General features: G+C 37.0%; 1 protein-coding gene across 1 annotated transcript; it reads left to right on the top strand.

Moving 5' to 3' along the window:
* Positions 1-38,557: 38,557 nt before the first annotated feature.
* Positions 38,558-71,402, top strand: LOC129251226 (uncharacterized). The gene is made up of 2 exons (XM_054890580.1): positions 38,558-38,743; positions 70,242-71,402. Exons 1-2 carry the CDS (start codon positions 38,558-38,560, stop codon positions 71,400-71,402), a joined length of 1,347 nt encoding a protein of 448 aa, XP_054746555.1.
* Positions 71,403-72,089: the final 687 nt, after the last annotated feature.

The raw sequence follows: 72,089 nt of genomic DNA, 5'->3' as shown, positions 1-72,089 counted from the left end.
CAAACTGATCGTCATCGCTCAATTTTAATGCTTCTACCATTTTTTGCTTTAAACTATAAGATAAACTTTTATCGAAAAATGCTATAACCCCTGTTTCAGGACTTAACTACCATAGATGATTCCGAAATTTTCTGAAAACTGCATCGGACAGATTTCTATCGATCGTTCTATATTGGTAAACAGATTTGATGAATTCAAGGTCTTGATTCGGTGCAGCTGCAGCTAGCGGTGCAGAGTACCAAAATGGAACATACACAAACACGACGAACAATGCTATGTCCTGAAAACTTTGTTCATATGCTGCGCTTAACTTGAAACTGTCTCAAAAAATATAATATACATTTTTAAGCAATAAAGTGCTTTGGACATCCATCGAGTGTGATCGAATGCCCCCGGTTTATAAAATTTGATTTCTTTGACATTCATTGTGCCTAAAAATATTCTACTTAGCTCTAATCTCGATAATCATCACGAGGTAGCGTAGTATTCAAGTATTCATCAATTTTCGAATTTATTTCTGGTATTTTTTTCTTTTAAGACTTTTTTCAATTTATTTTTTTGTATAGATTTATAGTTGTTTTTAGCAATAGAAGGCCACTGACTTTGGGAGCGTCGCAAGAAAAGTAATCAAATTGGTAAATGATGGACACCTTAATGTGCAAGAAAAAACCAAACCATATGTTGGCAGAAATGCTTGTAAAAATAATTGAAAAAAAAAAAATTTCATAGCAACAAATTGATGAATTTTTTCAGAAATGTTAGTTGATTAGATACTGTAAATGGAAAAATGTTTGAATAATTTTTACTTGGCTCTGATCCATTGAGCCATGCATGACATTTTTATTTAAATCGATAGTAAAGTCCATTTAATTTAATGTTTGAAGATTATTTCATGCAAATGTTGACCGCGACTGCGCTTCAAATGGTCCATCCGCTTAGTCCACATATAAAGGCTTTAATGTTGTCTTCCAATGCGTTAATTGAAGCAGGCTTGTCTGAATAGACATGAGCTTTAACAGAGCTCCACAAAAAATAATCTAAAGGCGGTATATCGCACGATCTGGGTGGCCAATTGACAGATCCCGATCGTGAAATAAAATGTTCACCGAACTCGCCGCTCAACAAGTCCATTATTACGCGTGCTGTGTGGCATGTGGCATCGTCTTGCTGAAACCACATGTCATGCAAGTCAAGCTCTTTCATTTTGGGCAAAAAAAAGTTGGATATCATTTCACGGTAGCGCTCACCATTCACAGTTACGTTACGATTCGCAGAATCTTTGAAGAAGTACGATCCAATGATACCTCTAACCCATAAACCGCACCAAACTGTGACCTTTTCTTAATACATTGGTAGCTCTTGCAATTCTTCTGGCTGATCTTCACTCCAAAATCGCTAATTCTGCTTATTTACGTATCCATTGATCCAAAAATGAGCTTCGTCGCTGAAGACAATTTTTCGATAAAAAAGTGGATCTTCGGCCAACTTTCCAAGAGCCCATTCACCAAAACTTCTGCGTTGCGGTAGGTTGTTCGGCTTCAATTCTTGTACCAGCTGTATTTTGAAAGGCTTCACACCTAAATCCTTTCGGAGAATTTTCCACGTTGTTGAGTAACAGAGGCCCAATTGCTGCGAACGGCGGCGAATCGATAATTGATGGTCATCATTAACAGTGGCCGATACAGCTGCGATATTTTCTTCAGTTCGCACTCTACGTAAGCGTGTTGGTGGTTTGATGTCGAATAATGTAAATTTGGTTCTAAATTTAGTCACAATAGCTCGAATAGCCGCTTCAGTGGGTCGATTAAACTGACCATGAAATGGAAGAAGCGCGCGATAAACTTTCTTAACAGAACACGCATTTTTGCAATAAAATTCAATGATTTGCAAGCGTTGTTCGTTTGTAAGACGATTCATGGTTAAACTATAGACCAAACTGAAGATGTTTGACAGTGAAACAAAACACGAAACGTGCGTCAGCTGTTTAAACCAACTTTTTAAAAAGGTAATAGCTAAAAAATCACCCGATAGTTATATATATACACTGAAGAGCAAAACTGTAACAAAATGTAATACTTTCTATTTTAAAAATATTTTTTTTTTGCATAACTTTATTGGAATGTATATTAGGGTGTCCGTTATTTACCAATTTGATTATTTTTCTTGCGACGCCCCCTATACTTTTAGTTTTCGGTCTAAGAAAAATTATCAGATCAAAATCAGCTCTTAATATTCAGAATAAACCTTGCCCCAAACACGATATATTTCCCATTTATATAACATGGGATTTTGCTACTTTTTGGAACAAACTTGTTTTCCCTCTAGTATGCTAATTTACAGCTATGAAAAATACATATTCTGAAGGCAATTTTAACTCTCTACAAAAAAGATCTCATATAATTTTTCGATAAATTGACTCCTTTAAAAGATAATCGAAGTTAAATTTGAACTGTGTGTAAATTTCAGACTTTTTCACTTTTGCAGCAAAGTTATTACTGTTATAGCAAAATTCTGACGTTTATATAAAAAAATGATCAATTTCTATGGTATGAAGATGAAAGATGAAAAAATCTATAAGTCGAATCAAATTTATACCACCTAAGAATGCACGATTTATTTTAGTAAACATGTTTTAGTTAAATTTTTTTTTTCTACTCGCTTACAATCTGGATTACATATTGTTTGTCATCTTCACTTCTTTCTAAACCTCTCAAATATCCAAGATCTTCTACCCATTTACTGCTGTCTAATTGAAGAAAGCTGGTATTAATATCAAATCTTTCAAAAAAGTTTAAAGAATTTTCGTTTATAAAGTAATCAATGTCTTTATTTATGAACCATTTGAAATCATCGGAATTAAATATGAAGCGTTTAGGAGCATCAAACTGATCGTCATCGCTCAATTTTAATGCTTCTACCATTTTTTGCTTTAAACTATAAGATAAACTTTTATCAAAAAATGCTAGAACCCCTGTTTCAGGACTTAAGTACCATAGATGATTCCGAAATTTTCTGAAAACTGCATCGGACAGATTTCTATCGATCGTTCTATATTGGTAAACAGAATTGATGAATTCAAGGCCTTGATTCGGTGCAGCTGCAGCTAGCGGTGCAGAGTACCAAAATGGAACATACACAAACACGACGAACAATGCTATGTCTTGAAAACTTTGTTCATATGCTGCGCTTAACTTGAAACTGTCTCGAAAAATATACATTTTTAAGCATTAAAGTGCTTTGGACATCCATCGAGCGTGATGGAATGCCCCCGGTTTATAAAATTTGATTTCTTTGACATTCATTGTGCCTAAAAATATTTTACTTAGCTCTAATAATTCTCGATAATCATCACGAGGTAGCGTAGTATTCAAGTATTCATCAATTTTCGAATTTATTTCTGGTATTTTTTTCTTTTAAGACTTTTTTCAATTTATTTTTTTGTATAGATTTATAATTCTTTTTATCAATAGAAGGCCACTGACTTTGGGAGCGTCGCAAGAAAAGTAATCAAATTGGTAAATGACGGACACCTTAATGTGCAAGAAAAAACCAAACCATATGTTGGCAGAAATCCTTGTAAAAATAATTGAAAAAAAAAAAACATTTCATAGCAATGGACAAAAATTGATGAATTTTTTCAGAAATATTAGTTGATTAGATTCTGTAAATGGAAAAATGTTTGAATAATTTTTACTTGGCTCTGATCCATTGAGCCATGCATGACATTTTTATTTAAATCGATAGTACAGTCCATTTAATTTAAGGTTTGAAGATTATTTCATGCAAATGTTGACCGCGACTGCGCTTCAAATGGTCCATCCGCTTAGTCCACATATAAAGGCTTTAATGTTGTCTTCCAATGCGTTAATTGAAGCAGGCTTGTCTGAATAGATGTGAGCTTTAACAGAGCCCCACAAAAAATAATCTAAAGGCAGTATATCGCACGATCTGGGTGGCCAATTGACAGATCCCGATCGTGAAATAAAATGTTCACCGAACTCGCCGCTCAACAAGTCCATTGTTACACGTGCTGTGTGGCATGTGGCATCGTCTTGCTGAAACCACATGTCATGCAAGTCAAGCTCTTTCATTTTGGGCAAAAAAAAGTTGGATATCATTTCACGGTAGCGCTCACCATTCACAGTTACGTTACGATTCGCAGAATCTTTGAAGAAGTACGATCCAATGATACCTCTAGCCCATAAACCTCACCAAACTGTGACCTTTTCTTAATACATTGGTAGCTCTTGCAATTCTTCTGGCTGATCTTCACTCCAAAATCGCTAATTCTGCTTATTTACGTATCCATTGATCCAAAAATGAGCTTCGTCGCTGAAGACAATTTTTCGATAAAAAAGTGGATCTTCGGCCAACTTTCCAAGAGCCCATTCACCAAAAATTCTGCGTTGCGGTAGGTTGTTCGGCTTCAATTCTTGTACCAGCTGTATTTTGAAAGACTTCACACCTAAATCCTTTCGGAGAATTTTCCACGTTGTTGAGTAACAGAGGCCCAATTGCTGCGAACGGCGGCGAATCGATAATTGATGGTCATCATTAACAGTGGCCGATACAGCTGCGATATTTTCTTCAGTTCGCACTCTACGTAAGCGTGTTGGTGGTTTGATGTCGAATAATGTAAATTTGGTTCTAAATTTAGTCACAATAGCTCGAATAGCCGCTTCAGTGGGTCGATTAAACTGACCATGAAAAGGAAGAAGCGCGCGATAAACTTTCTTAACAGAACACGCATTTTTGTAATAAAATTCAATGATTTGCAAGCGTTGTTCGTTTGTAAGACGATTCATGGTTGAACTATAGACCAAACTTAAGATGTTTGACAGTGAAACAAAACACGAAACGTGCGTCAGCTGTTTAAATCAACTTTTTAAAAAGGTAATAGCTAAAAAATCACCCGTTAGTTATATATATACACTGAAGAGCAAAACTGTAACAAAATCTAATACTTTCTATTTTAACATTTTTTTGGCATGTTTTAACAAACCAAATATTTTTTTTTGCATAACTTTATTGGAATGTATATTAGGGTGACCGTTATTTACCATTTTGATTATTTTTCTTGCGACGCCCCCTATACTTTTAGTTTTCCGTCTAAGCAAAATTATCAGATCAAAATCAGCTCTTAATATTCAGAATAAACCTTGCCCCAAACACGATCGTCATCGCTCAATTTTAATGCTTCTACCATTTTTTGCTTTAAACTATAAGATAAACTTTTATCGAAAAATGCTAGAACCCCTGTTTCAGGACTTAAGTACCATAGATGATTCCGAAATTTTCTGAAAACTGCATCGGACAGATTTCTATCGATCGTTCTATATTGGTAAACAGAATTGATGAATTCAAGCTCTTGATTCGGTGCAGCTGCGGTTTATAAAATTTGATTTCTTTGACATTGATTGTGCCTAAAAATATTTTACTTAGCTCTAATAATTCTCGATAATCATCACGAGGTAGCGTAGTATTCAAGTATTCATCAATTTTCGAATTTATTTCTGGTATTTTTTTCTTTTAAGACTTTTTTCAATTTATTTTTTTGTATAGATTTATAGTTCTTTTTATCAATAGAAGGCCACTGACTTTGGGAGCGTCGCAAGAAAAGTAATCAAATTGGTAAATGACGGACACCTTAATGTGCAAGAAAAAACCAAACCATATGTTGGCAGAAATGTTTGTAAAAATAATTGAAAAAAAAAAAATTTCATAGCAATGGACAAAAATTGATGAATTTTTTCAGAAATATTAGTTGATTAGATACTGTAAATGGAAAAATGTTTGAATAATTTTTACTTGGCTCTGATCCATTGAGCCATGCATGACATTTTTATTTAAATCGATAGTACAGTCCATTTAATTTAATGTTTGAAGATTATTTCATGCAAATGTTGACCGCGACTGCGCTTCAAATGGTCCATCCGCTTAGTCCACATATAAAGGCTTTAATGTTGTCTTCCAATGCGTTAATTGAATCAGGCTTGTCTGAATAGATGTGAGCTTTAACAGAGCCCCACAAAAAATAATCTAAAGGCGGTATATCGCACGATCTGGGTGGCCAATTGACAGATCCCGATCGTGAAATAAAATGTTCACCGAACTCGCCGCTCAACAAGTCCATTGTTACGCGTGCTGTGTGGCATGTGGCATCGTCTTGCTGAAACCACATGTCATGCAAGTCAAGCTCTTTCATTTTGGGCAAAAAAAAGTTGGATATCATTTCACGGTAGCGCTCACCATTCACAGTTACGTTACGATTCGCAGAATCTTTGAAGAAGTACGATCCAATGATACCTCTAGCCCATAAACCTCACCAAACTGTGACCTTTTCTTAATACATTGGTAGCTCTTGCAATTCTTCTGGGTGATCTTCACTCCAAAATCGCTAATTCTGCTTATTTACGTATCCATTGATCCAAAAATGAGCTTCGTCGCTGAAGACAATTTTTCGATAAAAAAGTGGATCTTCGGCCAACTTTCCAAGAGCCCATTCACCAAAACTTCTGCGTTGCGGTAGGTTGTTCGGCTTCAATTCTTGTACCAGCTGTATTTTGAAAGGCTTCACACCTAAATCCTTTCGGAGAATTTTCCACGTTGTTGAGTAACAGAGGCCCAATTGCTGCGAACGGCGGCGAATCGATAATTGATGGTCATCATTAACAGTGGCCGATACAGCTGCGATATTTTCTTCATTTCGCACTCTACGTAAGCGTGTTGGTGGTTTGATGTCGAATAATGTAAATTTGGTTCTAAATTTAGTCACAATAGCTCGAATAGCCGCTTCAGTGGGTCGATTAAACTGACCATGAAAAGGAAGAAGCGCGCGATAAACTTTCTTAACAGAGCACGCATTTTTGTAATAAAATTCAATGATTTGCAAGCGTTGTTCGTTTGTAAGACGATTCATGGTTGAACTATAGACCAAACTGAAGATGTTTGACAGTGAAACAAAACACGAAACGTGCGTCAGCTGTTTAAATCAACTTTTTAAAAAGGTAATAGCTAAAAAATCACCCGTTAGTTATATATATACACTGAAGAGCAAAACTGTAACAAAATCTAATACTTTCTATTTTAACATTTTTTTGGCATGTTTTAACAAACCAAATATTTTTTTTTTGCATAACTTTATTGGAATGTATATTAGGGTGTCCGTTATTTACCAATTTGATTATTTTTCTTGCGACGCCCCGTATACTTTTAGTTTTCCGTCTAAGAAAAATTATCAGATCAAAGTCAGCTCTTAATATTCAGAATAAACCTTGCCCCAAACACGATATATTTCCCATTTATATAACATGGGATTTTGCTACTTTTTGGAAACAACTTTTTTTCCTCTAGCATGCTAATTTACAGCTATGAAAAATACATATTCTGAAGGCAATTTTAACTCTCTACAAAAAAGATCTCATATAATTTTTCGATAAATTGACTCCTTTAAAAGATAATCGAAGTTAAATTTGAACTGTGTGTAAATTTCAGACTTTTTCACTTTTGCAGCAAAGTTATTACTGTTATAGCAAAATTCTGACGTTTATATAAAAAAGTGATCAATTTCTATGGTATGAAGATGAAAGATGAAAAAATCCATAAGTCGAATCAAATTTATACCACCTAAGAATGCACGATTTATTTTAGTAAACATGTTTTAGTTACATTTTTTTTTTCTACTTGCTTACAATCTGGATTACATATTGTTTGTCATCTTCACTTCTTGCTAAAACGTTAACATATTCTTCCGAAAATTTTACAGCTCTTTCTGCATTTCATTGACTACTTTTAAATTTCTTACAATTTCTAAACCTCTCAAATATCCAGGATCTTCTACCCATTTACAGCTGTCTAATTGAAGAAAGCTGGTATTAATATCAAATCTTTCAAAAAAGTTTAAAGAATTTTCGTTTATAAAGTAATCAATGTCTTTATTTATGAACCATTTGAAATCATCGGAATTAAATATGAAGCGTTTAGGAGCATCAAACTGATCGTCATCGCTCAATTTTAATGCTTCTACCATTTTTTGCTTTAAACTATAAGATAAACTTTTATCGAAAAATGCTAGAACCCCTGTTTCAGGACTTAAGTACCATAGATGATTCCGAAATTTTCTGAAAACTGCATCGGACAGATTTCTATCGATCGTTCTATATTGGTAAACAGAATTGATGAATTCAAGCTCTTGATTCGGTGCAGCTGCAGCTAGCGGTGCAGAGTACCAAAATGGAACATACACAAACACGACGAACAATGCTATGTCCTGAAAACTTTGTTCATATGCTGCGCTTAACTTGAAACTGTCTCAAAAAATATACATTTTTAAGCAATAAAGTGCTTTGGACATCCATCGAGTGTGATCGAATGCCCCCGGTTTATAAAATTTGATTTCTTTGACATTCATTGTGCCTAAAAATATTTTACTTAGCTCTAATAATTCTCGATAATCATCACGAGGTAGCGTAGTATTCAAGTATTCATCAATTTTCGAATTTATTTCTGGTATTTTTTTCTTTTAAGACTTTTTTCAATTTATTTTTTTGTATAGATTTATAGTTCTTTTTATCAATAGAAGGCCACTGACTTTGGGAGCGTCGCAAGAAAAGTAATCAAATTGGTAAATGACGGACACCTTAATGTGCAAGAAAAAACCAAACCATATGTTGGCAGAAATCCTTGTAAAAATAATTGAAAAAAAAAAACATTTCATAGCAATGGACAAAAATTGATGAATTTTTTCAGAAAGTTGATTAGATTCTGTAAATGGAAAAATGTTTGAATAATTTTTACTTGGCTCTGATCCATTGAGCCATGCATGACATTTTTATTTAAATCGATAGTACAGTCCATTTAATTTAATGTTTGAAGATTATTTCATGCAAATGTTGACCGCGACTGCGCTTCAAATGGTCCATCCGCTTAGTCCACATATAAAGGCTTTAATGTTGTCTTCCAATGCGTTAATTGAAGCAGGCTTGTCTGAATAGATGTGAGCTTTAACAGAGCCCCACAAAAATTAATCTAAAGGCGGTATATCGCACGATCTGGGTGGCCAATTGACAGATCCCGATCGTGAAATAAAATGTTCACCGAACTCGCCGCTCAACAAGTCCATTGTTACGCGTGCTGTGTGGCATGTGGCATGGTCGTGCTGAAACCACATGTCATGCAAGTCAAGCTCTTTCATTTTGGGCAAAAAAAAGTTGGATATCATTTGACGGTAGCGCTCACCATTCACAGTTACGTTACGATTCGCAGAATCTTTGAAGAAGTACGATCCAATGATACCTCTAGCCCATAAACCTCACCAAACTGTGACCTTTTCTTAATACATTGGTAGCTCTTGCAATTCTTCTGGGTGATCTTCACTCCAAAATCGCTAATTCTGCTTATTTACGTATCCATTGATCCAAAAATGAGCTTCGTCGCTGAACACAATTTTTCGATAAAAAAGTGGATCTTCGGCCAACTTTCCAATAGCCCATTCACCAAAAATTCTGCGTTGCGGTAGGTTGTTCGGCTTCAATTCTTGTACCAGCTGTATTTTGAAAGGCTTCACACCTAAATCCCAACAGCCCAATTGCTGCGAACGGCGGCGAATCGATAATTGATGGTCATCATTAACAGTGGCCGATACAGCTGCGATATTTTCTTCAGTTCGCACTCTACGTAAGCGTGTTGGTGGTTTGATGTCGAATAATGTAAATTTGGTTCTAAATTTAGTCACAATAGCTCGAATAGCCGCTTCAGTGGGTCGATTAAACTGACCATGAAATGGAAGAAGCGCGCGATAAACTTTCTTAACAGAACACGCATTTTTGTAATAAAATTCAATGATTTGCAAGCGTTGTTCGTTTGTAAGACGATTCATGGTTAAACTATAGACCAAACTGAAGATGTTTGACAGTGAAACAAAACACGAAACGTGCGTCAGCTGTTTAACTCAACTTTTTAAAAAGGTAATAGCTAAAAGATCACCCGATAGTTATATATATACACTGAAGAGCAAAACTGTAACAAAATGTAATACTTTCTATTTTAACATTTTTTTGGCATGTTTTAACAAACCAAATATTTTTTTTGCATAACTTTATTGGAATGTATATTAGGGTGTCCGTTATTTACCAATTTGATTGTTTTTCTTGCGACGCCCCCTATACTTTTAGTTTTCCGTCTAAGAAAAGTTATCACATCAAAATCAGCTCTTAATATTCAGAATAAACCTTGCCCCAAACACGATATATTTCCTATTTATATAACATGGGATTTTGCTACTTTTTGGAATAAACTTTTTTTCCTCTAGCATGCTAATTTACAGCTATGAAAAATACATATTCTGAAGGCAATTTTAACTCTCTACAAAAAAGATCTCATATAATTTTTCGATAAATTGACTCCTTTAAAAGATAATCGAAGTTAAAGTTGAACAGTGTGTAAATTTCAGACTTTTTCACTTTTGCAGCAAAGTTATTACTGTTATAGCAAAATTCTGACGTTTATATAAAAAAATGATCAATTTCTATGGTATGAAGATGAAAGATGAAGAAATCCATAAGTCGAATCAAATTTATACCACCAAAGAATGCACGATTTATTTTAGTAAACATGTTTTAGTTACATTTTTTTTTTCTACTTGCTTACAATCTGGATTACATATTGTTTGTCATCTTCACTTCTTGCTAAAACGTTAACATATCCTTCCGACAATTTTACAGCTCTTTCTGCATTGTCATTGACTACTCTTAAATTTCTTACAATTTCTAAACCTCTCAAATATCCAGGATCTTCTACCCATTTACTGCTGTCTAATTGAAGAAAGCTGGTATTAATATCAAATCTTTCAAAAAAGTTTAAAGAATTTTCGTTTATAAAGTAATCAATGTCTTTATTTATGAACCATTTGAAATCATCGGAATTAAATATGAAGCGTTTAGGAGCATCAAACTCATCGTCAATCTTTAATGCTTCTACCATTTTTTGCTTTAAACTATAAGATAAACTTTTATCGAACAATGCTAGAACCCCTGTTTCAGGACTTAAGTACCATAGATGATTCCGAAATTTTCTGAAAACTGCATCGGACAGATTTCTATCGATCGTTCTATATTGGTAAACAGATTTGATGAATTCAAGGTCTGGAATCGGTGCAGCTGCAGCTAGCGGTGCAGAGTACCCAAATGGAACATACACAAACACGACGAACAATGCTATGTCCTGAAAACTTTGTTCATATGCTGCGCTTAACTTGAAACTGTCTCAAAAAATATAATATACATTTTTAAGCAATAAAGTGCTTTGGACATCCATCGAGTGTGATCGAATGCCCCCGGTTTATAAAATTTGATTTCTTTGACATTCATTGTGCCTAAAAATATTCTACTTAGCTCTAATAAATCTCGATAATCATCACGAGGTAGCGTAGTATTCAAGTATTCATCAATTTTCGAATTTATTTCTGGTATTTTTTTCTTTTAAGACTTTTTTCAATTTATTTTTTTGTATAGATTTATAGTTGTTTTTAGCAATAGAAGGCCACTGACTTTGGGAGCGTCGCAAGAAAAGTAATCAAATTGGTAAATGATGGACACCTTAATGTGCAAGAAAAAACCAAACCATATGTTGGCAGAAATGCTTGTAAAAATAATTGAAAAAAAAAAAAATTTCATAGCAACAAATTGATGAATTTTTTCAGAAATGTTAGTTGATTAGATACTGTAAATGGAAAAATGTTTGAATAATTTTTACTTGGCTCTGATCCATTGAGCCATGCATGACATTTTTATTTAAATCGATAGTAAAGTCCATTTAATTTAATGTTTGAAGATTATTTCATGCAAATGTTGACCGCGACTGCGCTTCAAATGGTCCATCCGCTTAGTCCACATATAAAGGCTCTAATGTTGTCTTCCAATGCGTTAATTGAATCAGGCTTGTCTGAATAGATGTGAGCTTTAATAGAGCCCCACAAAAAATAATCTAAAGGCGGTATATCGCACGATCTGGGTGGCCAATTGACAGATCCCGATCGTGAAATAAAATGTTCACCGAACTCGCCGCTCAACAAGTCCATTATTACGCGTGCTGTGTGGCATGTGGCATCGTCTTGCTGAAACCACATGTCATGCAAGTCAAGCTCTTTCATTTTGGGCAAAAAAAAGTTGGATATCATTTCACGGTAGCGCTCACCATTCACAGTTACGTTACGATTCGCAGAATCTTTGAAGAAGTACGATCCAATGATACCTCTAACCCATAAACCGCACCAAACTGTGACCTTTTCTTAATACATTGGTAGCTCTTGCAATTCTTCTGGCTGATCTTCACTCCAAAATCGCTTATTCTGCTTATTTACGTATCCATTGATCCAAAAATGAGCTTCGTCGCTGAAGACAATTTTTCGATAAAAAAGTGGATCTTCGGCCAACTTTCCAAGAGCCCATTCACCAAAACTTCTGCGTTGCGGTAGGTTGTTCGGCTTCAATTCTTGTACCAGCTGTATTTTGAAAGGCTTCACACCTAAATCCTTTCGGAGAATTTTCCACGTTGTTGAGTAACAGAGGCCCAATTGCTGCGAACGGCGGCGAATCGATAATTGATGGTCATCATTAACAGTGGCCGATACAGCTGCGATATTTTCTTCAGTTCGCACTCTACGTAAGCGTGTTGGTGGTTTGATGTCGAATAATGTAAATTTGGTTCTAAATTTAGTCACAATAGCTCGAATAGCCGCTTCAGTGGGTCGATTAAACTGACCATAAAATGGAAGAAGCGCGCGATAAACTTTCTTAACAGAACACGCATTTTTGTAATAAAATTCAATGATTTGCAAGCGTTGTTCGTTTGTAAGACGATTCATGGTTAAACTATAGACCAAACTGAAGATGTTTGACAGTGAAACAAAACACGAAACGTGCGTCAGCTGTTTAAACCAACTTTTTAAAAAGGTAATAGCTAAAAAATCACCCGATAGTTATATATATACACTGAAGAGCAAAACTGTAACAAAATGTAATACTTTCTATTTTAAAAATATTTTTTTTTGCATAACTTTATTGGAATGTATATTAGGGTGTCCGTTATTTACCAATTTGATTATTTTTCTTGCGACGCCCCCTATACTTTTAGTTTTCGGTCTAAGAAAAATTATCAGATCAAAATCAGCTCTTAATATTCAGAATAAACCTTGCCCCAAACACGATATATTTCCCATTTATATAACATGGGATTTTGCTACTTTTTGGAACAAACTTGTTTTCCCTCTAGTATGCTAATTTACAGCTATGAAAAATACATATTCTGAAGGCAATTTTAACTCTCTACAAAAAAGATCTCATATAATTTTTCGATAAATTGACTCCTTTAAAAGATAATCGAAGTTAAATTTGAACTGTGTGTAAATTTCAGACTTTTTCACTTTTGCAGCAAAGTTATTACTGTTATAGCAAAATTCTGACGTTTATATAAAAAAATGATCAATTTCTATGGTATGAAGATGAAAGATGAAAAAATCTATAAGTCGAATCAAATTTATACCACCTAAGAATGCACGATTTATTTTAGTAAACATGTTTTAGTTAAATTTTTTTTTTCTACTCGCTTACAATCTGGATTACATATTGTTTGTCATCTTCACTTCTTTCTAAACCTCTCAAATATCCAAGATCTTCTACCCATTTACTGCTGTCTAATTGAAGAAAGCTGGTATTAATATCAAATCTTTCAAAAAAGTTTAAAGAATTTTCGTTTATAAAGTAATCAATGTCTTTATTTATGAACCATTTGAAATCATCGGAATTAAATATGAAGCGTTTAGGAGCATCAAACTGATCGTCATCGCTCAATTTTAATGCTTCTACCATTTTTTGCTTTAAACTATAAGATAAACTTTTATCAAAAAATGCTAGAACCCCTGTTTCAGGACTTAAGTACCATGGATGATTCCGAAATTTTCTGAAAACTGCATCGGACAGATTTCTATCGATCGTTCTATATTGGTAAACAGAATTGATGAATTCAAGGCCTTGATTCGGTGCAGCTGCAGCTAGCGATGCAGAGTACCAAAATGGAACATACACAAACACGACGAACAATTCTATGTCCTGAAAACTTTGTTCATATGCTGCGCTTAACTTGAAACTGTCTCGAAAAATATACATTTTTAAGCATTAAAGTGCTTTGGACATCCATCGAGCGTGATGGAATGCCCCCGGTTTATAAAATTTGATTTCTTTGACATTCATTGTGCCTAAAAATATTTTACTTAGCTCTAATAATTCTCGATAATCATCACGAGGTAGCGTAGTATTCAAGTATTCATCAATTTTCGAATTTATTTCTGGTATTTTTTTCTTTTAAGACTTTTTTCAATTTATTTTTTTGTATAGATTTATAGTTCTTTTTATCAATAGAAGGCCACTGACTTTGGGAGCGTCGCAAGAAAAGTAATCAAATTGGTAAATGACGGACACCTTAATGTGCAAGAAAAAACCAAACCATATGTTGGCAGAAATCCTTGTAAAAATAATTGAAAAAAAAAAAAACATTTCATAGCAATGGACAAAAATTGATGAATTTTTTCAGAAATATTAGTTGATTAGATTCTGTAAATGGAAAAATGTTTGAATAATTTTTACTTGGCTCTGATCCATTGAGCCATGCATGACATTTTTATTTAAATCGATAGTACAGTCCATTTAATTTAAGGTTTGAAGATTATTTCATGCAAATGTTGACCGCGACTGCGCTTCAAATGGTCCATCCGCTTAGTCCACATATAAAGGCTTTAATGTTGTCTTCCAATGCGTTAATTGAAGCAGGCTTGTCTGAATAGATGTGAGCTTTAACAGAGCCCCACAAAAAATAATCTAAAGGCAGTATATCGCACGATCTGGGTGGCCAATTGACAGATCCCGATCGTGAAATAAAATGTTCACCGAACTCGCCGCTCAACAAGTCCATTGTTACACGTGCTGTGTGGCATGTGGCATCGTCTTGCTGAAACCACATGTCATGCAAGTCAAGCTCTTTCATTTTGGGCAAAAAAAAGTTGGATATCATTTCACGGTAGCGCTCACCATTCACAGTTACGTTACGATTCGCAGAATCTTTGAAGAAGTACGATCCAATGATACCTCTAGCCCATAAACCTCACCAAACTGTGACCTTTTCTCAATACATTGGTAGCTCTTGCAATTCTTCTGGCTGATCTTCACTCCAAAATCGCTAATTCTGCTTATTTACGTATCCATTGATCCAAAAATGAGCTTCGTCGCTGAACACAATTTTTCGATAAAAAAGTGGATCTTCGGCCAACTTTCCAAGAGCCCATTCACCAAAAATTCTGCGTTGCGGTAGGTTGTTCGGCTTCAATTCTTGTACCAGCTGTATTTTGAAAGACTTCACACCTAAATCCTTTCGGAGAATTTTCCACGTTGTTGAGTAACAGAGGCCCAATTGCTGCGAACGGCGGCGAATCGATAATTGATGGTCATCATTAACAGTGGCCGATACAGCTGCGATATTTTCTTCAGTTCGCACTCTACGTAAGCGTGTTGGTGGTTTGATGTCGAATAATGTAAATTTGGTTCTAAATTTAGTCACAATAGCTCGAATAGCCGCTTCAGTGGGTCGATTAAACTGACCATGAAAAGGAAGAAGCGCGCGATAAACTTTCTTAACAGAACACGCATTTTTGTAATAAAATTCAATGATTTGCAAGCGTTGTTCGTTTGTAAGACGATTCATGGTTGAACTATAGACCAAACTTAAGATGTTTGACAGTGAAACAAAACACGAAACGTGCGTCAGCTGTTTAAATCAACTTTTTAAAAAGGTAATAGCTAAAAAATCACCCGTTAGTTATATATATACACTGAAGAGCAAAACTGTAACAAAATCTAATACTTTCTATTTTAACATTTTTTTGGCATGTTTTAACAAACCAAATATTTTTTTTTGCATAACTTTATTGGAATGTATATTAGGGTGACCGTTATTTACCATTTTGATTATTTTTCTTGCGACGCCCCCTATACTTTTAGTTTTCCGTCTAAGCAAAATTATCAGATCAAAATCAGCTCTTAATATTCAGAATAAACCTTGCCCCAAACACGATCGTCATCGCTCAATTTTAATGCTTCTACCATTTTTTGCTTTAAACTATAAGATAAACTTTTATCGAAAAATGCTAGAACCCCTGTTTCAGGACTTAAGTACCATAGATGATTCCGAAATTTTCTGAAAACTGCATCGGACAGATTTCTATCGATCGTTCTATATTGGTAAACAGAATTGATGAATTCAAGCTCTTGATTCGGTGCAGCTGCAGCTAGCGGTGCAGAGTACCAAAATGGAACATACACAAACACGACGAACAATGCTATGTCCTGAAAACTTTGTTCATATGCTGCGCTTAACTTGAAACTGTCTCGAAAAATATACATTTTTAAGCAATAAAGTGCTTTGGACATCCAGCGAGCGTGATGGAATGCCCCCGGTTTATAAAATTTGATTTCTTTGACATTCATTGTGCCTAAAAATATTTTACTTAGCTCTAATAATTCTCGATAATCATCACGAGGTAGCGTAGTATTCAAGTATTCATCAATTTTCGAATTTATTTCTGGTATTTTTTTCTTTTAAGACTTTTTTCAATTTATTTTTTTGTATAGATTTATAGTTCTTTTTATCAATAGAAGGCCACTGACTTTGGGAGCGTCGCAAGAAAAGTAATCAAATTGGTAAATGACGGACACCTTAATGTGAAAGAAAAAACCTAACCATATGTTGGCAGAAAAGCTTGTAAAAATAATTGAAAAAAAAAAAAAAACATTTCATAGCAATGGACAAAAATTGATGAATTTTTTCAGAAATATTAGTTGATTAGATTCTGTAAATGGAAAAATGTTTGAATAATTTTTACTTGGCTCTGATCCATTGAGCCATGCATGACATTTTTATTTAAATCGATAGTACAGTCCATTTAATTTAATGTTTGAAGATTATTTCATGCAAATGTTGACCGCGACTGCGCTTCAAATGGTCCATCCGCTTAGTCCACATATAAAGGCTTTAATGTTGTCTTCCAATGCGTTAATTGAAGCAGGCTTGTCTGAATAGACATGAGCTTTAACAGAGCCCCACAAAAAATAATCTAAAGGCGGTATATCGCACGATCTGGGTGGCCAATTGACAGATCCCGATCGTGAAATAAAATGTTCACCGAACTCGCCGCTCAACAAGTCCATTGTTACGCGTGCTGAGTGGCATGTGGCATCGTCTTGCTGAAACCACATGTCATGCAAGTCATGCTCTTTCATTTTGGGCAAAAAAAAATTGGATACCATTTCACGGTAGCACTCACCATTCACAGTTACGTTACGATTCGCAGAATCTTTGAAGAAGTACGATCCAATGATACCTCTAGCCCATAAACCTCACCAAACTGTGACCTTTTCTTAATACATTGGTAGCTCTTGCAATTCTTCTGGGTGATCTTCACTCCAAAATCGCTAATTCTGCTTATTTACGTATCCATTGATCCAAAAATGAGCGTCGTCGCTGAACACAATTTTTCGATAAAAAAGTGGATCTTCGGCCAACTTTCCAAGAGCCCATTCACCAAAAATTCTGCGTTGCGGTAGGTTGTTCGGCTTCAATTCTTGTACCAGCTGTATTTTGAAAGGCTTCACACCTAAATCCTTTCGGAGAATTTTCCACGTTGTTGAGTAACAGAGGCCCAATTGCTGCGAACGGCAGCGAATCGATAATTGATGGTCATCATTAACAGTGGCCGATACAGCTGCGATATTTTCTTCAGTTCGCACTCTACGTAAGCGTGTTGGTGGTTTGATGTCGAATAATGTAAATTTGGTTCTAAATTTAGTCACAATAGCTCGAATTTGATTTAATGATACTGTCGTTTCGGTTGAACAGACGTGCTTTTATTAGCTCTTGCTTTGTGAAAGTTTTGTAGTGAATCTACCAGTCGTACAATATTTAAAAACATACAGCGATATAGACGCTTTAATACTGCAACACAGTACATCTTGTGCTATCTTAGTCCAACCTTTGTTTTGCAAATATAAATACAAACAAAATAAAAACATAAAAATAATAAAAACAACTAGTGAAAAAATTTAGCATTTAAAATGCCTGTGGGGCGCTCTCCTCCCAAAGAGAGGCTCCGCTCACCAGCGCAAGAGCAACTAACAAGTGCCAAGTTCAGCTACAATGTTCCGTTCTCGGCAAGTGAAATAAAGAGTAAGTCACCAGCTGTACAACCTCACCTGGCAACCGCCGTTAACTCTATACCAGTGCTGTCCAAAATGAAAAATGTGAGTGTATAAGTGAGAACGAGAGAATGGGAGCAGCCCAGTGGGAAATTTAAACCAAAATAAATAAATATTGGATTGGATTTTGTGGAAGGAATCGAAATGCCTTTTGATATTACACCTATAGCTTTCTTTGAACGACTTGTAACATAAAAGGCATTGCAAGTCGCCAAAGGCATTTTCTAGCATAAAAAAGTTCTCACAGGGCATTGTATTGCATACACTAAGCGTCGCGGACAAACTCGGTGTTTATTCGTTGCTGGTTTGCTAACGACTGAACGATGGAGAGTAAGAATACGTGTGATCAATTGATGTATGGGATGGACAGCACTGCTCTATACCCACAACTCCTCACTCATGGCATGAGCAATGCCAAACTCCAATCCAACTAACCAGCATTTCTCATCCCACCACTTGTCTGGTAGCCCTCACAAGCGCAACAACAATCACAACAGTTACAACATCAGCATCAACAAGCAGAACCGCTACTACAAACTCTTCAATTTTCTCATACTCGCCAATCATGTCTACATGCCCAAACATAGTTATGCAGGCAAAAGCAGGTGAGAACAACAAAGAGCTTTCTCTTCCAAAGAGAACACGTAATTCTCCAGATAAGAATACAGAAACAACAAAAACCACCAAAAAACATAAAGCATTAGCAAACCAAAAAACAATTACAACCTACTGGTTAAGCAAACCAACCAATAACAAATCAATCCCGCATACTCTGACATCAAACAGATTTGATATACTCTCTCTTGATGATGAAAAAGAAAAAGTAACGCAAAACAGTGGGACAAACAACACTAATGAGCAGCAAAAATCTAAAACTCCAAAACCACCACCTATATTTGTACAGAACGTTGAATACATCAAATATTTAACCGACGCGCTAAACAAACTTCCGAATTGCGTTTTTGAAATGAAAGTCCTGCAAAACAATGAAGTAAAAATTCAACCCAAAGAGTCACACCACTATACACAAATCTCTAAATTATTAAAAGAAAAAAATACTCAGTATTATACATATAAGCCCAAAGAGCAAAGGGGACTTAAAGTGATACTGAGGAACTTGCACAACTCCACAGATAAAGGAAAAATTGTAAACGAATTAGGTGAACTTGGGCATGAGGTTACAAATATTCATAACATCTTACACGCTACTACCAAATCACCTTTGCCACTGTTTATACTAGAATTAAAAACCAAGCCCAACAACAAAGATATATACACTATTACACATCTACTACATTGCAAAATTAAATTTGAGCCTCCACACCAAAAACGCACTTTGCCTCAATGCACAAACTGCCAAAAATACGGTCATACAAAAAATTTTTGTTTTAAAACACCTGTGTGTGTCAAATGTGCTGGAAGTCATAAAGCCACAGAATGTCCAGTCAAGGACATTAACGAAATAAAATGTGCACTCTGTGGTAAAAACCACACAGCTAATTACAAGGGATGCATGATTTATAAATCATTAAAAATACAGCAATTTCCAAGTCTCAGACACAAAAATCCCACCACAATTACAAAAACACAAGAAAAAGTTGCATCACAAACTACACTAGACAATGTGACAACCCAACACAGTACTACAACATCAAATTTATCTTACGCTCAAGTAACAGCCATAAACACTAAAAATGATGCTCAATCTATTGCAGCAACTATAACGGAAAACAAAGAAATTTCAGAATTGAAAGATATGATGAAACAATTAATCTCACAAATGTCTGCAATGATAAACATGATCACGTTACTTTGCGCTAAATTTAATGAACGAACAAAATAAATTAAGAATTGTCCTTTGGAACGCTAACGGTCTAAGCCAACATGCACTGGAACTAAAAACATTCCTAAAAAACAATAACATAGACGCAGCTCTAATATCTGAAACACATTTCACAGATAGAAATTATTTAAACATTCCTAACTATACTATTTATCACACCAATCACCCTGATGACAAGGCACATGGTGGAACGGCAGTAATTATAAACAAAGACATTAAATGCATTGATGTGAACCACTATAGACAAGACTACTTGCAAGCGACATCTATACAAATTGAGGACTTTAGTGGTCATTTAACCCTTTCTGCCATATACTGCCCCCCTAAACATAAAAATTCTAAGACACTATACTTTGACTTTCTTAAAACTCTTGAAGGCCGTTTTATTGCAGGCGGAGATTTGAACGCGAAGAATACCTTATGGGGATCCAGAATAACAAACACGAAAGGAAAAAATCTTTACGATGCAATAATAGAAAATAAAAGTGACTTCTTAAGCTCTGGAGAACCAACTTACTGGCCAACTGATATGCGGAAGCGACCTGATTTAATTGACTTTTATATTACGAAAGATATTAAAAGTGAGCAACTGGAAATAAATCCAAGCTTTGACCTCTCATCTGACCATTCTCCAATATTCTTAAGCTATGAAACCAGTCCTATCCTAAACTACAAGACACATAAATTTTACAATAATTATACGAACTGGAACTATTTTCGTGAAATTATGGAGCAAAGCCTTAACATAAAAGTCCCCCTAAAGAGCGAAAAAGAAATAGACTCCGCAATCGCATACTTCAATGACAGTATAGTGTATGCAACAACAACTTCCACACCTATAATCAAAATGAGTAACAACAAACACAAATTACCCCATAAAATCTTGGAAAAAATCAGAGAAAAACGAAAACTAAGGCAACAATGGCAATCTACACGCTCACCAGATATCAAAAAAGGCTGAATATAGCAGCAAAAGAAATTAAAGATATATTAAAAGTGGACAAGGACGAAAAATTTGAAAAATATATCGCATCACTGGGAGCTACTAGAGCTACAAACTATACACTATGGAAGGCCTGCAAAAAAATCGAAAACGCGGTTATGCACCAACCCCCTCTAAGGACAAGTACAAATTCTTGGGCGAAAACACCAAAAGAAAAAGCAAAAATACTCGCTGATCATTTAAAAAAAACATTTACAAATCAACATAACAACCAAGACATTGACAATTCTGAATTTCATGCCCACCTCACAAATAACATAAATATACCAATCAAGATGAGAAACTTCAAAACTTCAAAAGAAATTCGTATAGCAATTGAGACAAAAATTGACGTAAATAAATCCCCAGGATATGACGGAATCACAGGAAGGATTCTAAAGGAGTTACCTGACAAAGCAACTCTGTACTTAAGAAATGTATTTAACTCAGCATTACGAATGAAGTATTTTCCACTGCCTTGGAAGGTTGCTGAAATCATCGCAATACTCAAACCTAATAAAGATGCCTCTGAAGCTTCTTCATACAGACCAATTAGTTTATTACCATCATTATCTAAACTTTTTGAGAAGCTTATACTTGACCGCCTTGACCCCATACTACAGGCGCGAAACTTATTTCCCTCACACCAATTTGGATTTCGTAGAAAACACTCAACAATAGAACAGGTACATAGAGTAACAAATAAAATATTATCAGAAATTGACAAAAGAAATACATGTGTTGCTGTGTATCTTGATGTAGCGAAAGCTTTCGACAGCGTGTGGCACAAGGGTTTAATATTTAAACTTAAACAGTATCTTCCACTCGACTACTATTTGTTAATGAAAAGCTATTTAGCAAACAGATTCTTTTATGTGAAATATAGAGACAAATACTCTAATATTCAACTCATGGAAGCCGGTGTACCTCAGGGCAGTGTACTAGGGCCTGTACTATATGTGCTGTACACAGCTGATATTCCCCTGCCTGCAAGTATCGACATGATAGCAACTTTTGCAGATGACACTGTCCTATTGGCAACTCATAAAACCTTAGAAGCAGCAACAAACAAGTTACAACAAATTTTGAACAAAACACTAACATGGTTTAATGCTTGGGGTATACAAATCAATAGTGGCAAAACAATTCATGTAGTTTATTCCAACAAGAAAGTAAGACACAAGAATCTGACAATAAACCACTCACAAATCCCAATAGACACGAAAGCAAGATACCTTGGAATGACTATTGACTCCAAACTTCTCTGGAAAGAACATATTACGATGAAAAGAAATGAGGTAAAAAACAGATTCCGACAACTATATTGGCTACTTGGCAGGCGCTCGAAACTGTCATTGCTGAATAAAATACTTATATACAAAACTGTGATTGTGCCAATCTGGGCATACGGCATAGAAATCTGGGGTACTGCAAGCAAAAGCAACATTAACATTATTCAACGACTACAATCAAAAATACTCAGAACTATAACCAATGCACCTTGGTACATCCCAAACGAAGACATTCATCGCGATCTCAACATCGAAACAGTAGCAGAAATCATCCGCAAACGCAGCATAAATCATATTGTCCGTTTAATGAACCATTCCAATAATGACATGCGACAACTCCCAACAGCAGAAAGGGCAAACTCTAGGCGGCTCAAACGACCAACCCCAACTCAGCTGATAACTAGAATAATTTAAAGCTATGCACATACCTACACTTGTAAACTCACACAAAAACTTAACCCAAATGTAATATTGATAATGATTAATGTTATAAAATCCAAGCTGCAGAAAGAATTACTTAGTGTCATACGACAGGTGTAATTAATAAAGGAGGCAAAAAAAAAAAAAAAAAGCTCGAATAGCCGCTTCAGTGGGTCGATTAAACTGACCATGAAATGGAACAGAACACGCATTTTTGTAATAAAATTCAATGATTTGCAAGCGTTGTTCGTTTGTAAGACGATTCATGGTTGAACTATAGCTGTTTAAATCAACTTTTTAAAAAGGTAATAGCTAAAAAATCACCCGTTAGTTATATATATACACTGAAGAGCAAAACTGTAACAAAATGTAATACTTTCTATTTTAACATTTTTTTTGGCATGTTTTAACAAACCAAATATTTGTTTTTGCATAACTTTATTGGAATGTATATTAGGGTGACCGTTATTTACCATTTTGATTATATTTCTTGCGACGCCCCCTATACTTTTAGTTTTCCGTCTAAGCAAAATTATCAGATCAAAATCAGCTCTTAATATTCAGAATAAACCTTGCCCCAAACACGATCGTCATCGCTCAATTTTAATGCTTCTACCATTTTTTGCTTTAAACTATAAGATAAACTTTTATCGAAAAATGCTAGAACCCCTGTTTCAGGACTTAAGTACCATAGATGATTCCGAAATTTTCTGAAAACTGCATCGGACAGATTTCTATCGATCGTTCTATATTGGTAAACAGAATTGATGAATTCAAGCTCTTGATTCGGTGCAGCTGCGGTTTATAAAATTTGATTTCTTTGACATTGATTGTGCCTAAAAATATTTTACTTAGCTCTAATAATTCTCGATAATCATCACGAGGTAGCGTAGTATTCAAGTATTCATCAATTTTCGAATTTATTTCTGGTATTTTTTTCTTTTAAGACTTTTTTCAATTTATTTTTTTGTATAGATTTATAGTTCTTTTTATCAATAGAAGGCCACTGGACAAAAATTGATGAATTTTTTCAGAAATATTAGTTGATTAGATTCTGTAAATGGAAAAATGTTTGAATAATTTTTACTTGGCTCTGATCCATTGAGCCATGCATGACATTTTTATTTAAATCGATAGTACAGTCCATTTAATTTAATGTTTGAAGATTATTTCATGCAAATGTTGACCGCGACTGCGCTTCAAATGGTCCATCCGCTTAGTCCACATATAAAGGCTTTAATGTTGTCTGAATAGATGTGAGCTTTAACAGAGCCCCACAAAAAATAATCTAAAGGTGGTATATCGCACGATCTGGGTGGCCAATTGACAGATCCCGATCGTGAAATAAAATGTTCACCGAACTCGCCGCTCAACAAGTCCATTGTTACGCGTGCTGTGTGGCATGTGGCATCGTCTTGCTGAAACCACATGTCATGCAAGTCAAGCTCTTTCATTTTGGGCAAAAAAAAGTTGGATATCATTTCACGGTAGCGCTCACCATTCACAGTTACGTTACGATTCGCAGAATCTTTGAAGAAGTACGATCCAATGATACCTCTAGCCCATAAACCTCACCAAACTGTGACCTTTTCTTAATACATTGGTAGCTCTTGCAATTCTTCTGGGTGATCTTCACTCCAAAATCGCTAATTCTGCTTATTTACGTATCCATTGATCCAAAAATGAGCTTCGTCGCTGAAGACAATTTTTCGATAAAAAAGTGGATCTTCGGCCAACTTTCCAAGAGCCCATTCACCAAAAATTCTGCGTTGCGGTAGGTTGTTCGGCTTCAATTCTTGTACCAGCTGTATTTTGAAAGGCTTCACACCTAAATCCTTTTGGAGAATTTTCCACGTTGTTGAGTAACAGAGGCCAGATTGCTGCGAACGGCGGCGAATCGATAATTGATGGTCACCATTAACAGTGGCCGATACAGCTGCGATATTTTCTTCAGTTCGCACTCTACATAAGCGTGTTGGTGGTTTGATGTCGAATAATGTAAATTTGGTTCTAAATTTAGTCACAATAGCTCGAATAGCCGCTTCAGTGGGTCGATTAAACTGACCATGAAAAGGAAGACGCGCGCGATAAACTTTCTTAACAGAACACGCATTTTTGTAATAAAATTCAATGATTTGCAAGCGTTGTTCGTTTGTAAGACGATTCATGGTTGAACTATAGACCAAACTGAAGATGTGCGGTGCAGAGTACCAAAATGGAACATACACAAACACGACGAACAATGCTATGTCCTGAAAACTTTGTTCATATGCTGCGCTTAACTTGAAACTGTCTCAAAAAATATACATTTTTAAGCAATAAAGTGCTTTGGACATCCATCGAGTGTGATCGAATGCCCCCGGTTTATAAAATTTGATTTCTTTGACATTCATTGTGCCTAAAAATATTTTACTTAGCTCTAATAATTCTCGATAATCATCACGAGGTAGCGTAGTATTCAAGTATTCATCAATTTTCGAATTTATTTCTGGTATTTTTTTCTTTTAAGACTTTTTTCAATTTATTTTTTTGTATAGATTTATAGTTCTTTTTATCAATAGAAGGCCACTGACTTTGGGAGCGTCGCAAGAAAAGTAATCAAATTGGTAAATGACGGACACCTTAATGTGCAAGAAAAAACCAAACCATATGTTGGCAGAAAAGCTTGTAAAAATAATTGAAAAAAAAAACATTTCATAGCAATGGACAAAAATTGATGAATTTTTTCAGAAATATTAGTTGATTAGATTCTGTAAATGGAAAAATGTTTGAATAATTTTTACTTGGCTCTGATCCATTGAGCCATGCATGACATTTTTATTTAAATCGATAGTACAGTCCATTTAATTTAATGTTTGAAGATTATTTCATGCAAATGTTGACCGCGACTGCGCTTCAAATGGTCCATCCGCTTAGTCCACATATAAAGGCTTTAATGTTGTCTTCCAATGCGTTAATTGAAGCAGGCTTGTCTGAATAGATGTGAGCTTTAACAGATCCCCACAAAAATTAATCTAAAGGCGGTATATCGCACGATCTGGGTGGCCAATTGACAGATCCCGATCGTGAAATAAAATGTTCACCGAACTCGCCGCTCAACAAGTCCATTGTTACGCGTGCTGTGTGGCATGTGGCATGGTCTTGCTGAAACCACATGTCATGCAAGTCAAGCTCTTTCATTTTGGGCAAAAAAAAGTTGGATATCATTTCACGGTAGCGCTCACCATTCACAGTTACGTTACGATTCGCAGAATCTTTGAAGAAGTACGATCCAATGATACCTCTAGCCCATAAACCTCACCAAACTGTGACCTTTTCTTAATACATTGGTAGCTCTTGCAATTCTTCTGGGTGATCTTCACTTCAAAATCGCTAATTCTGCTTATTTACGTATCCATTGATCCAAAAATGAGCTTCGTCGCTGAACACAATTTTTCGATAAAAAAGTGGATCTTCGGCCAACTTTCCAAGAGCCCATTCACCAAAAATTCTGCGTTGCGGTAGGTTGTTCGGCTTCAATTCTTGTACCAGCTGTATTTTGAAAGGCTTCACACCTAAATCCCAACAGCCCAATTGCTGCGAACGGCGGCGAATCGATAATTGATGGTCATCATTAACAGTGGCCGATACAGCTGCGATATTTTCTTCAGTTCGCACTCTACGTAAGCGTGTTGGTGGTTTGATGTCGAATAATGTAAATTTGGTTCTAAATTTAGTCACAATAGCTCGAATAGCCGCTTCAGTGGGTCGATTAAACTGACCATGAAATGGAAGAAGCGCGCGATAAACTTTCTTAACAGAACACGCATTTTTGTAATAAAATTCAATGATTTGCAAGCGTTGTTCGTTTGTAAGACGATTCATGGTTAAACTATAGACCAAACTGAAGATGTTTGACAGTGAAACAAAACACGAAACGTGCGTCAGCTGTTTAAATCAACTTTTTAAAAAGGTAATAGCTAAAAAATCACCCGATAGTTATATATATACACTGAAGAGCAAAACTGTAACAAAATGTAATACTTTCTATTTTAACATTTTTTTTGGCATGTTTTAACAAACCAAATATTTTTTTCGCATAACTTTATTGGAATGTATATTAGGGTGTCCGTTATTTACCAATTTGATTGTTTTTCTTGCGACGCCCCCTATACTTTTAGTTTTCCGTCTAAGAAAAATTATCACATCAAAATCAGCTCTTAATATTCAGAATAAACCTTGCCCCAAACACGATATATTTCCCATTTATATAACATGGAATTTTGCTACTTTTTGGAATAAACTTTTTTTCCTCTAGCATGCTAATTTACAGCTATGAAAAATACATATTCTGAAGGCAATTTTAACTCTCTACAAAAAAGATCTCATATAATTTTTCGATAAATTGACTCCTTTAAAAGATAATCGAAGTTAAAGTTGAACTGTGTGTAAATTTCAGATTTTTTCACTTTTGCAGCAAAGTTATTACTGTTATAGCAAAATTCTGACGTTTATATAAAAAAATGATCAATTTCTATGGTATGAAGATGAAAGATGAAAAAATCCATAAGTCGAATAAAATTTATACCACCTAAGAATGCACGATTTATTTTAGTAAACATGTTTTAGTTACATTTTTTTTTCTACTCGCTTACAATCTGGATTACATATTGTTTGTCATCTTCACTTCTTGCTAAAACGTTAACATATTCTTCCGACAATTTTACAACTCTTTCTGCATTGTCATTGACTACTCTTAAATTTCTTACAATTTCTAAACCTCTCAAATATCCAAGATCTTCTACCCATTTACTGCTGTCTAATTGAAGAAAGCTGGTATTAATATCAAATCTTTCAAAAAAGTTTAAAGAATTTTCGTTTATAAAGTAATCAATGTCTTTATTTATGAACCATTTGAAATCATCGGAATTAAATATGAAGCGTTTAGGAGCATCAAACTGAAAGTCATCGCTCAATTTTAATGCTTCTACCATTTTTTGCTTTAAACTATAAGATAAACTTTTATCGAAAAATGCTAGAACCCCTGTTTCAGGACTTAAGTACCATAGATGATTCCGAAATTTTCTGAAAACTGCATCGGACAGATTTCTATCGATCGTTCTATATTGGTATTGGGGTGTAGGGCAGATCGCCTCCGCGTGGTGCACCCTGGATAGCGCTAAATGATCTGCGGCCTCAACGGCCTCTTGAACGATGACGACCCCCCCTCGCTTTTTTCGGATTTGGACAAATTCTTTTCACTACTTTTTCGACTTTTTTCTGACCCCTGTGCTGGTAGTCGCGGCATTCTGTCACCTGAGTATGCTGAGGTGAAACTCAGCAGAAATGGCTGATGGGCTAATGACGCGACTGCCCCCGTCCCGTTAAGACCCTGGCAGGCCTCGGAGTACGTTCCAAATCCGTAGCCATTGGGTTGGCGGTGTAGGTGCGGTTGAGACGACTCCCGTCTTTGTGTCCGGTCTGGCTCTGAACGCATGCCCCATAAGGACATGCGTCAACCCTCGCATGGCCTCCCTGCTATGGCACAGACAACCATGGGACCATTTAAGGACGACTACACACTACGGGTTTGGATAGCGGCTTCGAGTGGGGACCCAACAACAACAACAATGAACAATAACAAAAACAAAAACAAAAACACAACAACAACAAACAATACCAACACAATAACCCTGCAGAAAGCTTCAGGGGGTAGCGGGAGTTCGGAACCGAACCCCAAAACCACCTCTCTCAGGACTGGAGGAGGGAAATCACCTCCCAAAAAACCCACGCCCCGGGGGGTAGTCTCTAGTGGGGGTAAGTCGCCGGAATCGACGAGTAGGGCAGTGACCAAGGGGGACACCGGGGGAAAGTCGGAACCGACTTTCTCCATAAATTCGGGGGTTAAAGGTGGGAACCCACCTTTAATAGGTAGCGGATCACAGACGGAACCGTCTGTGACTCCTGGAGCAGTGGCGCTGGATGGGGTAGCCAGCACCAGCAAAGGACTCTCACCTAGCTTCCCGGGGACTTCGGGGGTATCTCTTCGAGGACCCTCCGTTAAGCCGAAACGGCAGCCTGGACAGAGTAAGCGGTCCTTCTCTGTCCTTCGTATGGCTACCAGGATCCTGGAGCGCTACGGTGGCCAGAATGACCCTCAGTTATCTGAGAAGCATTCTCAGACGCTCGAGTGGGCCAGGAAGGTGGTCAGAGGAGCAGAGGAGGGCAGCGGAAAGGGAGTGGAAGCGAGCGCTCCACACCCGGGCCCGGGAGTGAAAAGGCAGCGCTCCCAGGAGGAGGACGTCTCCCAAGAGAAGAGACCCAAGATTGGTGGTGGCCCACCAAAATCGTTTAGCGAAGTCGCTAAGCAGGCGGGCTCCATCATTCTCGGGGTGATGGACAGCGGTAGAGAAGACGGCGCTATCTCTAGGGAGGAGTGGAAGAGGGTAGCGTCCGCCATCTCTGCCGTATTCATGAAGGTGGTGAGGGAAAACCCTGGACCACCTCCAAGCTGTGAAAGTGCCGGATGGCACTACGGTTCCTACAAGAGAATCGTCTGCGCTGACGAACGGTCAGCCTCGATGTACAGGGCGGCAGTAGCCTTGGTAGGAGAGGTATGGGAGGGAGCCAAGCTGAAGGTAGTGGACAGAAGGGATCTACCTGTACGTCCGCGAGCACGTGTCTGGCTCCCCTCCGAACCCTCTGCTTCGAAGGAGATGGAGGAAATCCTCCGCTACTGTAACCCCAAACTTCCAACGCACAACTGGAGGGTGGTTAAGGTGGAGAAGACTGAGGGAGCCTATCGGCAAGCGCTGATTCTGCTGAATGCAGAGTCTCTCAGTCCTCTTGCTGAAGCAAAGGGGGTCATCAACTATGGCTTCGAGAAGGTAGTCCTTAAGGTCTACCAAACCGATGCCAGAGGAGATGCCCCCGCACATCCGGAAGTGCTGGGAGAAGCAAGGCCCACAGTAGAGGAAGCTCCTGTGGACATGGAGGTAGATTCCGTCACGTCGGAGGGTGACAATGCTGATGACGTCCGCTCTTTACCGGGGTCCGTCATAAGCATCGGGTCGTTCTTCGACAGGGCGGAGGAGGAGAGGCTTCTGGCCTCGGAGAGCGAGGACGCCGTCCTGGAGGTGATGGAGAGGATCCTGGAGGATGAATATTCTGCAGATAAATCTTCAGCACTCTAAGGCGGCGTCCGCTAACCTACTTATCCACCTTGAGCAAGGTGGAGCTGATATAGTCCTGATTCAGGAGCCGTGGCTGAGCAGCAACGGCATTTCTGGGCTCAGGACGAAAAGCTACAAACTGGTGGCGTATAGCAGGACAGGTAAACCAAGATCCTGTATACTCATCAGGAGGGAACTTAACGCATTTATTTTGCCTAATTTCAGCAATGAAGACATTGTGACGGTGAGTCTGGAGGGCCCGGCTGGAAAGCTATGGCTGATGTCCGTATATATGGCACACGATGACGAGGTGGAACCACCTCCGGCGCTGCTAAGGGAAACCCTGGCTGAAGCAAAAAGCAGGAAAATCGGCGTTATCATAGGCACTGACGCGAACTCCCATCACACCTGCTGGGGAAGTTCTAACATCAATGCACGAGGTGAGTCACTTTTTGATTATATTTTAAACGAGGACTTGCTTATATGTAACAGGGGTAAGGACCCCACTTTTATTACCGCAGCCAGAGAAGAGGTGCTTGACCTTACTCTGGCTTCTTCCTCACTGATAAACCGAATCTCCGATTGGAGGGTGCTAAACACTCATTCCTTCTCGGACCATAGGTACATTCAGTTCTCTCTCACTCAAACTCGTCCAATAAGATCCCCCTACAGGAACCTGAGGAGGACGTACTGGGATGCATATTATAGAAATTTGCTGGGCTTACTCCCCAAGGCACCGGGAGGAAATCTAGATCTATCGGAAGAAACGATCGACGAACTGGTGGAAACTTTCACCTCAGCCTGCAACACGGCCTTGGAAACTTCTTGTCCAATAACAGTTTTTCCCAGGAAGGAAAAACCGCCCTGGTGGACAACGGAGCTATCTGAGCTTAGGGCCTCATGCAGACGCCTTTTTAACAGGGCTAAAAGAATTAGGTCTCCCTCGGGATGGGAACTGTATAAAGCAGGGCTAGGAATATACAAGTCCGAAATTAGAAAGGCTAAGAAGGACTCCTGGAGAAGCTTCTGCGAAAGCGTAGAGGGCTGCCATGAGTCCTCCAGGTTTAGACGAGTACTCACGAAGAGTTGCTCTCCCTTGGGGTACCTAAGAGACGAATCGGGGCGTTGGGCGATGAGCGGCGAGGAGTCACTGAAGTTACTTCTCGACGCCCATTTTCCAACGAGCCCAGCACCTAGCAGCACCGGCCTGGATAGCACTTCAACTTGCATTCCGGACCGAGGCTGGTTGCTGGATAAGCGTCGCCTGGCTTGGGCCATTGACTCCTTTAGGCCCTTCAAGTCTCCTGGTCCTGACGGCATCATTCCTGCCCAACTACAGAAATCTGTGGAGGTATCATGCCGTTGGTTGAGCCCCATCTATGCGAGCTGCGTAGCCAGGGGCTACATACCAAGATCATGGAGGGCCGTGAGGGTTGTCTTTATACCCAAGGCAGGTAAGAGCTCGCACGTCTCCCCTAAGGACTTCAGACCAATTAGTCTCTCATCTTTCTTACTGAAAACCCTTGAGAGACTGATTGACCTGCACATAAGAAGCGAAATTCCTCGGGGTCGACTGTCGCATACTCAACATGCTTATTGCAAGGGTAGATCGGTGGAATCTGCCCTACATACAATCGTGGAAGAAATCGAAGAGTCTCTTCTTCAGAAGGAGCTTGCGGTAGGCGCCTTCCTCGACATTGAGGGGGCTTTTAACAACGTCCTTCCGGAGGCAATTACCAGGTCTCTAGGTAAACTAGGGGTCGAAACCGACCTTATAAGACTTATCCACAAAATGCTTAGCGACAGAACTGTCACGGCAGAGTGGGGCGGTATCTCCATCCACCGGCAGGTGAGTAGAGGCACTCCCCAAGGTGGGGTTCTCTCACCATTCCTCTGGGTTGTTGTTCTAAATGATCTGCTGGAGGAGCTGGTGAAGGGAGGCTGCAGGGTAGTTGCCTACGCGGACGACGTGGCACTAATTGTTAGAGGAAAATTTTTGGATACTCTGTACAACTTGATGCAGGGATATCTGAATGCAGTTGTTAGATGGGCAGCGGATTGTGGCCTGTCGGTGAATCCTCTTAAGACGGAGCTCGTCCTATTTACGAGGAAATATAAAATACCCAGAGCTCAACTTCCCTCACTAGGGGGCGCTCCTCTGATGCTTTCTGACAAGGTGAAGTACCTTGGTATTATTCTTGACAGCAAGCTCACATGGAAGCCCAATATTGAGGAAAGGGTGAGGAAGGCAACAATCGCCTTGTATGGGTGCAAGGGCGCAATTGGCAAAAGATGGGGCCTCTCGCCTCGAGTTGTTTTCTGGCTGTATAATACCATTGTAAAGCCTATCTTGTTATATGGAGTCATAGTCTGGTGGAACTCACTAGAGAAGACGACATTGGTGAAGAAGCTGGAAAGAGTTCAGAGGTCGGCACTCATTGGAATCAGTGGGGCGCTTCGAACGACTCCTACTCTGGCGCTCAACGCAATGTTAAATGTGGTACCCGTAGACATCGCAGGCAGAACTGCCGCTACACGTACCGCAATCAGACTGAGGGGCTGGAGCTATAAGCTCAATCTCCCTTATGGGCACTCAAGCATCCTTAGAAACTTTGAGTTCATCCCTCTGTCAACAGACCAGTGTATACCCTCATTTAGTCCAACCGGAACATTCACCACTCACATCCCGTCAAGGGAAGAGTGGACGGGGGGCTACACTTGGGGGCAGGGCTTGGTGAACTTATTCACGGATGGATCGAAGTTGGAAGGAAAGGTTGGCGGAGGAGTCTTTTGCGAAGGGCTCCCCGTCAGACTAAAATTCAGGTTACCGGACCACTGCAGTGTGTTCCAGGCAGAGGTAGCCGCAATCAAGGAGGCAGCTGATTGGCTGCTCAAATGTGTACTAACAGTCAAGAAGGTAAATATTTACTCCGATAGCCAAGCGGCAATAAGGGCCCTCGGGTCTATGACGGTGCATTCGGAACTGGTCAAGCAATGCTTGACCTCACTTTCGACTGCGTCCGAATTCTTTGACATCAGCCTCATCTGGGTTCCCGGTCACAGCGACATTGCGGGAAACTGTGAGGCGGATGAGCTGGCCAGACAAGGGACATGTGAGGTGATTTCCCCGCGGAGGGAGAAAATTGGAATCCCCCTGACTACCTGCGGTCTGCTCCTGGAAAGATGGGCATCGCGCAAACTCAGCGAGCGCTGGGAAAATGCACAAACGTGCAAGGTCGCGAAATCCTTCTGGCCCCGTGTGGACCGCAGGGGCTCGGGTGAGCTTCTGAGGCTGACAAAATATCAGCTCTCCAATCTAGTGGGTTCTCTCACAGGACACAATGCGCGAGGAATGCATGCTGTGAGACTTGGAATCATCTCGAGTCCTTTCTGTGCTGGATGTATGGAGGATGAGGTGGAATCATCTCAGCACCTTCTCCTTAGCTGCCCTGCCCTGGCGGGGCTAAGATTCAGGCATCTTGGCTCTTACTTCTTTGCCACGCCTGCTGAGATAGCTGGCGCTGACATTAAAAATGTGACGGTTGACGCAAACATAGTCATCGTTCATAATCCGCACGCTCCTAACCTTCCCATCACCACCTCTCCCCGCCCTCTCCCTGCACCTCATCGGTCCTTCCCCCCTCCTCACTTCCTTGACAATGGTATCACAAAGGACGAATCTCTTTCGTCCAAGTGTGCCCACTCCCCTGGGCAACCATACTAACCTAACCTAACCTAACCTCTATATTGGTAAACAGATTTGATGAATTCAAGGTCTTGATTCGGTGCAGCTGCAGCTAGCGGTGCAGAGTACCAAAATGGAACATACACAAACACGACGAACAATGCTATGTCCTGAAAACTTTGTTCATATGCTGCGCTTAACTTGAAACTGTCTCAAAAAATATACATTTTTAAGCAATAAAGTGCTTTGGACATCCATCGAGTGTGATCGAATGCCCCCGGTTTATAAAATTTGATTTCTTTGACATTCATTGTGCCTAAAAATATTCTACTTAGCTCTAATAATTCTCGATAATCATCACGAGGTAGCGTAGTATTCAAGTATTCATCAATTTTCGAATTTATTTCTGGTATTTTTTTCTTTTAAGACTTTTTTCAATTTATTTTTTTGTATAGATTTATAGTTCTATTTATCAATAGAAGGCCACTGACTTTGGGAGCGTCGCAAGAAAAGTAATCAAATTGGTAAATGATGCACACCTTAATGTGCAAGAAAAAACCAAACCATATGTTGGCAGAAATGCTTGTAAAAATAATTGAAAAAAAAAAAATTTCATAGCAACAAATTGATGAATTTTTTCAGAAATATTAGTTGATTAGATACTGTAAATGGAAAAATGTTTGAATAATTTTTACTTGGCTCTGATCCATTGAGCCATGCATGACATTTTTATTTAAATCGATAGTAAAGTCCATTTAATTTAATGTTTGAAGATTATTTCATGCAAATGTTGACCGCGACTGCGCTTCAAATGGTCCATCCGCTTAGTCCACATATAAAGGCTTTAATGTTGTCTTCCAATGCGTTAATTGAAGCAGGCTTGTCTGAATAGACATGAGCTTTAACAGAGCCCCACAAAAAATAATCTAAAGGCGGTATATCGCACAATCTGGGTGGCCAATTGACAGATCCCGATCGTGAAATAAAATGTTCACCGAACTCGCCGCTCAACAAGTCCATTATTACGCGTGCTGTGTGGCATGTGGCATCGTCTTGCTGAAACCACATGTCATGCAAGTCAAGCTCTTTCATTTTGGGCAAAAAAAAGTTGGATATCATTTCACGGTAGCGCTCACCATTCACAGTTACGTTACGATTCGCAGAATCTTTGAAGAAGTACGATCCAATGATACCTCTAGCCCATAAACCTCACCAAACTGTGACCCTTTCTTAATACATTGGTAGCTCTTGCAATTCTTCTGGCTGATCTTCACTCCAAAATCGCTAATTCTGCTTATTTACGTATCCATTGATCCAAAAATGAGCTTCGTCGCTGAAGACAATTTTTCGATAAAAAAGTGGATCTTCGGCCAACTTTCCAAGAGCCCATTCACCAAAAATTCTGCGTTGCGGTAGGTTGTTCGGCTTCAATTCTTGTACCAGCTGTATTTTGAAAGGCTTCACACCTAAATCCTTTCGGAGAATTTTCCACGTTGTTGAGTAACAGAGGCCCAATTGCTGCGAACGGCGGCGAATCGATAATTGATGGTCATCATTAACAGTGGCCGATACAGCTGCGATATTTTCTTCAGTTCGCACTCTACGTAAGCGTGTTGGTGGTTTGATGTCGAATAATGTAAATTTGGTTCTAAATTTAGTCACAATAGCTCGAATAGCCGCTTCAGTGGGTCGATTAAACTGACCATGAAATGGAAGAAGCGCGCGATAAACTTTCTTAACAGAACACGCATTTTTGTAATAAAATTCAATGATTTGCAAGCGTTGTTCGTTTGTAAGACGATTCATGGTTAAACTATAGACCAAACTGAAGATGTTTGACAGTGAAACAAAACACGAAACGTGCGTCAGCTGTTTAAACCAACTTTTTAAAAAGGTAATAGCTAAAAAATCACCCGATAGTTATATATATACACTAAAGAGCAAAACTGTAACAAAATGTAATACTTTCTATTTTAAAAATATTTTTTTTTGCATAACTTTATTGTAATGTATATTAGGGTGTCCGTTATTTACCAATTTCATTATTTTTCTTGCGACGCCCCCTATACTTTTAGTTTTCCGTCTAAGAAAAATTATCCGATCAAAATCAGCTCTTAATATTCAGAATAAACCTTGCCCCAAACACGATATATTTCCCATTTATATAACATGGGATTTTGCTACTTTTTGGAACAAACTTGTTTTCCCTCTAGTATGCTAATTTACAGCTATGAAAAATACATATTCTGAAGGCAATTTTAACTCTCTACAAAAAAGATCTCATATAATTTTTCGATAAATTGACTCCTTTAAAAGATAATCGAAGTTAAATTTGAACTGTGTGTAAATTTCAGACTTTTTCACTTTTGCAGCAAAGTTATTACTGTTATAGCAAAATTCTGACGTTTATATAAAAAAATGATCAATTTCTATGGTATGAAGATGAAAGATGAAAAAATCTATAAGTCGAATCAAATTTATACCACCTAAGAATGCACGATTTATTTTAGTAAACATGTTTTAGTTAAATTTTTTTTCTACTCGCTTACAATCTGGATTACATATTGTTTGTCATCTTCACTTCTTGCTAAAACGTGAACATATTCTTCCGAAAATTTTATAGCTCTTTCTGCATTGTCATTGACTACTCTTAAATTTCTTACAATTTCTAAACCTCTCAAATATCCAAAATCTTCTACCCATTTACTGCTGTCTAATTGAAGAAAGCTGGTATTAATATCAAATCTTTCAAAAAAGTTTAAAGAATTTTCGTTTATAAAGTAATCAATGTCTTTATTTATGAACCATTTGAAATCATCGGAATTAAATATGAAGCGTTTAGGAGCATCAAACTGATCGTCATCGCTCAATTTTAATGCTTCTACCATTTTTTGCTTTAAACTATAAGATAAACTTTTGTCAAAAAATGCTAGAACCCCTGTTTCAGGACTTAAGTACCATAGATGATTCCGAAATGTTCTGAAAACTGCATCGGACAGATTTCTATCGATCGTTCTATATTGGTAAACAGAATTGATGAATTCAAGGTCTTGATTCGGTGCAGCTGCAGCTAGCGATGCAGAGTACCAAAATGGAACATACACAAACACGACGAACAATGCTATGTCCTGAAAACTTTGTTCATATGCTGCGCTTAACTTGAAACTGTCTCGAAAAATATACATTTTTAAGCATTAAAGTGCTTTGGACATCCATCGAGCGTGATGGAATGCCCCCGGTTTATAAAATTTGATTTCTTTGACATTCATTGTGCCTAAAAATATTTTACTTAGCTCTAATAATTCTCGATAATCATCACGAGGTAGCGTAGTATTCAAGTATTCATCAATTTTCGAATTTATTTCTGGTATTTTTTTCTTTTAAGACTTTTTTCAATTTATTTTTTTGTATAGATTTATAGTTCTTTTTATCAATAGAAGGCCACTGACTTTGGGAGCGTCGCAAGAAAAGTAATCAAATTGGTAAATGACGGACACCTTAATGTGCAAGAAAAAACCAAACCATATGTTGGCAGAAATCCTTGTAAAAATAATTGAAAAAAAAAAACATTTCATAGCAATGGACAAAAATTGATGAATTTTTTCAGAAATATTAGTTGATTAGATTCTGTAAATGGAAAAATGTTTGAATAATTTTTACTTGGCTCTGATCCATTGAGCCATGCATGACATTTTTATTTAAATCGATAGTACAGTCCATTTAATTTAATGTTTGAAGATTATTTCATGCAAATGTTGACCGCGACTGCGCTTCAAATGGTCCATCCGCTTAGTCCACATATAAAGGCTTTAATGTTGTCTTCCAATGCGTTAATTGAAGCAGGCTTGTCTGAATAGATGTGAGCTTTAACAGAGCCCCACAAAAAATAATCTAAAGGCAGTATATCGCACGATCTGGGTGGCCAATTGACAGATCCCGATCGTGAAATAAAATGTTCACCGAACTCGCCGCTCAACAAGTCCATTGTTACACGTGCTGTGTGGCATGTGGCATCGTCTTGCTGAAACCACATGTCATGCAAGTCAAGCTCTTTCATTTTGGGCAAAAAAAAGTTGGATATCATTTCACGGTAGCGCTCACCATTCACAGTTACGTTACGATTCGCAGAATCTTTGAAGAAGTACGATCCAATGATACCTCTAGCCCATAAACCTCACCAAACTGTGACCTTTTCTTAATACATTGGTAGCTCTTGCAATTCTTCTGGCTGATCTTCACTCCAAAATCGCTAATTCTGCTTATTTACGTATCCATTGATCCAAAAATGAGCGTCGTCGCTGAACACAATTTTTCGATAAAAAAGTGGATCTTCGGCCAACTTTCCAAGAGCCCATTCACCAAAAATTCTGCGTTGCGGTAGGTTGTTCGGCTTCAATTCTTGTACCAGCTGTATTTTGAAAGACTTCACACCTAAATCCTTTCGGAGAATTTTCCACGTTGTTGAGTAACAGAGGCCCAATTGCTGCGAACGGCAGCGAATCGATAATTGATGGTCATCATTAACAGTGGCCGATACAGCTGCGATATTTTCTTCAGTTCGCACTCTACGTAAGCGTGTTGGTGGTTTGATGTCGAATAATGTAAATTTGGTTCTAAATTTAGTCACAATAGCTCGAATTTGATTTAATGATACTGTCGTTTCGGTTGAACAGACGTGCTTTTATTAGCTCTTGCTTTGTGAAAGTTTTGTAGTGAATCTACCAGTCGTACAATATTTAAAAACATACAGCGATATAGACGCTTTAATACTGCAACACAGTACATCTTGTGCTATCTTAGTCCAACCTTTGTTTTGCAAATATAAATACAAACAAAATAAAAACATAAAAATAATAAAAACAACTAGTGAAAAAATTTAGCATTTAAAATGCCTGTGGGGCGCTCTCTTCCCAAAGAGCGGCTCCGCTCACCAGCGCAAGAGCAACTAACAAGTGCCAAGTTCAGCTACAATGTTCCGTTCTCGGCAAGTGAAATAAAGAGTAAGTCACCAGCTGTACAACCTCACCTGGCAACCGCCGTTAACTCTATACCAGTGCTGTCCAAAATGAAAAATGTGAGTGTATAAGTGAGAACGAGAGAATGGGAGCAGCCCAGTGGGAAATTTAAACCAAAATAAATAAATATTGGATTGGATTTTGTGGAAGGAATCGAAATGCCTTTTGATATTACACCTATAGCTTTCTTTGAACGACTTGTAACATAAAAGGCATTGCAAGTCGCCAAAGGCATTTTCTAGCATAAAAAAGTTCTCACAGGGCATTGTATTGCATACACTAAGCGTCGCGGACAAACTCGGTGTTTATTCGTTGCTGGTTTGCTAACGACTGAACGATGGAGAGTAAGAATACGTGTGATCAATTGATGTATGGGATGGACAGCACTGCTCTATACCCACAACTCCTCACTCATGGCATGAGCAATGCCAAACTCCAATCCAACTAACCAGCATTTCTCATCCCACCACTTGTCTGGTAGCCCTCACAAGCGCAACAACAATCACAACAGTTACAACATCAGCATCAACAAGCAGAACCGCTACTACAAACTCTTCAATTTTCTCATACTCGCCAATCATGTCTACATGCCCAAACATAGTTATGCAGGCAAAAGCAGGTGAGAACAACAAAGAGCTTTCTCTTCCAAAGAGAACACGTAATTCTCCAGATAAGAATACAGAAACAACAAAAACCACCAAAAAACATAAAGCATTAGCAAACCAAAAAACAATTACAACCTACTGGTTAAGCAAACCAACCAATAACAAATCAATCCCGCATACTCTGACATCAAACAGATTTGATATACTCTCTCTTGATGATGAAAAAGAAAAAGTAACGCAAAACAGTGGGACAAACAACACTAATGAGCAGCAAAAATCTAAAACTCCAAAACCACCACCTATATTTGTACAGAACGTTGAATACATCAAATATTTAACCGACGCGCTAAACAAACTTCCGAATTGCGTTTTTGAAATGAAAGTCCTGCAAAACAATGAAGTAAAAATTCAACCCAAAGAGTCACACCACTATACACAAATCTCTAAATTATTAAAAGAAAAAAATACTCAGTATTATACATATAAGCCCAAAGAGCAAAGGGGACTTAAAGTGATACTGAGGAACTTGCACAACTCCACAGATAAAGGAAAAATTGTAAACGAATTAGGTGAACTTGGGCATGAGGTTACAAATATTCATAACATCTTACACGCTACTACCAAATCACCTTTGCCACTGTTTATACTAGAATTAAAAACCAAGCCCAACAACAAAGATATATACACTATTACACATCTACTACATTGCAAAATTAAATTTGAGCCTCCACACCAAAAACGCACTTTGCCTCAATGCACAAACTGCCAAAAATACGGTCATACAAAAAATTTTTGTTTTAAAACACCTGTGTGTGTCAAATGTGCTGGAAGTCATAAAGCCACAGAATGTCCAGTCAAGGACATTAACGAAATAAAATGTGCACTCTGTGGTAAAAACCACACAGCTAATTACAAGGGATGCATGATTTATAAATCATTAAAAATACAGCAATTTCCAAGTCTCAGACACAAAAATCCCACCACAATTACAAAAACACAAGAAAAAGTTGCATCACAAACTACACTAGACAATGTGACAACCCAACACAGTACTACAACATCAAATTTATCTTACGCTCAAGTAACAGCCATAAACACTAAAAATGATGCTCAATCTATTGCAGCAACTATAACGGAAAACAAAGAAATTTCAGAATTGAAAGATATGATGAAACAATTAATCTCACAAATGTCTGCAATGATAAACATGATCACGTTACTTTGCGCTAAATTTAATGAACGAACAAAATAAATTAAGAATTGTCCTTTGGAACGCTAACGGTCTAAGCCAACATGCACTGGAACTAAAAACATTCCTAAAAAACAATAACATAGACGCAGCTCTAATATCTGAAACACATTTCACAGATAGAAATTATTTAAACATTCCTAACTATACTATTTATCACACCAATCACCCTGATGACAAGGCACATGGTGGAACGGCAGTAATTATAAACAAAGACATTAAATGCATTGATGTGAACCACTATAGACAAGACTACTTGCAAGCGACATCTATACAAATTGAGGACTTTAGTGGTCATTTAACCCTTTCTGCCATATACTGCCCCCCTAAACATAAAAATTCTAAGACACTATACTTTGACTTTCTTAAAACTCTTGAAGGCCGTTTTATTGCAGGCGGAGATTTGAACGCGAAGAATACCTTATGGGGATCCAGAATAACAAACACGAAAGGAAAAAATCTTTACGATGCAATAATAGAAAATAAAAGTGACTTCTTAAGCTCTGGAGAACCAACTTACTGGCCAACTGATATGCGGAAGCGACCTGATTTAATTGACTTTTATATTACGAAAGATATTAAAAGTGAGCAACTGGAAATAAATCCAAGCTTTGACCTCTCATCTGACCATTCTCCAATATTCTTAAGCTATGAAACCAGTCCTATCCTAAACTACAAGACACATAAATTTTACAATAATTATACGAACTGGAACTATTTTCGTGAAATTATGGAGCAAAGCCTTAACATAAAAGTCCCCCTAAAGAGCGAAAAAGAAATAGACTCCGCAATCGCATACTTCAATGACAGTATAGTGTATGCAACAACAACTTCCACACCTATAATCAAAATGAGTAACAACAAACACAAATTACCCCATAAAATCTTGGAAAAAATCAGAGAAAAACGAAAACTAAGGCAACAATGGCAATCTACACGCTCACCAGATATCAAAAAAGGCTGAATATAGCAGCAAAAGAAATTAAAGATATATTAAAAGTGGACAAGGACGAAAAATTTGAAAAATATATCGCATCACTGGGAGCTACTAGAGCTACAAACTATACACTATGGAAGGCCTGCAAAAAAATCGAAAACGCGGTTATGCACCAACCCCCTCTAAGGACAAGTACAAATTCTTGGGCGAAAACACCAAAAGAAAAAGCAAAAATACTCGCTGATCATTTAAAAAAAACATTTACAAATCAACATAACAACCAAGACATTGACAATTCTGAATTTCATGCCCACCTCACAAATAACATAAATATACCAATCAAGATGAGAAACTTCAAAACTTCAAAAGAAATTCGTATAGCAATTGAGACAAAAATTGACGTAAATAAATCCCCAGGATATGACGGAATCACAGGAAGGATTCTAAAGGAGTTACCTGACAAAGCAACTCTGTACTTAAGAAATGTATTTAACTCAGCATTACGAATGAAGTATTTTCCACTGCCTTGGAAGGTTGCTGAAATCATCGCAATACTCAAACCTAATAAAGATGCCTCTGAAGCTTCTTCATACAGACCAATTAGTTTATTACCATCATTATCTAAACTTTTTGAGAAGCTTATACTTGACCGCCTTGACCCCATACTACAGGCGCGAAACTTATTTCCCTCACACCAATTTGGATTTCGTAGAAAACACTCAACAATAGAACAGGTACATAGAGTAACAAATAAAATATTATCAGAAATTGACAAAAGAAATACATGTGTTGCTGTGTATCTTGATGTAGCGAAAGCTTTCGACAGCGTGTGGCACAAGGGTTTAATATTTAAACTTAAACAGTATCTTCCACTCGACTACTATTTGTTAATGAAAAGCTATTTAGCAAACAGATTCTTTTATGTGAAATATAGAGACAAATACTCTAATATTCAACTCATGGAAGCCGGTGTACCTCAGGGCAGTGTACTAGGGCCTGTACTATATGTGCTGTACACAGCTGATATTCCCCTGCCTGCAAGTATCGACATGATAGCAACTTTTGCAGATGACACTGTCCTATTGGCAACTCATAAAACCTTAGAAGCAGCAACAAACAAGTTACAACAAATTTTGAACAAAACACTAACATGGTTTAATGCTTGGGGTATACAAATCAATAGTGGCAAAACAATTCATGTAGTTTATTCCAACAAGAAAGTAAGACACAAGAATCTGACAATAAACCACTCACAAATCCCAATAGACACGAAAGCAAGATACCTTGGAATGACTATTGACTCCAAACTTCTCTGGAAAGAACATATTACGATGAAAAGAAATGAGGTAAAAAACAGATTCCGACAACTATATTGGCTACTTGGCAGGCGCTCGAAACTGTCATTGCTGAATAAAATACTTATATACAAAACTGTGATTGTGCCAATCTGGGCATACGGCATAGAAATCTGGGGTACTGCAAGCAAAAGCAACATTAACATTATTCAACGACTACAATCAAAAATACTCAGAACTATAACCAATGCACCTTGGTACATCCCAAACGAAGACATTCATCGCGATCTCAACATCGAAACAGTAGCAGAAATCATCCGCAAACGCAGCATAAATCATATTGTCCGTTTAATGAACCATTCCAATAATGACATGCGACAACTCCCAACAGCAGAAAGGGCAAACTCTAGGCGGCTCAAACGACCAACCCCAACTCAGCTGATAACTAGAATAATTTAAAGCTATGCACATACCTACACTTGTAAACTCACACAAAAACTTAACCCAAATGTCATATTGATAATGATTAATGTTATAAAATCCAAGCTGCAGAAAGAATTACTTAGTGTCATACGACAGGTGTAATTAATAAAGGAGGCAAAAAAAAAAAAAAAAAGCTCGAATAGCCGCTTCAGTGGGTCGATTAAACTGACCATGAAATGGAACAGAACACGCATTTTTGTAATAAAATTCAATGATTTGCAAGCGTTGTTCGTTTGTAAGACGATTCATGGTTGAACTATAGCTGTTTAAATCAACTTTTTAAAAAGGTAATAGCTAAAAAATCACCCGTTAGTTATATATATACACTGAAGAGCAAAACTGTAACAAAATGTAATACTTTCTATTTTAACATTTTTTTTGGCATGTTTTAACAAACCAAATATTTGTTTTTGCATAACTTTATTGGAATGTATATTAGGGTGACCGTTATTTACCATTTTGATTATATTTCTTGCGACGCCCCCTATACTTTTAGTTTTCCGTCTAAGCAAAATTATCAGATCAAAATCAGCTCTTAATATTCAGAATAAACCTTGCCCCAAACACGATCGTCATCGCTCAATTTTAATGCTTCTACCATTTTTTGCTTTAAACTATAAGATAAACTTTTATCGAAAAATGCTAGAACCCCTGTTTCAGGACTTAAGTACCATAGATGATTCCGAAATTTTCTGAAAACTGCATCGGACAGATTTCTATCGATCGTTCTATATTGGTAAACAGAATTGATGAATTCAAGCTCTTGATTCGGTGCAGCTGCGGTTTATAAAATTTGATTTCTTTGACATTGATTGTGCCTAAAAATATTTTACTTAGCTCTAATAATTCTCGATAATCATCACGAGGTAGCGTAGTATTCAAGTATTCATCAATTTTCGAATTTATTTCTGGTATTTTTTTCTTTTAAGACTTTTTTCAATTTATTTTTTTGTATAGATTTATAGTTCTTTTTATCAATAGAAGGCCACTGGACAAAAATTGATGAATTTTTTCAGAAATATTAGTTGATTAGATTCTGTAAATGGAAAAATGTTTGAATAATTTTTACTTGGCTCTGATCCATTGAGCCATGCATGACATTTTTATTTAAATCGATAGTACAGTCCATTTAATTTAATGTTTGAAGATTATTTCATGCAAATGTTGACCGCGACTGCGCTTCAAATGGTCCATCCGCTTAGTCCACATATAAAGGCTTTAATGTTGTCTGAATAGATGTGAGCTTTAACAGAGCCCCACAAAAAATAATCTAAAGGCGGTATATCGCACGATCTGGGTGGCCAATTGACAGATCCCGATCGTGAAATAAAATGTTCACCGAACTCGCCGCTCAACAAGTCCATTGTTACGCGTGCTGTGTGGCATGTGGCATCGTCTTGCTGAAACCACATGTCATGCAAGTCAAGCTCTTTCATTTTGGGCAAAAAAAAGTTGGATATCATTTCACGGTAGCGCTCACCATTCACAGTTACGTTACGATTCGCAGAATCTTTGAAGAAGTACGATCCAATGATACCTCTAGCCCATAAACCTCACCAAACTGTGACCTTTTCCTAATACATTGGTAGCTCTTGCAATTCTTCTGGCTGATCTTCACTCCAAAATCGCTAATTCTGCTTATTTACGTATCCATTGATCCAAAAATGAGCTTCGTCGCTGAACACAATTTTTCGATAAAAAAGTGGATCTTCGGCCAACTTTCCAAGAGCCCATTCACCAAAAATTCTGCGTTGCGGTAGGTTGTTCGGCTTCAATTCTTGTACCAGCTGTATTTTGAAAGGCTTCACACCTAAACCCTTTCGGAGAATTTTGTTGTTGAGTAACAGAGGCCCAATTGCTGCGAACGGCGGCGAATCGATAATTGATGGTCATCATTAACAGTGGCCGATACAGCTGCGATATTTTCTTCAGTTCGCACTCTACGTAAGCGTGTTGGTGGTTTGATGTCGAATAATGTAAATTTGGTTCTAAATTTAGTCACAATAGCTCGAATAGCCGCTTCAGTGGGTCGATTAAACTGACCATGAAATGGAAGAAGCGCGCGATAAACTTTCTTAACAGAACACGCATTTTTGTAATAAAATTCAATGATTTGCAAGCGTTGTTCGTTTGTAAGACGATTCATGGTTGAACTATAGCTGTTTAAATCAACTTTTTAAAAAGGTAATAGCTAAAAAATCACCCGTTAGTTATATATATACACTGAAGAGCAAAACTGTAACAAAATGTAATACTTTCTATTTTAACATTTTTTTGGCATGTTTTAACAAACCAAATATTTTTTTTTGCATAACTTTATTGGAATGTATATTAGGGTGACCGTTATTTACCATTTTGATTATTTTTCTTGCGACGCCCCCTATACTTTTAGTTTTCCGTCTAAGCAAAATTATCAGATCAAAATCAGCTCTTAATATTCAGAATAAACCTTGCCCCAAACACGATCGTCATCGCTCAATTTTAATGCTTCTACCATTTTTTGCTTTAAACTATAAGATAAACTTTTATCGAAAAATGCTAGAACCCCTGTTTCAGGACTTAAGTACCATAGATGATTCCGAAATTTTCTGAAAACTGCATCGGACAGATTTCTATCGATCGTTCTATATTGGTAAACAGAATTGATGAATTCAAGGTCTTGATTCGGTGCAGCTGCAGCTAGCGGTGCAGAGTACCAAAATGGAACATACACAAACGCGACGAACAATGCTATGTCCTGAAAACTTTGTTCATATGCTGTGCTTAACTTGAAACTGTCTCGAAAAATATACATTTTTAAGCAATAAAGTGCTTTGGACATCCATCGAGCGTGATGGAATGCCCCCGGTTTATAAAATTTGATTTCTTTGACATTCATTGTGCCTAAAAATATTTTACTTAGCTCTAATAATTCTCGATAATCATCACGAGGTAGCGTAGTATTCAAGTATTCATCAATTTTCGAATTTATTTCTGGTATTTTTTTCTTTTAAGACTTTTTTCAATTTATTTTTTTGTATAGATTTATAGTTCTTTTTATCAATAGAAGGCCACTGACTTTGGGAGCGTCGCAAAAAAAGTAATCAAATTGGTAAATGACGGACACCTTAATGTGAAAGAAAAAATCAAACCATATGTTGGCAGAAAAGCTTGTAAAAATAATTGAAAAAAAAAAAAACATTTCATAGCAATGGACAAAAATTTATGAATTTTTTCAGAAATATTAGTTGATTAGATTCTGTAAATGGAAAAATGTTTGAATAATTTTTACTTGGCTCTGATCCATTGAGCCATGCATGACATTTTTATTTAAATCGATAGTACAGTCCATTTAATTTAATGTTTGAAGATCATTTCATGCAAATGTTGACCGCGACTGCGCTTCAAATGGTCCATCCGCTTAGTCCACATATAAAGGCTTTAATGTTGTCTTCCAATGCGTTAATTGAAGCAGGCTTGTCTGAATAGACATGAGCTTTAACAGAGCCCCACAAAAAATAATCTAAAGGCGGTATATCGCACGATCTGGGTGGCCAATTGACAGATCCCGATCGTGAAATAAAATGTTCACCGAACTCGCCGCTCAACAAGTCCATTGTTACGCGTGCTGAGTGGCCTGTGGCATCGTCTTGCTGAAACCACATGTCATGCAAGTCATGCTCTTTCATTTTGGGCAAAAAAAAGTTGGATATCATTTCACGGTAGCACTCACCATTCACAGTTACGTTACGATTCGCAGAATCTTTGAAGAAGTACGATCCAATGAGACCTCTAGCCCATAAACCTCACCAAACTGTGACCTTTTCTTAATACATTGGTAGCTCTTGCAATTCTTCTGGCTGATCTTCACTCCAAAATCGCTAATTCTGCTTATTTACGTATCCATTGATCCAAAAATGAGCGTCGTCGCTGAACACAATTTTTCGATAAAAAAGTGGATCTTCGGCCAACTTTCCAAGAGCCCATTCACCAAAAATTCTGCGTTGCGGTAGGTTGTTCGGCTTCAATTCTTGTACCAGCTGTATTTTGAAAGGCTTCACACCTAAATCCTTTCGGAGAATTTTCCACGTTGTTGAGTAACAGAGGCCCAATTGCTGCGAACGGCAGCGAATCGATAATTGATGGTCATCATTAACAGTGGCCGATACAGCTGCGATATTTTCTTCAGTTCGCACTCTACGTAAGCGTGTTGGTGGTTTGATGTCGAATAATGTAAATTTGGTTCACAATAGCTCGAATTTGATTTAATGATACTGTCGTTTCGGTTGAACAGACGTGCTTTTATTAGCTCTTGCTTTGTGAAAGTTTTGTAGTGAATCTACCAGTCGTACAATATTTAAAAACATACAGCGATATAGACGCTTTAATACTGCAACACAGTACATCTTGTGCTATCTTAGTCCAACCTTTGTTTTGCAAATATAAATACAAACAAAATAAAAACATAAAAATAATAAAAACAACTAGTGAAAAAATTTAGCATTTAAAATGCCTGTGAGGCGCTCTCCTCCCAAAGAGAGGCTCCGCTCACCAGCGCAAGAGCAACTAACAAGTGCCAAGTTCAGCTACAATGTTCCGTTCTCGGCAAGTGAAATAAAGAGTAAGTCACCAGCTGTACAACCTCACCTGGCAACCGCCGTTAACTCTATACCAGTGCTGTCCAAAATGAAAAATGTGAGTGTATAAGTGAGAACGAGAGAATGGGAGCAGCCCAGTGGGAAATTTAAACCAAAATAAATAAATATTGGATTGGATTTTGTGGAAGGAATCGAAATGCCTTTTGATATTACATCTATAGCTTTCTTTGAACGACTTGTAACATAAAAGGCATTGCAAGTCGCCAAAGGCATTTTCTAGCATAAAAAAGTTCTCACAGGGCATTGTATTGCATACACTAAGCGTCGCGGACAAACCGCTACTACAAACTCTTCAATTTTCTCATACTCGCCAATCATGTCTACATGCCCAAACATAGTTATGCAGGCAAAAGCAGGTGAGAACAACAAAGAGCTTTCTCTTCCAAAGAGAACACGTAATTCTCCAGATAAGAATACAGAAACAACAAAAACCACCAAAAAACATAAAGCATTAGCAAACCAAAAAACAATTACAACCTACTGGTTAAGCAAACCAACCAATAACAAATCAATCCCGCATACTCTGACATCAAACAGATTTGATATACTCTCTCTTGATGATGAAAAAGAAAAATTAACGCAAAACAGTGGGACAAACAACACTAATGAGCAGCAAAAATCTAAAACTCCAAAACCACCACCTATATTTGTACAGAACGTTGAATACATCAAATATTTAACCGACGCGCTAAACAAACTTCCGAATTGCGTTTTTGAAATGAAAGTCCTGCAAAACAATGAAGTAAAAATTCAACCCAAAGAGTCACACCACTATACACAAATCTCTAAATTATTAAAAGAAAAAAATACTCAGTATTATACATATAAGCCCAAAGAGCAAAGGGGACTTAAAGTGATACTGAGGAACTTGCACAACTCCACAGATAAAGGAAAAATTGTAAACGAATTAGGTGAACTTGGGCATGAGGTTACAAATATTCATAACATCTTACACGCTACTACCAAATCACCTTTGCCACTGTTTATACTAGAATTAAAAACCAAGCCCAACAACAAAGATATATACACTATTACACATCTACTACATTGCAAAATTAAATTTGAGCCTCCACACCAAAAAACGCACTTTGCCTCAATGCACAAACTGCCAAAAATACGGTCATACAAAAAATTTTTGTTTTAAAACACCTGTGTGTGTCAAATGTGCTGGAAGTCATAAAGCCACAGAATGTCCAGTCAAGGACATTAACGAAATAAAATGTGCACTCTGTGGTAAAAACCACACAGCTAATTACAAGGAATGCATGATTTATAAATCATTAAAAATACAGCAATTTCCAAGTCTCAGACACAAAAATCCCACCACAATTACAAAAACACAAGAAAAAGTTGCATCACAAACTACACTAGACAATGTGACAACCCAACACAGTACTACAACATCAAATTTATCTTACGCTCAAGTAACAGCCATAAACACTAAAAATGATGCTCAATCCATTGCAGCAACTATAACGGAAAACAAAGAAATTTCAGAATTGAAAGATATGATGAAACAATTAATCTCACAAATGTCTGCAATGATAAACATGATCACGTTACTTTGCGCTAAATTTAATGAACGAACAAAATAAATTAAGAATTGTCCTTTGGAACGCTAACGGTCTAAGCCAACATGCACTGGAACTAAAAACATTCCTAAAAAACAATAACATAGACGCAGCTCTAATATCTGAAACACATTTCACAGATAGAAATTATTTAAACATTCCTAACTATACTATTTATCACACCAATCACCCTGATGACAAGGCACATGGTGGAACGGCAGTAATTATAAACAAAGACATTAAATGCATTGATGTGAACCACTATAGACAAGACTACTTGCAAGCGACATCTATACAAATTGAGGACTTTAGTGGTCATTTAACCCTTTCTGCCATATACTGCCCCCCTAAACATAAAAATTCTAAGACACTATACTTTGACTTTCTTAAAACTCTTGAAGGCCGTTTTATTGCAGGCGGAGATTTGAACGCGAAGAATACCTTATGGGGATCCAGAATAACAAACACGAAAGGAAAAAATCTTTACGATGCAATAATAGAAAATAAAAGTGACTTCTTAAGCTCTGGAGAACCAACCTACTGGCCAACTGATATGCGGAAGCGACCTGATTTAATTGACTTTTATATTACGAAAGATATTAAAAGTGAGCAACTGGAAATAAATCCAAGCTTTGACCTCTCATCTGACCATTCTCCAATATTCTTAAGCTATGAAACCAGTCCTATCCTAAACTACAAGACACATAAATTTTACAATAATTATACGAACTGGAACTATTTTCGTGAAATTATGGAGCAAAGCCTTAACATAAAAGTCCCCCTAAAGAGCGAAAAAGAAATAGACTCCGCAATCGCATACTTCAATGACAGTATAGTGTATGCAACAACAACTTCCACACCTATAATCAAAATGAGTAACAACAAACACAAATTACCCCATAAAATCTTGGAAAAAATCAGAGAAAAACGAAAACTAAGGCAACAATGGCAATCTACACGCTCACCAGATATCAAAAAAAGGCTGAATATAGCAGCAAAAGAAATTAAAGATATATTAAAAGTGGACAAGGACGAAAAATTTGAAAAATATATCGCATCACTGGGAGCTACTAGAGCTACAAACTATACACTATGGAAGGCCTGCAAAAAAATCGAAAACGCGGTTATGCACCAACCCCCTCTAAGGACAAGTACAAATTCTTGGGCGAAAACACCAAAAGAAAAAGCAAAAATACTCGCTGATCATTTTAAAAAAACATTTACAAATCAACATAACAACCGAGACATTGACAATTCTGAATTCCATGCCCACCTCACAAATAACATAAATATACCAATCAAGAAAATAACTTCAAAAGAAATTCATATAGCAATTGAGACAAAAATTGACGTAAATAAATCCCCAGGATATGACGGAATCACAGGAAGGATTCTAAAGGAGTTACCTGACAAAGCAACTCTGTACTTAAGAAATGTATTTAACTCAGCATTACGAATGAAGTATTTTCCACTGCCTTGGAAGGTTGCTGAAATCATCGCAATACTCAAACCTAATAAAGATGCCTCTGAAGCTTCTTCATACAGACCAATTAGTTTATTACCATCATTATCTAAACTTTTTGAGAAGCTTATACTTGACCGCCTTGACCCCATACTACAGGCGCGAAACTTATTTCCCTCACACCAATTTGGATTTCGTAAAAAACACTCAACAATAGAACAGGTACATAGAGTAACAAATAAAATATTATCAGAAATTGACAAAAGAAATACATGTGTTGCTGTGTATCTTGATGTAGCGAAAGCTTTCGACAGCGTGTGGCACAAGGGTTTAATATTTAAACTTAAACAGTATCTTCCACTCGACTACTATTTGTTAATGAAAAGCTATTTAGCAAACAGATTCTTTTATGTGAAATATAGAGACAAATACTCTAATATTCAACTCATGGAAGCCGGTGTACCTCAGGGCAGTGTACTAGGGCCTGTACTATATGTGCTGTACACAGCTGATATTCCCCTGCCTGCAAGTATCGACATGATAGCAACTTTTGCAGATGACACTGTCCTATTGGCAACTCATAAAACCTTAGAAGCAGCAACAAACAAGTTACAACAAATTTTGAACAAAACACTAACATGGTTTAATGCTTGGGGTATACAAATCAATAGTGGCAAAACAATTCATGTAGTTTATTCCAACAAGAAAGTAAGACACAAGAATCTGACAATAAACCACTCACAAATCCCAATAGACACGAAAGCAAGATACCTTGGAATGACTATTGACTCCAAACTTCTCTGGAAAGAACATATTACGATGAAAAGAAATGAGGTAAAAAACAGATTCCGACAACTATATTGGCTACTTGGCAGGCGCTCGAAACTGTCATTGCTGAATAAAATACTTATATACAAAACTGTGATTGTGCCAATCTGGGCATACGGCATAGAAATCTGGGGTACTGCAAGCAAAAGCAACATTAACATTATTCAACGACTACAATCAAAAATACTCAGAACTATAACCAATGCACCTTGGTACATCCCAAGCGAAGACATTCATCGCGATCTCAACATCGAAACAGTAGCAGAAATCATCCGCAAACGCAGCATAAATCATATTGTCCGTTTAATGAACCATTCCAATAATGACATGCGACAACTCCCAACAGCAGAAAGGGCAAAGTCTAGGCGGCTCAAACGACCAACCCCAACTCAGCTGATAACTAGAATAATTTAAAGCTATGCACATACCTACACTTGTAAACTCACACAAAAACTTAACCCAAATGTAATATTGATAATGATTAATGTTATAAAATCCAAGCTGCAGAAAGAATTACTTAGTGTCATACGACAGGTGTAATTAATAAAGGAGGCAAAAAAAAAAAAAAAAAAAAGAAAAAAAAATAGCTCGAATAGCCGCTTCAGTGGGTCGATTAAACTGACCATGAAATGGAACAGAACACGCATTTTTGTAATAAAATTCAATGATTTGCAAGCGTTGTTCGTTTGTAAGACGATTCATGGTTGAACTATAGCTGTTTAAATCAACTTTTTAAAAAGGTAATAGCTAAAAAATCACCCGTTAGTTATATATATACACTGAAGAGCAAAACTGTAACAAAATGTAATACTTTCTATTTTAACATTTTTTTTGGCATGTTTTAACAAACCAAATATTTGTTTTTGCATAACTTTATTGGAATGTATATTAGGGTGACCGTTATTTACCATTTTGATTATTTTTCTTGCGACGCCCCCTATACTTTTAGTTTTCCGTCTAAGCAAAATTATCAGATCAAAATCAGCTCTTAATATTCAGAATAAACCTTGCCCCAAACACGATCGTCATCGCTCAATTTTAATGCTTCTACCATTTTTTGCTTTAAACTATAAGATAAACTTTAATCGAAAAATGCTAGAACCCCTGTTTCAGGACTTAAGTACCATAGATGATTCCGAAATTTTCTGAAAACTGCATCGGACAGATTTCTATCGATCGTTCTATATTGGTAAACAGATTTGATGAATTCACGGTCTTGATTCGGTGCAGCTGCAGCTAGCGGTGCAGAGTACCAAAATGGAACATACACAAACACGACGAACAATGCTATGTCCTGAAAACTTTGTTCATATGCTGCGCTTAACTTGAAACTGTCTCGAAAAATATACATTTTTAAGCAATAAAGTGCTTTGGACATCCATCGAGCGTGATGGAATGCCCCCGGTTTATAAAATTTGATTTCTTTGACATTGATTGTGCCTAAAAATATTTTACTTAGCTCTAATAATTCTCGATAATCATCACGAGGTAGCGTAGTATTCAAGTATTCATCAATTTTCGAATTTATTTCTGGTATTTTTTTCTTTTAAGACTTTTTTCAATTTATTTTTTTGTATAGATTTATAGTTCTTTTTATCAATAGAAGGCCACTGACTTTGGGAGCGTCGCAAGAAAAGTAATCAAACTGGTAAATGACGGACACCTTAATGTGCAAGAAAAAACCAAACCATATGTTGGCAGAAATGTTTGTAAAAATAATTGAAAAAAAAAAAACATTTCATAGCAATGGACAAAAATTGATGAATTTTTTCAGAAATATTAGTTGATTAGATACTGTAAATGGAAAAATGTTTGAATAATTTTTACTTGGCTCTGATCCATTGAGCCATGCATGACATTTTTATTTAAATCGATAGTACAGTCCATTTAATTTAATGTTTGAAGATTATTTCATGCAAATGTTGACCGCGACTGCGCTTCAAATGGTCCATCCGCTTAGTCCACATATAAAGGCTTTAATGTTGTCTTCCAATGCGTTAATTGAAGCAGGCTTGTCTGAATAGATGTGAGCTTTAACAGAGCCCCACAAAAAATAATCTAAAGACGGTATATCGCACGATCTGGGTGGCCAATTGACAGATCCCGATCGTGAAATAAAATGTTCACCGAACTCGCCGCTCAACAAGTCCATTGTTACGCGTGCTGTGTGGCATGTGGCATCGTCTTGCTGAAACCACATGTCATGCAAGTCAAGCTCTTTCATTTTGGGCAAAAAAAAGTTGGATATCATTTCACGGTAGCGCTCACCATTCACAGTTACGTTACGATTCGCAGAATCTTTGAAGAAGTACGATCCAATGATACCTCTAGCCCATAAACCTCACCAAACTGTGACCTTTTCTTAATACATTGGTAGCTCTTGCAATTCTTCTGGCTGATCTTCACTCCAAAATCGCTTATTCTGCTTATTTACGTATCCATTGATCCAAAAATGAGCTTCGTCGCTGAAGACAATTTTTCGATAAAAAAGTGGATCTTCGGCCAACTTTCCAAGAGCCCATTCACCAAAACTTCTGCGTTGCGGTAGGTTGTTCGGCTTCAATTCTTGTACCAGCTGTATTTTGAAAGGCTTCACACCTAAATCCTTTCGAAGAATTTTCCACGTTGTTGAGTAACAGAGGCCCAATTGCTGCGAACGGCGGCGAATCGATAATTGATGGTCATCATTAACAGTGGCCGATACAGCTGCGATATTTTCTTCAGTTCCACTCTACGTAAGCGTGTTGGTGGTTTGATGTCGAGTAATGTAAATTTGGTTCTAAATTTAGTCACAATAGCTCGAATAGCCGCTTCAGTGGGTCGATTAAACTGACCATGAAAAGGAAGAAGCGCGCGATAAACTTTCTTAACAGAACACGCATTTTTGTAATAAAATTCAATGATTTGCAAGCGTTGTTCGTTTGTAAGACGATTCATGGTTGAACTATAGACCAAACTGAAGATGTTTGACAGTGAAACAAAACACGAAACGTGCGTCAGCTGTTTAAATCAACTTTTTAAAAAGGTAATAGCTAAAAAATCACCCGTTAGTTATATATATACACTGAAGAGCAAAACTGTAACAAAATCTAATACTTTCTATTTTAACATTTTTTTTGGCATGTTTTAACAAACCAAATATTTTTTTTTGCATAACTTTATTGGAATGTATATTAGGGTGTCCGTTATTTACCAATTTCATTATTTTTCTTGCGACGCCCCGTATACTTTTAGTTTTCCGTCTAAGAAAAATTATCAGATCAAAATCAGCTCTTAATATTCAGAATAAACCTTGCCCCAAACACGATATATTTCCCATTTATATAACATGGGATTTTGCTACTTTTTGGAAACAACTTTTTTTCCTTTAGCATGCTAATTTACAGCTATGAAAAATACATATTCTGAAGGCAATTTTAACTCTCTACAAAAAAGATCTCATATAATTTTTCGATAAATTGACTCCTTTAAAAGTTAATCGAAGTTAAATTTGAACTGTGTATAAATTTCAGACTTTTTCACTTTTGCAGCAAAGTTATTAATGTTATAGCAAAATTCTGACGTTTATATAAAAAAGTGATCAATTTCTATGGTATGAAGATGAAAGATGAAAAAATCCATAAGTCGAATCAAATTTATACCACCTAAGAATGCACGATTTATTTTAGTAAACATGTTTTAGTTAAATTTTTTTTTTCTACTCGCTTACAATCTGGATTACATATTGTTTGTCATCTTCACTTCTTGCTAAAACGTTAACATATTCTTCCGAAAATTTTACAGCTCTTTCTGCATTTCATTGACTACTCTTAAATTTCTTACAATTTCTAAACCTCTCAAATATCCAGGATCTTCTACCCATTTACTGCTGTCTAATTGAAGAAAGCTGGTATTAATATCAAATCTTTCAAAAAAGTTTAAAGAATTTTCGTTCATAAAGTAATCAATGTCTTTATTTATGAACCATTTGAAATCATCGGAATTAAATATGAAGCGTTTAGGAGCATCAAACTGATCGTCATCGCTCAATTTTAATGCTTCTACCATTTTTTGCTTTAAACTATAAGATAAACTTTTATCGAAAAATGCTAGAACCCCTGTTTCAGGACTTAAGTACCATAGATGATTCCGAAATTTTCTGAAAACTGCATCGGACAGATTTCTATCGATCGTTCTATATTGGTAAACAGATTTGATGAATTCAAGCTCTTGATTTGGTGCAGCTGCAGCTAGCGGTGCAGAGTACCAAAATGGAACATACACAAACACGACGAACAATGCTATGTCCTGAAAACTTTGTTCATATGCTGCGCTTAACTTGAAACTGTCTCAAAAAATATACATTTTTAAGCAATAAAGTGCTTTGGTAATCCATCGAGTGTGATCGAATGCCCCCGGTTTATAAAATTTGATTTCTTTGACATTCATTGTGCCTAAAAATATTCTAATATACCTAGCTCTAATAAATCTCGATAATCATCACGAGGTAGCGTAGTATTCAAGTATTCATCAATTTTCGAATTTATTTCTGGTATTTTTTTCTTTTAAGACTTTTTTCAATTTATTTTTTTGTATAGATTTATAGTTCTTTTTATCAATAGAAGGCCACTGGACAAAAATTGATGAATTTTTTCAGAAATATTAGTTGATTAGATACTGTAAATGGAAAAATGTTTGAATAATTTTTACTTGGCTCTGATCCATTGAGCCATGCATGACATTTTTATTTAAATCGATAGTACAGTCCATTTAATTTAATGTTTGAAGATTATTTCATGCAAATGTTGACCGCGACTGCGCTTCAAATGGTCCATCCGCTTAGTCCACATATAAAGGCTTTAATGTTGTCTTCCAATGCGTTAATTGAAGCAGGCTTGTCTGAATAGACATAAGCTTTAACAGAGCCCTACAAAAAATAATCTAAAGGCGGTATATCGCACGATCTGGGTGGCCAATTGACAGATCCCGATCGTGAAATAAAATGTTCACCGAACTCGCCGCTCAACAAGTCCATTATTACGCGTGCTGTGTGGCATGTGGCATCGTCTTGCTGAAACCACATGTCATGCAAGTCAAGCTCTTTCATTTTGGGCAAAAAAAAGTTGGATATCATTTCACGGTAGCGCTCACCATTCACAGTTACGTTACGATTCGCAGAATCTTTGAAGAAGTACGATCCAATGATACCTCTAGCCCATAAACCTCACCAAACTGTGACCTTTTCTTAATACATTGGTAGCTCTTGCAATTCTTCTGGCTGATCTTCACTCCAAAATCGCTAATTCTGCTTATTTACGTATCCATTGATCCAAAAATGAGCTTCGTCGCTGAAGACAATTTTTCGATAAAAAAGTGGATCTTCGGCCAACTTTCCAAGAGCCCATTCACCAAAAATTCTGCGTTGCGGTAGGTTGTTCGGCTTCAATTCTTGTACCAGCTGTATTTTGAAAGGCTTCACACCTAAATCCTTTCGGAGAATTTTCCACGTTGTTGAGTAACAGAGGCCCAATTGCTGCGAACGGCGGCGAATCGATAATTGATGGTCATCATTAACAGTGGCCGATACAGCTGCGATATTTTCTTCAGTTCGCACTCTACGTAAGCGTGTTGGTGGTTTGATGTCGAATAATGTAAATTTGGTTCTAAATTTAGTCACAATAGCTCGAATAGCCGCTTCAGTGGGTCGATTAAACTGACCATGAAATGGAAGAAGCGCGCGATAAACTTTCTTAACAGAACACGCATTTTTGTAATAAAATTCAATGATTTGCAAGCGTTGTTCGTTTGTAAGACGATTCATGGTTAAACTATAGACCAAACTGAAGATGTTTGACAGTGAAACAAAACACGAAACGTGCGTCAGCTGTTTAACTCAACTTTTTAAAAAGGTAATAGCTAAAAAATCACCCGATAGTTATATATATACACTGAAGAGCAAAACTGTAACAAAATGTAATACTTTCTATTTTAACATTTTTTTTGGCATGTTTTAACAAACCAAATATTTTTTTTGCATAACTTTATTGGAATGTATATTAGGGTGTCCGTTATTTACCAATTTCATTATTTTTCTTGCGACGCCCCCTATACTTTTAGTTTTCCGTCTAAGAAAAATTATCAGATCAAAATCAGCTCTTAATATTCAGAATAAACCTTGCCCCAAACACGATATATTTCCCATTTATATAACATGGGATTTTGCTACTTTTTGGAATAAACTTTTTTGCCTCTAGCATGCTAATTTACAGCTATGAAAAATACATATTCTGAAGGCAATTTTAACTCTCTACAAAAAAGATCTCATATAATTTTTCGATAAATTGACTCCTTTAAAAGATAATCGAAGTTAAAGTTGAACTGTGTGTAAATTTCAGATTTTTTCACTTTTGCAGCAAAGTTATTACTGTTATTGCAAAATTCTGACGTTTATATAAAAAAATGATCAATTTCTATGGTATGAAGATGAAAGATGAAAAAATCCATAAGTCGAATCAAATTTATACCACCTAAGAATGCACGATTTATTTTAGTAAACATGTTTTAGTTAAATTTTTTTTTCTACTCGCTTACAATCTGGATTACATATTGTTTGTCATCTTCACTTCTTGCTAAAACGTTAACATATTCTTCGGACAATTTTACAACTCTTTCTGCATTGTCATTGACTACTCTTAAATTTCTTACAATTTCTAAACCTCTCAAATATCCAAGATCTTCTACCCATTTACTGCTGTCTAATTGAAGAAAGCTGGTATTAATATCAAATCTTTCAAAAAAGTTTAAAGAATTTTCGTTTATAAAGTAATCAATGTCTTTATTTATGAACCATTTGAAATCGTCGGAATTAAATATGAAGCGTTTAGGAGCATCAAACTGATCGTCATCGCTCAATTTTAATGCTTCTACCATTTTTTGCTTTAAACTATAAGATAAACTTTTATCGAAAAATGCTAGAACCCCTGTTTCAGGACTTAAGTACCATAGATGATTCCGAAATTTTCTGAAAACTGCATCGGACAGATTTCTATCGATCGTTCTATATTGGTAAACAGATTTGATGAATTCACGGTCTTGATTCGGTGCAGCTGCAGCTAGCGGTGCAGAGTACCAAAATGGAACATACACAAACACGACGAACAATGCTATGTCCTGAAAACTTTGTTCATATGCTGCGCTTAACTTGAAACTGTCTCAAAAAATATACATTTTTAAGCAATAAAGTGCTTTGGACATCCATCGAGTGTGATCGAATGCCCCCGGTTTATAAAATTTGATTTCTTTGACATTCATTTTGCCTAAAAATATTCTACTTAGCTCTAATAATTCTCGATAATCATCACGAGGTAGCGTAGTATTCAAGTATTCATCAATTTTCGAATTTATTTCTGGTATTTTTTTCTTTTAAGACTTTTTTCAATTTATGTTTTTGTATAGATTTATAGTTGTTTTTAGCAATAGAAGGCCACTGACTTTGGGAGCGTCGCAAGAAAAGTAATCAAATTGGTAAATGATGAACACCTTAATGTGCAAGAAAAAACCAAACCATATGTTGGCAGAAATGCTTGTAAAAATAATTGAAAAAAAAAAAATTTCATAGCAATGGACAAAAATTGATGAATTTTTTCAGAAATGTTAGTTGATTAGATACTGTAAATGGAAAAATGTTTGAATAATTTTTACTTGGCTCTGATCCATTGAGCCATGCATGACATTTTTATTTAAATCGATAGTACAGTCCATTTAATTTAATGTTTGAAGATTATTTCATGCAAATGTTGACCGCGACTGCGCTTCAAATGGTCCATCCGCTTAGTCCACATATAAAGGCTTTAATGTTGTCTTCCAATGCGTTAATTGAAGCAGGCTTGTCTGAATAGACATGAGCTTTAACAGAGCCCTACAAAAAATAATCTAAAGGCGGTATATCGCACGATCTGGGTGGCCAATTGACAGATCCCGATCGTGAAATAAAATGTTCACCGAACTCGCCGCTCAACAAGTCCATTATTACGCGTGCTGTGTGGCATGTGGCATCGTCTTGCTGAAACCACATGTCATGCAAGTCAAGCTCTTTCATTTTGGGCAAAAAAAAGTTGGATATCATTTCACGGTAGCGCTCACCATTCACAGTTACGTTACGATTCGCAGAATCTTTGAAGAAGTACGATCCAATGATACCTCTAGCCCATAAACCTCACCAAACTGTGACCTTTTCTTAATACATTGGTAGCTCTTGCAATTCTTCTGGCTGATCTTCACTCCAAAATCGCTAATTCTGCTTATTTACGTATCCATTGATCCAAAAATGAGCTTCGTCGCTGAAGACAATTTTTCGATAAAAAAGTGGATCTTCGGCCAACTTTCCAAGAGCCCATTCACCAAAAATTCTGCGTTGCGGTAGGTTGTTCGGCTTCAATTCTTGTACCAGCTGTATTTTGAAAGGCTTCACACCTAAATCCTTTCGGAGAATTTTCCACGTTGTTGAGTAACAGAGGCCCAATTGCTGCGAACGGCGGCGAATCGATAATTGATGGTCATCATTAACAGTGGCCGATACAGCTGCGATATTTTCTTCAGTTCGCACTCTACGTAAGCGTGTTGGTGGTTTGATGTCGAATAATGTAAATTTGGTTCTAAATTTAGTCACAATAGCTCGAATAGCCGCTTCAGTGGGTCGATTAAACTGACCATGAAATGGAAGAAGCGCGCGATAAACTTTCTTAACAGAACACGCATTTTTGTAATAAAATTCAATGATTTGCAAGCGTTGTTCGTTTGTAAGACGATTCATGGTTAAACTATAGACCAAACTGAAGATGTTTGACAGTGAAACAAAACACGAAACGTGCGTCAGCTGTTTAACTCAACTTTTTAAAAAGGTAATAGCTAAAAAATCACCCGATAGTTATATATATACACTGAAGAGCAAAACTGTAACAAAATGTAATACTTTCTATTTTAACATTTTTTTTGGCATGTTTTAACAAACCAAATATTTTTTTTGCATAACTTTATTGGAATGTATATTAGGGTGTCCGTTATTTACCAATTTCATTATTTTTCTTGCGACGCCCCCTATACTTTTAGTTTTCCGTCTAAGAAAAATTATCAGATCAAAATCAGCTCTTAATATTCAGAATAAACCTTGCCCCAAACACGATATATTTCCCATTTATATAACATGGGATTTTGCTACTTTTTGGAATAAACTTTTTTGCCTCTAGCATGCTAATTTACAGCTATGAAAAATACATATTCTGAAGGCAATTTTAACTCTCTACAAAAAAGATCTCATATAATTTTTCGATAAATTGACTCCTTTAAAAGATAATCGAAGTTAAAGTTGAACTGTGTGTAAATTTCAGATTTTTTCACTTTTGCAGCAAAGTTATTACTGTTATTGCAAAATTCTGACGTTTATATAAAAAAATGATCAATTTCTATGGTATGAAGATGAAAGATGAAAAAATCCATAAGTCGAATCAAATTTATACCACCTAAGAATGCACGATTTATTTTAGTAAACATGTTTTAGTTAAATTTTTTTTTCTACTCGCTTACAATCTGGATTACATATTGTTTGTCATCTTCACTTCTTGCTAAAACGTTAACATATTCTTCGGACAATTTTACAACTCTTTCTGCATTGTCATTGACTACTCTTAAATTTCTTACAATTTCTAAACCTCTCAAATATCCAAGATCTTCTACCCATTTACTGCTGTCTAATTGTTACTGTTATTGCAAAATTCTGACGTTTATATAAAAAAATGATCAATTTCTATGGTATGAAGATGAAAGATGAAAAAATCCATAAGTCGAATCAAATTTATACCACCTAAGAATGCACGATTTATTTTAGTAAACATGTTTTAGTTAATTTTTTTTTTTCTACTCGCTTACAATCTGGATTACATATTGTTTGTCATCTTCACTTCTTGCTAAAACGTTAACATATTCTTCGGACAATTTTACAACTCTTTCTGCATTGTCATTGACTACTCTTAAATTTCTTACAATTTCTAAACCTCTCAAATATCCAAGATCTTCTACCCATTTACTGCTGTCTAATTGAAGAAAGCTGGTATTAATATCAAATCTTTCAAAAAAGTTTAAAGAATTTTCGTTTATAAAGTAATCAATGTCTTTATTTATGAACCATTTGAAATCGTCGGAATTAAATATGAAGCGTTTAGGAGCATCAAACTGATCGTCATCGCTCAATTTTAATGCTTCTACCATTTTTTGCTTTAAACTATAAGATAAACTTTTATCGAAAAATGCTAGAACCCCTGTTTCAGGACTTAAGTACCATAGATGATTCCGAAATTTTCTGAAAACTGCATCGGACAGATTTCTATCGATCGTTCTATATTGGTAAACAGATTTGATGAATTCACGGTCTTGATTCGGTGCAGCTGCAGCTAGCGGTGCAGAGTACCAAAATGGAACATACACAAACACGACGAACAATGCTATGTCCTGAAAACTTTGTTCATATGCTGCGCTTAACTTGAAACTGTCTCAAAAAATATACATTTTTAAGCAATAAAGTGCTTTGGACATCCATCGAGTGTGATCGAATGCCCCCGGTTTATAAAATTTGATTACTTTGACATTCATTTTGCCTAAAAATATTCTACTTAGCTCTAATAATTCTCGATAATCATCACGAGGTAGCGTAGTATTCAAGTATTCATCAATTTTCGAATTTATTTCTGGTATTTTTTTCTTTTAAGACTTTTTTCAATTTATGTTTTTGTATAGATTTATAGTTGTTTTTAGCAATAGAAGGCCACTGACTTTGGGAGCGTCGCAAGAAAAGTAATCAAATTGGTAAATGATGAACACCTTAATGTGCAAGAAAAAACCAAACCATATGTTGGCAGAAATGCTTGTAAAAATAATTGAAAAAAAAAAAATTTCATAGCAATGGACAAAAATTGATGAATTTTTTCAGAAATGTTAGTTGATTAGATACTGTAAATGGAAAAATGTTTGAATAATTTTTACTTGGCTCTGATCCATTGAGCCATGCATGACATTTTTATTTAAATCGATAGTACAGTCCATTTAATTTAATGTTTGAAGATTATTTCATGCAAATGTTGACCGCGACTGCGCTTCAAATGGTCCATCCGCTTAGTCCACATATAAAGGCTTTAATGTTGTCTTCCAATGCGTTAATTGAAGCAGGCTTGTCTGAATAGACATGAGCTTTAACAGAGCCCTACAAAAAATAATCTAAAGGCGGTATATCGCACGATCTGGGTGGCCAATTGACAGATCCCGATCGTGAAATAAAATGTTCACCGAACTCGCCGCTCAACAAGTCCATTATTACGCGTGCTGTGTGGCATGTGGCATCGTCTTGCTGAAACCACATGTCATGCAAGTCAAGCTCTTTCATTTTGGGCAAAAAAAAGTTGGATATCATTTCACGGTAGCGCTCACCATTCACAGTTACGTTACGATTCGCAGAATCTTTGAAGAAGTACGATCCAATGATACCTCTAGCCCATAAACCTCACCAAACTGTGACCTTTTCTTAATACATTGGTAGCTCTTGCAATTCTTCTGGCTGATCTTCACTCCAAAATCGCTAATTCTGCTTATTTACGTATCCATTGATCCAAAAATGAGCTTCGTCGCTGAAGACAATTTTTCGATAAAAAAGTGGATCTTCGGCCAACTTTCCAAGAGCCCATTCACCAAAAATTCTGCGTTGCGGTAGGTTGTTCGGCTTCAATTCTTGTACCAGCTGTATTTTGAAAGGCTTCACACCTAAATCCTTTCGGAGAATTTTCCACGTTGTTGAGTAACAGAGGCCCAATTGCTGCGAACGGCGGCGAATCGATAATTGATGGTCATCATTAACAGTGGCCGATACAGCTGCGATATTTTCTTCAGTTCGCACTCTACGTAAGCGTGTTGGTGGTTTGATGTCGAATAATGTAAATTTGGTTCTAAATTTAGTCACAATAGCTCGAATAGCCGCTTCAGTGGGTCGATTAAACTGACCATGAAATGGAAGAAGCGCGCGATAAACTTTCTTAACAGAACACGCATTTTTGTAATAAAATTCAATGATTTGCAAGCGTTGTTCGTTTGTAAGACGATTCATGGTTAAACTATAGACCAAACTGAAGATGTTTGACAGTGAAACAAAACACGAAACGTGCGTCAGCTGTTTAACTCAACTTTTTAAAAAGGTAATAGCTAAAAAATCACCCGATAGTTATATATATACACTGAAGAGCAAAACTGTAACAAAATGTAATACTTTCTATTTTAACATTTTTTTTGGCATGTTTTAACAAACCAAATATTTTTTTTGCATAACTTTATTGGAATGTATATTAGGGTGTCCGTTATTTACCAATTTCATTATTTTTCTTGCGACGCCCCCTATACTTTTAGTTTTCCGTCTAAGAAAAATTATCAGATCAAAATCAGCTCTTAATATTCAGAATAAACCTTGCCCCAAACACGATATATTTCCCATTTATATAACATGGGATTTTGCTACTTTTTGGAATAAACTTTTTTGCCTCTAGCATGCTAATTTACAGCTATGAAAAATACATATTCTGAAGGCAATTTTAACTCTCTACAAAAAAGATCTCATATAATTTTTCGATAAATTGACTCCTTTAAAAGATAATCGAAGTTAAAGTTGAACTGTGTGTAAATTTCAGATTTTTTCACTTTTGCAGCAAAGTTATTACTGTTATTGCAAAATTCTGACGTTTATATAAAAAAATGATCAATTTCTATGGTATGAAGATGAAAGATGAAAAAATCCATAAGTCGAATCAAATTTATACCACCTAAGAATGCACGATTTATTTTAGTAAACATGTTTTAGTTAAATTTTTTTTTCTACTCGCTTACAATCTGGATTACATATTGTTTGTCATCTTCACTTCTTGCTAAAACGTTAACATATTCTTCGGACAATTTTACAACTCTTTCTGCATTGTCATTGACTACTCTTAAATTTCTTACAATTTCTAAACCTCTCAAATATCCAAGATCTTCTACCCATTTACTGCTGTCTAATTGTTACTGTTATTGCAAAATTCTGACGTTTATATAAAAAAATGATCAATTTCTATGGTATGAAGATGAAAGATGAAAAAATCCATAAGTCGAATCAAATTTATACCACCTAAGAATGCACGATTTGTTTTAGTAAACATGTTTTAGTTAATTTTTTTTTTTCTACTCGCTTACAATCTGGATTACATATTGTTTGTCATCTTCACTTCTTGCTAAAACGTTAACATATTCTTCGGACAATTTTACAACTCTTTCTGCATTGTCATTGACTACTCTTAAATTTCTTACAATTTCTAAACCTCTCAAATATCCAAGATCTTCTACCCATTTACTGCTGTCTAATTGAAGAAAGCTGGTATTAATATCAAATCTTTCAAAAAAGTTTAAAGAATTTTCGTTTATAAAGTAATCAATGTCTTTATTTATGAACCATTTGAAATCGTCGGAATTAAATATGAAGCGTTTAGGAGCATCAAACTGATCGTCATCGCTCAATTTTAATGCTTCTACCATTTTTTGCTTTAAACTATAAGATAAACTTTTATCGAAAAATGCTAGAACCCCTGTTTCAGGACTTAAGTACCATAGATGATTCCGAAATTTTCTGAAAACTGCATCGGACAGATTTCTATCGATCGTTCTATATTGGTAAACAGATTTGATGAATTCACGGTCTTGATTCGGTGCAGCTGCAGCTAGCGGTGCAGAGTACCAAAATGGAACATACACAAACACGACGAACAATGCTATGTCCTGAAAACTTTGTTCATATGCTGCGCTTAACTTGAAACTGTCTCAAAAAATATACATTTTTAAGCAATAAAGTGCTTTGGACATCCATCGAGTGTGATCGAATGCCCCCGGTTTATAAAATTTGATTTCTTTGACATTCATTTTGCCTAAAAATATTCTACTTAGCTCTAATAATTCTCGATAATCATCACGAGGTAGCGTAGTATTCAAGTATTCATCAATTTTCGAATTTATTTCTGGTATTTTTTTCTTTTAAGACTTTTTTCAATTTATGTTTTTGTATAGATTTATAGTTGTTTTTAGCAATAGAAGGCCACTGACTTTGGGAGCGTCGCAAGAAAAGTAATCAAATTGGTAAATGATGAACACCTTAATGTGCAAGAAAAAACCAAACCATATGTTGGCAGAAATGCTTGTAAAAATAATTGAAAAAAAAAAAATTTCATAGCAATGGACAAAAATTGATGAATTTTTTCAGAAATGTTAGTTGATTAGATACTGTAAATGGAAAAATGTTTGAATAATTTTTACTTGGCTCTGATCCATTGAGCCATGCATGACATTTTTATTTAAATCGATAGTACAGTCCATTTAATTTAATGTTTGAAGATTATTTCATGCAAATGTTGACCGCGACTGCGCTTCAAATGGTCCATCCGCTTAGTCCACATATAAAGGCTTTAATGTTGTCTTCCAATGCGTTAATTGAAGCAGGCTTGTCTGAATAGACATGAGCTTTAACAGAGCCCCACAAAAAATAATCTAAAGGCGGTATATCGCACGATCTGGGTGGCCAATTGACAGATCCCGATCGTGAAATAAAATGTTCACCGAACTCGCCGCTCAACAAGTCCATTATTACGCGTGCTGTGTGGCATGTGGCATCGTCTTGCTGAAACCACATGTCATGTAAGTCAAGCTCTTTCATTTTGGGCAAAAAAAAGTTGGATATCATTTCACGGTAGCGCTCACCATTCACAGTTACGTTACGATTCGCAGAATCTTTGAAGAAGTACGATCCAATGATACCTCTAACCCATAAACCGCACCAAACTGTGACCTTTTCTTAATACATTGGTAGCTCTTGCAATTCTTCTGGGTGATCTTCACTCCAAAATCGCTTATTCTGCTTATTTACGTATCCATTGATCCAAAAATGAGCTTCGTCGCTGAAGACAATTTTTCGATAAAAAAGTGGATCTTCGGCCAACTTTCCAAGAGCCCATTCACCAAAAATTCTGCGTTGCGGTAGGTTGTTCGGCTTCAATTCTTGTACCAGCTGTATTTTGAAAGGCTTCACACCTAAATCCCAACAGCCCAATTGCTGCGAACGGCGGCGAATCGATAATTGATGGTCATCATTAACAGTGGCCGATACAGCTGCGATATTTTCTTCAGTTCGCACTCTACGTAAGCGTGTTGGTGGTTTGATGTCGAATAATGTAAATTTGGTTCTAAATTTAGTCACAATAGCTCGAATAGCCGCTTCAGTGGGTGATTAAACTGACCATGAAATGGAAGAAGCGCGCGATAAACTTTCTTAACAGAACACGCATTTTTGTAATAAAATTCAATGATTTGCAAGCGTTGTTCGTTTGTAAGACGATTCATGGTTAAACTATAGACCAAACTGAAGATGTTTGACAGTGAAACAAAACACGAAACGTGCGTCAGCTGTTTAACTCAACTTTTTAAAAAGGTAATAGCTAAAAAATCACCCGATAGTTATATATATACACTGAAGAGCAAAACTGTAACAAAATGTAATACTTTCTATTTAAACATTTTTTTTGGCATGTTTTAACAAACCAAATATTTTTTTTGCATAACTTTATTGGAATGTATATTAGGGTGTCCGTTATTTACCAATTTGATTATTTTTCTTGCGACGCCCCCTATACTTTTAGTTTTCCGTCTAAGAAAAATTATCACATCAAAATCAGCTCTTAATATTCAGAATAAACCTTGCCCCAAACACGAAATATTTCCTATTTATATAACATGGGATTTTGCTACTTTTTGGAATAAACTTTTTTTCCTCTAGCATGCTAATTTACAGCTATGAAAAATACATATTCTGAAGGCAATTTTAACTCTCTACAAAAAAGATCTCATATAATTTTTCGATAAATTGACTCCTTTAAAAGATAATCGAAGTTAAAGTTGAACTGTGTGTAAATTTCAGACTTTTTCACTTTTGCAGCAAAGTTATTACTGTTATAGCAAAATTCTGACGTTTATATAAAAAAGTGATCAATTTCTATGGTATGAAGATGAAAGATGAAAAAATCCATAAGTCGAATCAAATTTATACCACCTAAGAATGCACGATTTATTTTAGTAAACATGTTTTAGTTACATTTTTTTTTTCTACTCGCTTACAATCTGGATTACATATTGTTTGTCATCTTCACTTCTTCCTAAAACGTTAACATATTCTTCCGACAATTTTACAGCTCTTTCTGCATTGTCATTGACTACTCTTAAATTTCTTACAATTTCTAAACCTCTCAAATATCCAGGATCTTCTACCCATTTACTGCTGTCTAATTGTAGAAAGCTGGTATTAATATTATATAAAATCTTTCAAAAAAGTTTAAAGAATTTTCGTTTATAAAGTAATCAATGTCTTTATTTAGGAACCATTTGAAATCATCGGAATTAAATATGAAGCGTTTAGGAGCATCAAACTGATCGTCATCGCTCAATTTTAATGCTTCTACCATTTTTTGCTTTAAACTATAAGATAAACTTTTATCGAAAAATGCTAGAACCCCTGTTTCAGGACTTAAGTACCATAGATGATTCCGAAATTTTCTGAAAACTGCATCGGACAGATTTCTATCGATCGTTCTATATTGGTAAACAGATTTGATGAATTCAAGGTCTTGATTCGGTGCAGCTGCAGCTAGCGGTGCAGAGTACCAAAATGGAACATACACAAACACGACGAACAATGCTATGTCTGAAAACTTTGTTCATATGCTGCGCTTAACTTGAAACTGTCTCAAAAAATATACATTTTTAAGCAATAAAGTGCTTTGGACATCCATCGAGTGTGATCGAATGCCCCCGGTTTATAAAATTTGATTTCTTTTACATTCATTGTGCCCTAAAAATATTCTACTTAGCTCTAATAATTCTCGATAATCATCACGAGGTAGCGTAGTATTCAAGTATTCATCAATTTTCGAATTTATTTCTGATATTTTTTTCTTTTAAGACTTTTTTCAATTTATTTTTTTGTATAGATTTATAGTTGTTTTTAGCAATAGAAGGCCACTGACTTTGGGAGCGTCGCAAGAAAAGTAATCAAATTGGTAAATGATGGACACCTTAATGTGCAAGAAAAAACCAAACCATATGTTGGCAGAAATGCTTGTAAAAATAATTGAAAAAAAAAAAAAACATTTCATAGCAATGGACAAAAATTGATGAATTTTTTCAGAAATATTAGTTGATTAGATTCTGTAAATGGGAAAATGTTTGAATAATTTTTACTTGGCTCTGATCCATTGAGCCATGCATGACATTTTTATTTAAATCGATAGTACAGTCCATTTAATTTAATGTTTGAAGATTATTTCATGCAAATGTTGACCGCGACTGCGCTTCAAATGGTCCATCCGCTTAGTCCACATATAAAGGCTTTAATGTTGTCTTCCAATGCGTTAATTGAAGCAGGCTTGTCTGAATAGATGTGAGCTTTAACAGAGCCCCACAAAAATTAATCTAAAGGCGGTATATCGCACGATCTGGGTGGCCAATTGACAGATCCCGATCGTGAAATAAAATGTTCACCGAACTCGCCGCTCAACAAGTCCATTGTTACGCGTGCTGTGTGGCATGTGGCATGGTCTTGCTGAAACCACATGTCATGCAAGTCAAGCTCTTTCATTTTGGGCAAAAAAAAGTTGGATATCATTTCACGGTAGCGCTCACCATTCACAGTTACGTTACGATTCGCAGAATCTTTGAAGAAGTACGATCCAATGATACCTCTAGCCCATAAACCTCACCAAACTGTGACCTTTTCTTAATACATTGGTAGCTCTTGCAATTCTTCTGGCTGATCTTCACTCCAAAATCGCTAATTCTGCTTATTTATGTATCCATTGATCCAAAAATGAGCTTCGTCGCTGAAGACAATTTTTCGATAAAAAAGTGGATCTTCGGCCAACTTTCCAAGAGTCCATTCACCAAAAATTCTGCGTTGCGGTAGTTCCCTTGGGGGAACCTGTTATCCCTATAGGGCGCGTCCCCAGGTGGTGGATATGGGAACGGCTCCCAGATATGGAAGGTAGGAGAGTAGGTCTCCCGCGAACCACACAGGTCGAAGACGTAAACTTCGTTAAAAAAACTCCCTCAACCCAAGGTGTGACGCGACCCGTGCCTATTGGGTGGGTTTGGCAGCCGGGGGATAAAACTAGGCTGTCTTTTAACGGAGCCCTCCTGACACCAGGCCGCCTCAGGTTGTAACGGTGGCCTTACCATGGTATGGGGCGCTGCCATGGCGGACCGTTTATTTCCCCTAAATCCTCATTGGTCACCGCACATGGCGACATGTGCAGCCTTCTGGAAGGGCAGGTGACCGTACGAAACAGTATGAACAAACAAAAAAACTAACACAAACCCAAAACGAACGGATATACGGAGGCACCCATTGACACAACAGATAGACAAATGGACAACACGGACCGACACTAACGAACTGGGGAAGTTGGGAACTTCCTCAGAGGACGAACTCTTGGCCTCCAGCCAAGAGAAGGTTGATGGCAAAGCTGTGGGCCACAGCACGCCATCAACCCTAAATCAACCATCCACATCCGCTGATGCCAAGGGGCAAAAGCGCCAAAACGCTAAAAAAGGCCCGTCCGGGTATAAGCTTTACCAGAGGTCTCGAACTATTCTCGGAAGAATAAGAAAAAATGAGGCCGAAGGAAAAACTCATCCAAAGGACGCGGCCGATAAGGCAAGGTGCCAAAAGGTGGTCGATGAGTACCTGGCGTTCCAGGCCACCCAGAAGGCAGAAGCCGTGAAACGCAATCGTTCGCAGGACGAAAGCGACAAACCAACGAAGAAGCACAAAGTGTCGGTTCACACAGCTTTAATACCAAAACCAACCAAACGCTCATTTAATGAGGTGGCACGGGATCACCTGCAAATAGCGCTGGTTGACGAAATAACTAACCGCGGTAAACCTGCATCGGATAAGTGGTCCGAAATCGAGGCACGGCTGTCCCGCATTGTCGTCGATCACGTCGTGGCAAACCCGGAGGGTCATGTGCCAGGATTTGATTCAATGGAGGTGGTCCGCGGATGCAGGGTGATCAAGTGCGATGATCAACTCTCCCTTAACTTCCTGCAAACAGTTGTGGGCAAAATCCAGAGCGACTGGGAAGGTTTGAGGCTCAAACTAATCCCGGCCAGCGAAATCCCTCGACGGCCGAGGGCTCGCATCTGGATTCCGAACATGGAATTCGAAGCTAAGCAACTTATTCCATACCTGCAGGCACACAACCGCACTGTTCCGATGGATGACTGGAGCATCATCAAAGCGGAGGCTCCGCAAAAGAACAGTGTGTCCTTCCTTCTCCAAATATCGGAGGAGAGCATCGAGCCACTGGGAAAAGTGGACAATAAACTTCGGTTCGGCGTCAGGAAAACGCAACTGAAGATATTCCGATCTGCAAATCCGGAGGATGAACAGGACGAGGTGGACGGCGCCAACGAGTTGCTCACAGGCATGCAACTTGACGACGCCGCATCTACCAAAAACGATGGCGCTAATGAGCAGCACCCGGGAGTGCAGCTTGGCGACGCCGTCAAATTGTAAAGCGACCAGCAGCATGGGTCTCAAGGTTGTCCAAATAAACCTGCAGCACTCGCGGACTGCAACGGACAACCTAACCGTTCTCCTGGCGGAGGAGGACGTCGACATCGCTTTAATGCAGGAGCCCTGGGTGCGGAGCACCGAGGTGAAGGGGTTTACTGGGAACAACCACAACCTTTTCTACAAACGGACTGAAGGTAACCCCAGATCTTGTATTGTAGCTAAGAAACATTTGAACATATTTTTAATCCCATCATATTGTTCACAGGATGTGACGGCTGTGGAGGTAGAAGCCGCTGACGGTGTCGGCATCATATTGGCTTCCATCTACATGGCACATGATCGGCCAGCACCACCCGAGGAGGCTCGTCGGCTCGTGCGTGAAGCCAGAAACAAGAACCTGCTGCTCGGATGCGATGCCAACGCGAGGCATGCGTTGTGGGGAAGCTCCGAGACAAACGACCGAGGTGAGTCTTTATATAATTTTATTATTAATACTAACTTATCGGTATGTAACAAGGGTAACACTCCCACTTTCACCTTTCCTAGTACGGAGTACTTCAGAGGATGGGAGGAAGTGATTGATGTTACTCTACTGTCTGAAAATAGCTCAGTAAGGGTAGATAATTGGAGGGTATCCAATAAAAGGTCCTTTTCTGATCATAGTTGGATCCTGTACGATTTGGATCT

The sequence above is a fragment of the Anastrepha obliqua genome, unplaced genomic scaffold (genome assembly GCF_027943255.1).
Source record: "Anastrepha obliqua isolate idAnaObli1 unplaced genomic scaffold, idAnaObli1_1.0 ptg000009l, whole genome shotgun sequence".
Lineage (NCBI taxonomy): Eukaryota > Metazoa > Arthropoda > Insecta > Diptera > Tephritidae > Anastrepha > Anastrepha obliqua.
This window is presented reverse-complemented; position numbering and strand designations above follow the sequence as displayed.

What these genes read in the sequence shown, in the direction of transcription:
- LOC129251226 (XM_054890580.1), top strand. Translation starts at nt 38,558, where the DNA reads ATGCCTGTGGGGCGCTCTCTTCCCAAAGAGCGGCTCCGCTCACCAGCG. An exon ending in TGCTGTCCAAAATGAAAAAT is followed by an intron (nt 38,744 to 70,241) that starts GTGAGTGTATAA and finishes TTGACACAACAG; the next exon opens with ATAGACAAATGGACAACACG.